The sequence below is a fragment of the Monodon monoceros genome, unplaced genomic scaffold (genome assembly GCF_005190385.1).
Source record: "Monodon monoceros isolate NGI ecotype Baffin Bay Population unplaced genomic scaffold, NGI_Narwhal_1 Super_Scaffold_19, whole genome shotgun sequence".
NCBI classification, from domain to species: Eukaryota; Metazoa; Chordata; class Mammalia; order Artiodactyla; family Monodontidae; genus Monodon; species Monodon monoceros.
Window position 1 is genome coordinate 34,513,336 of NW_021703775.1, and position 71,840 is coordinate 34,585,175.

The 71,840-nt window shown below is 43.4% G+C and overlaps 2 protein-coding genes and 1 long non-coding RNA gene across 6 annotated transcripts; 1 reads left to right on the forward strand and 2 right to left on the reverse strand.

Moving 5' to 3' along the window:
- The first annotated feature begins 1,160 nt into the window (after window positions 1–1,160).
- LOC114900515 lies at window positions 1,161–38,120 on the forward strand. Of its 4 annotated transcripts, none has more exons than XR_003794854.1 (6): window positions 1,161–8,325; window positions 8,857–9,322; window positions 30,271–30,339; window positions 31,136–31,343; window positions 35,649–36,120; window positions 37,946–38,120. It is a non-coding gene; the product is annotated as an uncharacterized LOC114900515 (long non-coding RNA). The 4 variants fall into 4 exon arrangements; XR_003794852.1 differs by having other exon boundaries at window positions 31,139–31,343; XR_003794855.1 differs by lacking the exons at window positions 30,271–30,339; window positions 31,136–31,343.
- LOC114900513 (probable RNA-binding protein 46) lies at window positions 12,554–14,019 on the reverse strand. Its single transcript, XM_029231675.1, is given in 2 exon segments — window positions 12,554–13,467; window positions 13,470–14,019. Coding segments are annotated over 2 exon segments (1,455 nt in total). The 5' UTR covers window positions 14,011–14,019.
- Window positions 38,121–38,133: 13 nt separating the features above from the next.
- Window positions 38,134–45,845, reverse strand: LGALSL (galectin like). The gene is made up of 5 exons (XM_029231676.1): window positions 45,413–45,845; window positions 44,556–44,627; window positions 44,327–44,415; window positions 43,488–43,665; window positions 38,134–41,639 (listed from the first exon to the last, which is right to left on the reverse strand). Exons 1-5 carry the CDS (start codon window positions 45,446–45,448, stop codon window positions 41,496–41,498), a joined length of 519 nt encoding a protein of 172 aa, XP_029087509.1. The 5' UTR covers window positions 45,449–45,845; the 3' UTR covers window positions 38,134–41,495.
- Window positions 45,846–71,840: the final 25,995 nt, after the last annotated feature.

Here is a 71,840-nt window from a genome sequence, read left to right on the forward strand (position 1 = left end):
GTGAAAAAAAAAGAAAAAAAACCTGAGCTGAGAAACTGACTCTAGAAAGTGGCAATCACACCACAGGCCTGATGACTTGCAGAGTAACTGTCAGGACATCCCTGAAGTAGTTCCTCTCCCTATGGCATGGTGTCTCTCTAGCCCTTTCTTTTCTCCTGCCCATCCTCCTCCCAAACCCACCTCCTCCTAACCTCTCAGAGGGAAAACTGACTCTGGTTCTCCACCACCTCCACCTCTAGATCCACTCAGTGTGTGTAACCCAACCCAGCAAGGTGAGTCTTGGGCTCTCGCCAAGCAGACCATCTGCTGTTCCTCAAGCTTACCCTTGGGGTCTCAAGACATCTATCTATACATTTTTTGTTTTGTTTTATTTATTTTACAAAGATGGAATCATCTGACTCCAGACATACTTTTGGGCAAATTTGCTTTTTTTTTTATGATTTAAATAATATTTACTATTAAGAGTAAATTTTATATTTAAACAAACCACACTGGTTTTATTTAATCAAAGTACCTGTAGCAAATTCCAATAATAAATATTCAAAATTAAGATGTTAAATAAAGCCTTGACTTTCTTTTTTTTAATAATTTTTTTCACACATACGCACTATATTTTATTTTTACAAGAGATAAACAGACTGACACCAAGCATTGTAAATGGATGACCACAACAAAAGCAACAATGATTGCAATTACCAGACACGAAACACACTCATACTATGTCATAATATTGACATTCAGTCCAGTAATCCTCCACTGTAACAGCTCCTTTACTTTGCAGTGAAAATTGATTTGTATATTTTTTGCCTCTGAGTCCTTGTGGGATTTTTTATTATTATTATTCAAACAGAAAGTCACAAAAATTATAATCATCAGTTCACTCAGTCCCATGTAATTAATTTTTTTTCATCTTGATCTTTTGTTAGCACTTTTATGAATTCATCAGTTTTCCATTAGAGTTCTGAAAACGCTTATTCATTCAGTTCAGCAGTATACCAGAAACCTGTACTTGTCAGAGTCTTTTCCATGAATTCCTTGAAGATGAAACCCTTTTATAGGAACATTTTTGCAAAAGCATCAGAGTACATCCAGAACTGTCTGTAAATGACAAAAGACTTGAAAATGACCACGGTTAAAGATTCGATGAAAGTTCATAATAATGCAATTGACAAGGAAATTTAGTTATTTCTGAGATATAAATTTTAAAGTAATAACTAGAATTATGACTTATAACATTATACTAGAGCATATAAGATTTTTAGAAATTTCATGTAAGCAAATTTGCTTTCTAAGAAAAAACTCAGCAATGTATTATGGACATTTCCCCCATCAATTTACACAGTGCTTTCCCCTTTCTATGCCGGTATGGTACTCCATAATATGCTGCTATAATTTTTTTAACCAATTCCCATGATGATTAGCATGAAGGTGTCTCTGCTGTGTTTTGCTGTGACAGATAATGCCATAATTTCTTGGTGGATTTGTCTGGGGAGTGGGGCAGAAAGTGGAAGGAAAGGGAGTAGTAATCTGGAGGATGTCGAAGAGCTGCAAGCCTAGTTTTGGATGTGATGGTTAGCACCTCCAGAGTGCAACTGGATGCCTTGGAAATGGGGTGAGAGTGAAGGAGGGAGGAAGTGGAGAGGGCAGCAGAGGAGGTGGGACAATGCCTGGACCCATGGGCAAGCTCACCCACCCACCCTCTCACTCATTTTTAGGCAACCAGTAATTTCTATCAGTTACCAACATGGTATTAGAGAGGCCCATGTTAACTTATCTTTTCCCAACCTAATGCCTTACCAACTAGCTCTTCTATGCCTTAGTTTGGAAAGGTAGGCTAAGACCAATCCATGGAGGGCCTTTACTTCTGCACCAAGGGGTCTACAGCAATCGGGGGGCTGTAAGTGGACTTACAGTTCTTCAGTTCTCAGGTCAGAAGTTGACTTTGCAAATACCGAAGTGTTCTTAAGAGATAAACAGCACAATTAAAGAACAGCCAGCCTTGGGAAAGAACACAATATATGACCTGTCTGGTTGTGCTTCAACTCAGTTGTTTATCTCCCAGGGGTAGCCCCATTCTATTCATTTAATTCCACATTCTTTGTACTCTTTAACTGTCCATCACTATGTCCCCATAGCAGCTTCCCTCCTTATAGCCCTGCTGGTTCCTTCTTTTCTTGTCTTCCTTTCTTCCTTCCTTCCTTTCTTTTTCTTTCTTTCTTTCTTTTTACCATCGGTGGATTCATAATAATTATAACACATATGATCTGTATATACTAAACTACACGTCTAACCGCAATCTAACACCAGTTCCCAAATAACAAAATGCTGCAAATTCTAAATTTTGTAGAGTATTACTGGAGCCTTTAATTTAATTAATTCAATCTTCTGTGCAGGAATGACCACATAGGAGGGCTTTCATTCCCCTTCCTTCTATTGTTGTTCACCTTTTGGTTAAAGCATGGCTCTGCTTCCCAAACCTCCTCCAACCTGCACTCTGTTCTTGGGTTCCCCCTTGGGCAACCTGCCATGAGGCTTCTGGTTGACCTGGGGTTTCGCAGGCTATGTTACTCAGTCTTTGTTCTTAGGACCAAGTAAAGGCAACTCTCTTTGCTGTTTCACACAGGCTGCTATTTGCTGAAAAGCCTGAGCCCACGGAGAAGCCCTTTAAGGCTTGGAAGAAGGTGCTGTCATCATTCAGTACCTTGTTTCTGGCATCAGTCTCTTACGTCTCTCCCCCTGCCAACCTTTTCCAATGCCTCTCTGCAGACCTGTCTCCCTCCCTGCCAGAGCTTTCAGCTTTCATTTCCCCAGGAAATGATTTTCTCAGTCTCTCCACAAAAGCCCAGGAGGAAAGGAACTGGCCTTTCGTTCATAATGGGCCACAGTGTGATGAAGGAGTAAAAGTTGTCTGGTGTTGATATAAATGCATCTTCCCACAAAAAACAGCCGCTGCTGTCACGGGAGCTGGGAGAAAGCTTACTTTGTTTGGAACATCAATGATAGGGTTAGCAGAATGTCAGCACGTCAAGGAGTGACTTAGAGTATCTAACCAGATGAGGAAATGAAGATCCATTTATTTTAGTCATGGTGTGTATGAATGGGTATGTGTGCGTGTATGTGTGTGTGTGTGTGTGTGTGTGTGTGTGTGTGTGTGTGTGAGAGAGAGAGAGAGAGACAGAGAGACAGAGACAGAGACAGAGATTTCTTTCCTTTGTAAAGGAGCTAGTTTCTGAAATGGGGATGGCTGGTCTCCAAGGGGATAATTAGGATTTTAACAGCTTACTGTGAGTGGAGCATTTCATTTCTCTAAGTACTGAGAAGTGCAGGCTAATAGTTATCCCAGCCATTAGTTATTCTGCCAAAGATTTCTATCAGACTTAGACATTCAGATAGATGTTCGAACCAGCACTACGGTCAGCAGAGACCTGTAAAGACTTTTCTGGAGGAAATCAATCTGTACCCGATGCATTATCCAGGCATGTTTGTTTTTCCGATTCATAAGTCATTTTGTTGTCAGAGTAGCCTTTTTATTCCTCTTAACTTTATATTGAATTCTTCAAGGCAGGTGTTCCAAATCCTTTTCATTTTTCTCAAAGAACTTCTGACCTCCCCCACCCCCATAGATGACCTCCACACCTAGTTTACTGAGGGGGTCAAGGCTTCAGCTCTCCTCTCCACTCTCTCAATTTGATCTGCATTGTCATCCATCCTTTGCTTTTTTCCTTCATTCTTTCTACATATTCTCAGAGAAGCCACATCTTATTTTTGTTCCCAAAGCTAACCTTTTCTGGAGTTCTTGATTTTACCAGTAACTCCCCATCTCCACCTCCATCAACCATTATCTCCCTATTTCTGGCATCTTCAAGATCCTGTTCTCTTCTAGCTCATTGAAAACATACCCCGATGTCTTGACTGCAAAAACCTATAGCGTGACTATGCTTCCCTATCAGAATCCAGGCTCTAGTCAATTTATCTGGAACCACAATTTCTATTAAAACTGGCCTATCGTAAGTCATCAATAGACAGCACATCCAATGACCTCAGTCCTTGACACTCCTGACTATGAGCCATGCTTAGAAAAGGGGAACAGTGAAGATTTGAGAGTGAGAGGCACATAAATGAGATTCCGGAAGGGAAGGGCTGTTTTGCAAGCAGTCATTGAAGAGGTAAAGCTGAGTTGAACACACCAGGCCCTTGGGCTTTGTTCTTTTTGTGGGGTCAGAGGGGGCAGAGTTGGCTCCCAGGCCCTACTGTCAGAGCCAGACAGAAGGTCCTGTCCATCCTGGTGGGCTTGGGTTCAGCACTGCTTGAGCAGAGGAATGGCCATGTGGCTTTTGCTTTGGGGATTTGAACAGACATCCCAGAGCCCACAGGAAGGTTTCCCCTTACTTTATGGACTTAGGCATATTGCTAATGCTCACCCCAAGTGAGCTTTATCTAATCTAAAGAACCCAAGTTACTCCAAATCCAACACTATATCCAGGAGCGGAAGACAACTTAGATGTTCTCTCTTTCTTCGGATTCTTACCACGGTTTCCATAACACCATGCTCTTCATGCCTCTCGCCTTTCTCTCCCACTGGCTCATCAGTTGCATGTGCTGTAAAAGTCAAAACACTTTAGGCTCCCACAAGTTGAAACGGCAGAGCCACAAGATGGAAATAAGTTGGCCCCTGGAGTCACTTCACGAAGGATAGATGCCTGGAAGAATCACTCTACTCCTGTTGGATTTTGTGTGAACAAGAAATAAATCTTCTGTTATATTAAGCCACTGAGCTGTTGGGGTTTACCTATGACTGTAGCCTGGTCTATGTAGCTACAAGAGCTTAAATGCCTGCAGGTGCCTGACCAGGAGGCAACTGAAATGAATGAAGTAGCTGAGAGCCTAACAGAGAGCAGGGACTCGGGTGGGGAGGGGACTACCCTGACTCTGGGACTAAGCTTGCCCCATTACAGGGGAAGAGCTGCTGCTCAGATCTAGCTCATTCTCTTATGGGATACTTTGGAGCCAGCATTGCCAGATCCTAACTGAATATTTTCTCAAGAAAAGCTGGGAATCTGGATGTTGATGTGAAATCTCCCAACTTTTTTTTTTTTTTTTGTGGTACGCGGGCCTCTCACTGTTGTGGCCTCTCCCGTTGCGGAGCACAGGCTCCGGACACGCAGGCTCGGTGGCCATGGCTCACGGGCCCAGCCGCTCCACGGCATGTGGGATCTTCCCGGACCGGGACACGAACCCGCGTCCCCTGTATCGGCAGGCGGACTCTCAACCACTGCGCCACCAGGGAAGCCCCAAAATCTCCCAACTTTTTAAATGCTGGCAGTTCATACGGATTAAAAAACCAAAACACAGACATCTTTGCTGTTTCCTAAATGTCTTAGGTATGTTTCTGCTTCAAGGTTTTTGCACTTGCTGGCCCTACTGCCTGGAATGTTCTTCCTCTAGGCACCTGCAAGGCTTGTTCCTTCTTCTCCCATGCCTTTGCCCAAATGTCACCCTCTCGGCTTTTCCCAACCACCCTCTTTAAGACCACAGCACACTCTCCCTCCCACCTTATACTGTCTCCTCCTTCCCTGTTTTTTTCTTCTCCATACTATTTACTACCTTCTAAATAGATAATTTAGAAAACTTATTGATTGATCTGCACATTTCTACCATTATGATCAAAGTATATGAAGGCAAGGATTTTTTTGTCTTGTTTTGTTCACTTTTGTATGTCAAGTGCCTAGAATAGTACCTGGGACATAGAAAATGCTCAACATTTATTTGTTAAGTAAATGAATTTTTAAAAACAGCCAGTATGTGGGTCAGATGATGCATAGCTGGAGATCTGATTTAGTTCATGGGTCATGAGTTTACAACTTCTGTTTTAGACCCTTACTGAGAAGTCCTTGGAGAAAAGTGCCATTTAGAGCTGCAAGCAGTTTCCCACCTCCCACAAAGTAGATGTTTGATTTATTTTGTTCTGGGAAATAAAACACAAGGAGTTTCAGGAAAAGTCTTATAAATTCCAGGGAGTCCCATGCCTGACTGTATTTTCACAGAATACTATTTCTCATCTTGTCTCTGCTCAAAATCCTAGAATTGTTCACAGCCAAATTTCTGTCTCAGTCCTGGTGTGGGGACGATTCGTGGTTCCCATAGTTACACCAGCCAATACATTCCCTTTTGCTTATTGAATTGGTTTGAGTTGGGTTTCTGTCACTGTGAATGAGAGTCCTGACAAATTTAATGTGACTTTGGGCGAGCTGTTTCATGTTTCTGAGTCTTAGCTTCCTCACTTATAAAAAGGATGGGGTCAGATTAGATAAGCAGTAGAGCCCTTTCCAGGATTTTAACATTTCAGAATTCTAACACATTTAAGGTCACTGATCTGTGGAGCCCAAACATTTTTGACTGTGGGCAAACTTGGTTCCCTGGAGCCACATGCCACTCTTGGCCCCCATTACCAGCAGCCCCTCTGACTGTCTATTGCTCCCACCTCCTTTGGGGGGTTGGTTTTTCTGGTCACATGTTCAGGACTTGCTCCTGTTGGTAGAGTCACATGCATTGTCCTTCTAGTATCTCCAGATATGTCCTCCAACATGATCCTTGTGGACACATTTTTCTTCTTCCTGACCCCAGCTCTTATTTGTCTTTTCCCCTTTCTTGTCCCATGCCTCACTAAAGTCATATTTACTTAATCTGCAGCATTCAGACATTTTTAGACCTTTCATGCCCTATTGTGTGTCTAGACTGTTCTCCCTTTTACTGCCTCCTTCCATGCTCCTCTGGGATGGGTAGGAAGCTTACTTTATCAACTCAGGTTAGAAAGCTACATTATTTTCTTTAAATCATCATAGAGTCTGCCTCTGAGTCCCCATTTGGCAGGGCTGGAGAGAAATTCAGTCTTCATCATTATTAGGGATACCTCCCTTCATTCTAGAGTCAGGCAAAAGTCTTGGGGCTCTTATACAGAGCAAAACATTTGGAGGGGTCCCCCCAGTTCAGGGCAAGTTGGCTACTGTGGATATGCTCTTTTCCTAGCCCACATGGCAACCCGGTATCTGGTAGCTGCTGGACCACACTTGGGCATGAAAATGATAATAACAATAACAGCAACAACAATGTTTATGGAATGTTACTAAAGTGCCAGGGACTCAGTAGTGCTTTACAAAAATAATTTCATATGAGCCAACTGCTCTTTGGCCTAGAACATACTTTTCCCAGATAACTCACAGTTCTCCCTCATCTCCTTTAAGTCTTTGCCAAATATTATGTTCTCAGTGAGGCCTATCCTGACCACCTGCCTCTGTGCCTCATCCCCTACACTCGCCATCCCTTTTCCCTGCTCTACTTTTGTTCCCATAGCACATTCTAGGCTATATGATTTACATACTACTAGTGTTTTCTGTCTGCCTCCCCCAGTAGAATGTAAGCTCTAAAAGGGTAGGATCTTTATTTGTTTACTTCTATCTCTCAAGCCCCTAGAACAGTACCTAGCATATAGTTCAATAAATGCTTTGGAATATGTGATTTTAATTTTCATGGATGAGGAAACTGAGGCACATAAAGGGAAGCAGCTATCCCATGGCGCATAGCCAGCCAGTGGTAGAGCTTGAGTTTAAGCCCAGGCCACCTGATTTCTTTTAACCACTTTGTGTGAAATGGGTACCCCCAGACCCCCATCTAGCCTCCTGAGGTGCATCACTCCTCCCAGAGGCCCTGCTGTATCCCTGGGGCATTAAGAGAGTACAGTGTGGGTCCCAATCCTCAATGAACCCATGAATCTCCCTCCTCCTTCTGCTCACCCCCCATTCCCTTCCCTAAACACTGCCCACTTCCAGAGTAATAGAATATCCTCAAGGAGATTAAAACTTTCATTTAGGCCAGGAAAAGAGTTTATCTTCTGGGAACACCACCTTTCCACTTAGCAAGTGCTCTTGAGGCTAAGAAATATAAGGATTGGCCACTTCCTTGGAATGAGGAGGTGGGGTATCCAGAAGACAAAACAGAATTAGCTTTGAGTGTGAGTGTGTTTGTAATGAACGTGCCTTTTATACCCTGAGCTCCCTTTCCCACACCACTGCAAGATCATCTCTTTTCTTCCTTTAATTCCAGTTCCCAAGTCCAGCCATGCTACAAATACCTGCTGAAGCCCCTCTGAATGGAACAGGCTTGCGCAAAGCCCACCTCCCAAGAGGGCTGGAGGGAGTGGAGCTCTCATGGCAAATGTGAAAAAGGATTGTCTTCCTATTACTGGAGGATTTCCCCCAGTGTTTCCTCAATAATTTTAGCTGCAGCATTCAATTAAAGCCTCCTGCAAAAATGACTCCTCCACATTTGGTGAGAAGGACAGCTTTTCCTTTTTATAAAGTCCCCTCCACTACCCACCCTGCGCACTGGGTAAGGGGTGGAAGAGTGTGTGTGGTGATGTTCTGAAACAGAGGAGCGTTGGACCTGTCGCAAAGGCCATAACAAGTGGAGAGGTATCAGGACACTCTGTGGCTGAGTGCAGCATTTAGAAAGGGGGCTGATTGTTTTTTCCAATCTTCGAGAGAAAGCTGTGTCTTCAAGGTATAATCTCCCCTTGGGGACCCAAGCCCTCTGATGATGTTAACAAACATACTCATATTAATAAAGATGCTATTCTTTTCTCCTTTTTCCCTCCCCTCATCTCCCTTCTAGAAAGCCAAGGCTTGTGAACATTGTGAGGAGAGACAGGCAGAGCACCCCCTTCATTCCAGCCCCCCAAAAAGACCCAGGCGCTCATCTGCAGAGACATCTGTGCCCGAGGACCAGGCTGAGGGGGACACGTTTTCATCTTTGAATGTTTCCTGTCTTTCTAGTGACTTCCTATCTCTCTCTGATTGACAGGTAGCTTTAGATGCTGGAGACTGACCAAAACCAAATCCTGTGGTGATCCTTTCACAGCTGGGCCCTTCCTGTTCCATCTCCGAGTGGCAAGCAGGACCAGTGTGATCAAAAAGGAGAAGGCTGGGCTTCCCTGGTGGCACAGTGGTTGAGAGTCCGCCTGCCGATGCACGGGACGCGGTTCGTGCCCTGGTCCGGGAAGATCCCACATGCCGCGGAGCGGCTGAGCACGTGAGCCATGGCTGCTGGGCCTGCGCGTCCGGAACCTGTGCTCCGCAACGGGAGAGGCCACAACAGTGAGAGGCCCGCGTACCGCAAAAGAAGACTGAATGGAACATGGCTCAAAGGAAGAAAAGGGAAGGGGAGGGGGCTCTGTTCCAAGGGCCCAGAGCTCCGAGTCCTCCAGGCACAGGCATGGGAGAGCCAGACCCGCAGGAGAGGCTGGGCAGAGCCCCCAAACCCGGAGCAGGTAGGTCTGAGGAACCCCGGGAGGGTCACATTTACTGGCCTTCTTTTCCTCTCCTGTAATTTGGGAGGTTTGGGGAAGAATTCCCAGACAGGATTGCCTTGGGCAAACCACACCCTTGCACTTCATTGTTCTCATTTTAAGGGGAAGGGGTCTGCAGTAGGTACCTCTGAAATGCTGTGGTTCTGAGGCTGATATGAGGCAGGAGGTGCCGAGTCTCATGAAGCCAAGCCAGAGGTGGCCACACCGCTATCTCCGGACCAGTGGTTCTCAAACTTGAGGTGCATCAGAATCCCCTGGAGGACTTGCTAAAGCAGACTGCTGGTCCCACTCCTGGAGTTGCCTTTTAGTAGGACTGGGGTGGGGCCTGAGAATTTACATTTCTAACGAGTTCCCAAGTGTGGCCTCTGCCGCTAGTCTGGGGATCACGTGTTGAGCATCACTGGGAGCATCGCCCAGTTGGGGGAGCCCTCCGAGATGAAGGTCACCTAGGTGGAGCACAGCCAGCCAGGGTTGCAGCCTTCAGGATGCGTACCTCTCCCTCCTACCTGTAGGGGGCAGCTTGGTTCTGCCTCAGCCCAGCGGAAGCACTGAGATAACTGCTAAATTAACTCCTGAAAAAATACACCCGTTTCCTGAAAATCCTAGATAGATTCTAAGCCTCCCTCACGGGCCTGGGCCTGGGCCCTTGGCAGGGGAGCCCCTTTAATCTGAGTGTGCCCAGCCCGGGCTGGCTAGGGCTTTGCTATCGAAAGAGGGCAGCTCTGCTAACGCTGGACTCCCGGGGCGGGGAGTATGATTCATTCGCCTGAAGGCTCCCACTGCTGGCAAAGTGCTGGCTCAGCGTCAGGGGCCAGGAAATGTTCCACGGGCGAACAAATTAAGACCCTGAGTATTTGTGCAAGAGCTGGTAAAAGCGAGGGGCAGAAAGTGATGGAATGAGTTTTAAACAGGGTCAGTCTACTGGGGCACTGACCATTGTTTCGGAAAGGAAGAGTATCTTCTGAAGTTGGCTGATTCTCCCCTGTGAAACTGTGCAGGGCTTCCCAAAGGCTAAACCAGCCAGCAGGGGGAGACTCTACATTTGCTCCGTGGGCTTTTAGCCCTAAGCAAGCTATCCCCCAGTCCCTCTGCTCTTATTTTTTTAAAAACCCACTGTACTGAGAGATGCCTCAAACTTTTATTTAAAACAAAGGTTTTTTGTTTTTTTTTAGAAGCATCCTATATTTAACGTCAAAGAATTTGAATTCAAGTACAAAAATTAAACAACACGTGATTTCAACATTAAAAACCATAACACTTATTACTCAAAGAACTAGACAATGAATATCAAAAACACAAATGGAGCATACTTATAAAAACCTTAAATACATTAACAGCAAAATTATAATTATTTCTACAACAAACAATTATTAACTAAAATATTTATAGTTATTTTCAAGGACCACAATGGTAGATTGCTTTTTCTTTAGTACTGCATAAAATTTGCATCTTAATCTTTTTGCACTTCATTGCTTCCTACATAATAATTAGATGCTTCCGTTTATATAATTGTTCTAATTGCTAATACAGATAGTGATCCTTGGTAATCAAATCTAGTGTAACCAGTGTCTGCAAGTGCTTTAATACTTGTGAAACTCTATTTAGCAAAGTTATAATGAAAATTTAATGTAAACTTCTGGGTTCTACTGACCACTCAGGAATCAGAAGTTATTTAAAATCCCAAAAGTTTAAAAAGAACAGCAGTTTGTTATACCTTTATCAAGAGAAATCACTGAGTAACTTTTAAAACTTAGCATTTTTACAAGTTTTACAACAGTAGGTTATTCTGAATTGTGATTGATATTTACTATGTTGAAATAGATATATAATTATCATTTTAAAACCAAATGTACAAACCTGATTCTAAAGTAAAACAGTATTTTAATTTGCATGCTTTACAAGGAAAGTTTCATACTCCTGTTTACAATATTTTCTTCAGAAGAATGAGGCCTGATTGGAGATATATAGCCGCTGTCCAACATGGCTGCCATTAACAAGTGATACTGTTGGTGACAAAGGATAGCTTGGATAAGAATAAAGCCTTGAAGTGTAAGGAAGCACACTGGGAGTCCCAGAAGAGAGGGTAGCACTAACAGGGGAAAGACTATTTACTGAACTGTGACAGAAATTGTAGTCTGTAAATAAATGCAAAACAATTATGCTTCACATCTTTATGGTTACAAATTTAATTCAAAGAGACAAAGCATTAAAACTATAATCACATAATGTTCTAACATTCAAAATCCTGATAATCTTATATTGCTGGTAAAGACTGTTTCAGCATTCACTGCATTGCAAATCCTGATAGTTTCATCAGTCAGTATTACGTAAATTTTCACTGACAGAATGCTTCAGAGATCTTACTAGAATGCATTCTTGGATATCTGTTAATTGTTTTGTATCTTTATGACCACCAAAAAAGGGAATCTCTGATTTCTCTTGCTCTATCCACAATGAAGCTCCTTTTAAATTTGGTACTGACACTAAGGGGTCATCCATGAAGAAAAGATATAAAACAGTGAATTCATATTTGCTTCTTTTTTGAAACTGTATTAGGTATCAAGCCAGCAGAAACATTTACCCCTGGACTGCAAAAACTCTCGAATATTTCATTATTTAAATACTAATGTAAACATTTATACAACCCAATAAACCAATTTAACATTAGAATCCTACTGGTACCATAAAACAGTAAAATGAATCATCTTTATAAAATAAACTTCAAGAAACCATTATCAACTTACAGTACAGAAAAATCCAAAAATTAAACCAAATTATTTCTTTAAAAACCAACATTTGAAATATTACTGTTCCACAATAAACATTCATTTTACGTATCAATAATTTCTTGCTTCATTAGTTATAATGTTTATAGATGTGTGTGAGTACTAAAGACCAAATTTGTAAATCCTGTACTTTCCAAAAACTCAGCTATGTTCTTTGGTGTAGTGTAAGCCAAGGGTGTGAAAATGACTATGAAGTGATTACTTATAAAATGTACGGTGTTTCTAGGAACAGAAGAAATTAGGTCATCTAATGCACAGGTAAAGTTTTTTCTGTATTTTCCTGGTGCTATAAATGAGGGCTAAAAATGAATGTTAACTTAGTGTTGTCATGGGACTTAATATTAAGCCAACAGGAATGAGATCAACTGCAGGAGAATAAGCTCAAGCAACATCAGAAAGGACCTGTTTATTTTCTCCAAATTCTTCTACATAGGTCCAGGCTGAAGAGATTTTGTTCCCTGTCCAAATGAAGTAACATAAACTGGGCTGCCAGTTCCTTTGCATCTTCCAACGTAGTACAGAGTTTGTCTGGCATGAAGTAACTCTGGGATCCATTTGCAATAGCAGGAATAACGATTTTATATGCCAAGAGTACTTTCCCATCTTGACTTGTTGTTGAATATAAATAATACTCTGGTGGTGCCCAATTATTTTTGTTGCAGTAATAATCCAAATGCATTACTTCAGAATTGAAATGATTGGATTTTAAAGAATACATACTAATTGGAGTAAGATTTGTTCCAGGAAAAAATGGATAAGCGCATCTTTCAATTTCAGGGAGGCTTGGGCCATGCTGGCCATTGAGACAAGCTGGAAGAGTTGGTGCCATGCCTAGAGTTTTTGGGTGGCTCTCTTCTTTGTTAGCAAACACAATCAGGTTTTCTGAATTGGGGCTAATCTGACCATTAAGATGCTGTCTCCAAGTGTTTTCTTTATTTACAGGTTTTCCCAGTGTTACCTCAATACTTGCTCCATCAATGCATTTTCCATTCATAACAGACATAGCAGCCACTGCATCTTCTCGGTTGAAAAAGTGAACAAAAGCATAATCTCTAAGTTTCTTTACTCATTCAACTGCACCAGGTTTGAATTTATTGAATTCTGCTTTAATTGTTTCCTCTGTAGTTGAGATCATTACATTTCATACATAGAGAACTTTAACTCTCTGCGTGGTTTCCTCATCAACCTCTTTCTCTGGGTCAGTCCAATCTACCTGAATGGTATGGCCCTACAGTTTGAAGGTTCCTGGAATTAGTTTTCTCCTAGCCATAGCAGTAGCTCTGTGAGATTCATACTCAACAAACGCAAAACTGCGATTTTGGTCTTATCAGTTGCGCTTGGGTAAACAATGACATCTACAACTCCTTCTGTAACTTTCTTCATTTCATCCAAGATTTCTTCCTTCTTCTTTTCCTTCAGAATAACTCCAATAAATAATCTGCAATTATCCAAGCTTACACACACACCGATAAACTTCCCTGGTCGAATCTCATAATTATTAAGAATTCTGATGGCTAACTGGGCTTCTTCTTTTGTAGTACACATCACAAAAGCATAACCTCGATTTTCACCACTAAATTCCATCGTAAGTCGAAATTCATATATCTTCCCAGCTCTTTCAAATACAGGAACTAATTCATCTTCATACATATCACGAGGTATTTTTCCTACAAAAACTTCACAGCCTCTAGGTGGAGGTGGACCTTCCCAACCTGGAGGCGGACCAGCAAACTTCCTTTGCCCATTTTCTTGAACCATGTTGTATCCAGTCTTCTCCATCAAAGCAAGTAATGCTGCTTCATTCTGAGTACCAGTTCGGACTTTACTGCATCCATTTGTTCCATCTGTATTTTCTTCATTCATGGTTGCAGTTCCCCTCGGGTCTTCAAATGTTTGTCCTAAATGCCTGGGACCAACGACCACAAACCGCCGCCACCGTTTCGGGGCCAGTCGGTGGGAGCGGGGGTCACCGCAGGGGGGAGGGGAGCCCACGTGGAGGAGCTCGCGAGGTCCTCGCGCCTAGCCTGGTCTCCCTTTAATTTATTTTATTTTTGGCTGCATTGGGTCTTCGTTGCTGCGCACTGGCTTTCTCTAGTTGCGGCGAGCGGGGGCTATTCTTCCTTGCGTGCGCATGCTTCTCATTGCGGTGGCTTCTCTTGTTGTGGAGCACAGGCTCTAGGCGCACGGGCTTCAGTAGTTGTGGCATGTGTGGGCTCAGTAGTTGTGGCTCGCGGGCTCTAGAGCACAGGCTCAGTAGTTGCAGCGCATGGGCTTAGTCGCTCTGCGGCATGTGGGATCTTCCTAGATCAGGGCTCGAACCCGTGTCCCCTGCAATGGCAGGCAGGTTCTTAACCACTGCGCCACCAGGGAAGCCCTCAAACTTTTATTTAAAACAAAGTGAGAATAAATAAGCAATACAAAACAAAACAAAACAAAAAAACTTCCAAGCTGAACGAAAGCTTTCGATGTGTGCAGCAAACAGAGACAGACAGCCTACCAAGTCCAGAGGTAGACTGCTCCAACAGATAACAACTCTCCCACTCAGGAAGCTGCCCGGCTAATAGACTTGCCCAGTATGGAAAAGGAAGGCTTTCTGGGGACAAGGAAGGAGGAGCAGAGGCTCTGAGATGGGCAGAAGGTGTTTGGGGGGAAAAGAGAGAAGACTAGGCTGCTTGGAAAGGATTCCTCTTCCCCCTCCATCCTTCAGGCTAGGAGGTCAGATTTGAGCAGAGACTCAAGGCAGGGCCTGAGGATGATCACAACAGTCAGATTACCTACCCTGGTGTACTCAGTTTTCCACTACCAGTGGATGTCTGTCCAACCTCTAGATATTTAGATGTGGAAGTGGTACACGCAGGGACCACTATCAGTAAAAGAGGTCTTCTGGGTGGCCTCTAAGGGGTGGGCTTAGGCTTGTACTGCCCCATTCCTACACTCTCAAAGTTCCTGTAGTGACCATAGTGATCATACCATGGGGCACGATCAGCATCTAAGACCAGCTGTAGATGTGGACCAGAGCAACCTCACATGATGCAGCTGGAGGTCAACCCACAACAGATCATTGGAGCAAAAAATGACCCTCGTTAGCAACATTATCTGTCCCTTGCACTGGTAACAGGACATATCATTATATGGCATCTTTCACTAAAGTGGTTCCTCGTGCTTTTTATCTCCCCTTCTCCAAAATTCTCCTCCTCTGTATTGTCAATCTTCTTTGGTAGTGTCATCATTCACAAAATCACCTAAAGAAGAAAATTTCTAGTTATTTTTTGCTCTTTCTCCACCAACCACATTCTGGCCCAGCCAAGAAATCCTGATTATCCTCTCAAATAATCTCTATCCTCTCTCCTCCACAGCCACTAGTTAGTACACATCTGGATGGCTGCTGGCCTCTGTCTTCTCTAATTCCATCCTCATCACTGATTCTAGATGCTCTAAAAGTCATATTTGATCATGGAGCTCCCATGCTTAAAAACCATTGGTAGCTCCCTAGGGCCTGTAGAATATGAGGCTGCATTGCTTTTGGGAACCAGGCAGGGTATAGATAAATGAATGAGTGGATGAATAGAAACAGAGATGGGGAAGAGGAATTGGGGGTAAGAGAGTTTTACTGAATTCCTGTCATGGGGGAGACCACCCACCGTAATCCTGTAAGCTCTACCATGCCCTGTAGTTGAATTCCAATCCACACAAGGGGATAAAATTGTATTTAAAATCTTTTATTCCTCTATTCATGCCACCCCAGCCAGGCATGCTTCCAATTTCCTTCCTCACTCTCCTTATAGATTCCAAAAGCACTTCACACTGCTTCCCTGAGACCCACATGAGTGAGTAATGAAGTGCCATGTGGTCAGCTCCATGTAGCCTAGCAGACTGTCCCCCAGGGTGTCTTTCTGTAGTTAGTTGGGTGGGTGCAAAATTCTAACCAATTTTCCCTTCTAGCCCTGCCTAGCCTCTAGCTAGAGAGAAGAATGTGGTCTTAGAAGGGGAGAAATATTTCCTCTTTTAACACAGTCCCTTGTCTTATACTCACCTTAGAAAATGACCACTTTTTCTGAACACTCGCACACAAGCACACACACACACTGCTTAGCTTCCTATAAAAACTGCTGTTATTGTGTTTTTGTCCTTAAGATCTGCATTTTGGGGGTGGTTGGCCCTTGCTGCTGCACTTGACAGGAGCTGACAAGTAACCACTTGTGGGTGTCACAGATGCTGTGACTGGACTGTCTCAGGGATGAGGTGATGAGAAGCTGGTTTGGTGTTTGTGCACCCAGGCAACCGTCATGTTTACTTGCTGTCTCTTTGGTAGGCTTCCAAACCAGCTGCACCACACCCGTTAACACTGGGCTCCACACTGGCTACTGATGGGTTCTCCTGCCAGTTGTGAGGAATGACTACTTTTCACTTGAGAAATTGTGGTTTCATTGGAGGAGTAGTTTTACAGACACACATCAGAATTTCGCCTGACAAAAATCCTAAATGCCCAACAAGGCAGTGTTCTGGTTGGGTGTGTCCTGCTTCCAATCAGACTGTCTGCTCCTTTGCTTGAGAGGCTGATATATATTGTGCTTATCAACCCATTTGGATCTGTTGAGATCCTACTGTGTGTTTGGCATGGATCTAGACCTCAGGAACCCAAAGATAAATAAGGTATGCTCGGCCAGGAGTGATAACTAGGTGAATAGGTGAATATATTGCAGGGCCATAGGGCTAGAAAAGCAGGCAGAAGTAAATTGCTGTGGGAGCACAGAGGAGGTGGAGGGCAACTGGGGACAGTTTGTGGAATGGAGGATATTTAAGCTGGGTGTAAAAGGCAAAGAAGAACGTTTGAAGAAGAATAGCACATGCCAGGCACTGTGCTTGGTGTTTTACCTCCATTGACTCATAGGAGTGCTCACAACAGCCCTGTGAGAAGGAACTATTATTACCCCCACTTTACAGATGAAGAAGCAGAGGCTTCTGGAGGGTAAGTCACTTGCCTAAGGTCACATACCTAGTAAGTCAAGAAGCTGGGATGTAAGATATTGCCATGTGTGTAGTACACACTCAGTAATCATTAGATATTATTGTTTTATTATTAGAATTATTAAGCCCAGGGCTACTGCCTCTAAAGCCCATGTCCCTGAGACAGTATTATCATGGCTCCAGCAGCATGTGGAAGAAGCAAATGTCTGAGTCTTACCCTAGATCACTAAGGCATTCTTAAGGTTCTGAGTTAAAACTTGGAGCCTTGCTAAATTATGAAGAAGGAAGACTTGGTCTTTGGATTCCATAGGTCATAGAAGTGCCCCTGACCCCCTTATGCACTCCTCTTCCTTCAGGCTGCTCCTTCTACTCTTTCCCCATTTCTGAAGAATCTATTTCTTGATAAATGATCAGACGGTTCAAGTCCAAATCTTAGAATTTGAAACGTGGAGAAAGCCATGGAGATCATTTGGTTTAGATCCTTGATTTTACAGATGCAAAAACTGAGGCTGAATTAACCAAGTTTCTTTTTGCTTCAGGAGACATAACCCAATTTAAACTATCTCAAGTGAAAAAGGGAGTTACATTAGCTTTCAGGGGTGGAACTAGCTTCAAGGGTGAAAAACAAATGTCATTAGTTTATTTGTGCTCTCTTTTAAATCTCAGATCTTTTGTCTCTGCTTCAAAATGTGATGTCTTTAATTGTTCCTGGTACAACTGGAGTTCTTTTTTTATGGTTGGTAGAGGATATGGCCAGGCTACATCATTCCATGTTAGTGATTTCAGATGAAAGAGAGAACTTCTGTCTCCTTGTTTCAGTATATATAAATCCCAGGGAAAGACTCTGATTGGCCCAGCTTGGGTCACATGGCTACTTCTTGGACCAATCACTGTGGCCAACTGGATGTGTGGTGATGATTGATGACCTGGGTCTCATGTTATCCCAGTGTGGGGTGGGGTGGGGATGGCAGGTATTATGGAGAGTGATCTTACCAGAATCATGTGTGCCTTTATAGAGGGAGGAGGGTTGCTCTCACCAGAAGGGCAGTGAGGTAATCAGCCTTCTAGGTTCCCAGAGATCACCACTTCCTGATGTCTAGGCCTTCATGTAATCCCCTCCCCTTGAGTGTGAGCTTGACCTAGCGATTCACTTCTAATGAATAGAATATGGCAAATGTGATGGGATATTCCTTCTGACATTATTTTACTGAAGTCTGTGATTCCCCCTTTTTCCCTTGCTCACTCGGATGAAGCCAGCTCCCATGTTATAAGCTGCCCTATGGAAAGGCTCATGTGGCAAGAAACTGAGGACCACCTCTGGCCAATAGCCAGTAAGGAACTAAGACCCTCAATCCAATAGCCCACAAGGACCTGAGTCCTGCCAATAACCACTGACAGAGCTTGGGAGTGGATGTTTCCCACCTGAACCTTGAGTGAGGGCAGCCCTGGGCAACTCCTTGATTGCAGCCTGTGAGAGACCCTGAGCTGGACGATCCAGCTAAGCTACACTCACATTCCTGACCCATAGGAACTGTGAGGTCATCAATGTACATTGCTTTAAGCTGCTAAGTTTCGGAGTAATTTGTTATGCAGCAACAGAAAACTTAAACAGGGAGGAAGGACATTCAGCAGACAGAAAAAATACACAGATATCCGCTGCAGAACCTACTAGTACACAAAACACCATCATTGTTCTGGTTTCTGAATGTCCTGAGCTTTCCTTATCAGACTTTTCCTGCCAGCTCTGTCTTCCTGCCTGCCTGTGTTACCCTTTCATTCTTCATAACTTTTATTTCTTTCCATTCTCCTTGCCTTTGTGAGAGCCAGCAGGAAAGGGAAAGGAACAGGGGAGAGACATATGTTGAGAAACTAACAATAATGAGGGCCTACTATGTGTCAAGCACTTTGCAGCCCACTTTCCATGACTCGTCTCATTTAATCATCTCCCCAAACCCCATGAGGCTGGTTTTACTAGTTCTATTTCATAGATAAGAAAATTGAAGCATGGAGAGTTGACATAACTTTCTCAAGATCACTTATCAGGAAAGTGGCAGTGATGGGACACAAGCAAAGCATGTTGGTTCCACTGCAGCACGCTGCCTCCTGGCATGCAGGTAATTGTTCTTATACAATAATAGGTCCACTTGTTCCTGCTGATGGGGCACGGAGCTAACTCCAACATTAGGCCTTCATTCAGAGAGGGCTGACCAGTTTGATTGTACAGCTTTGACAGAATTACTCTGTTCTTTTCTTTCTGTGCCAACAGGTAAATTTCTAACCAGAACTGCTGCCAGCTAAACAAATCCCTTGGGGAAGGAATCCCTTCTTCACTCTCCAAGTCAGATGGCTTCTGTGTTAAGCCAAAGGTTGAATGTGCCAGGGAGGATGCAGTGCCACCTGCTCCCACGGGTGCCTGCAACAGCCCACCCCAGTGGAGAAGGACAACCAGGAATTTTGGGGCCCAGAGAGATTGTCCCAGGCCTACTCACCAAGAAGCGGGAGCCCTCAGCCTTGGCTTCTGACACAGCAAATGGGACACATGATGTAGTGGAGGGGTTCTATTTGCAGATATAACTCTGATTCCTTCACCAAGATGGCACCATAAAGCCTTATCAGCTGAACAAGAGAAACCAAGAACAGAGACTAGACTGTAGGCCTAGTTTCAGAGACAGAGAAAAACAATTTCCCTGAAATGCCATTCTGAGCCATGTGAGTCATAGCTGAACTGCCAAGGGAAGCATTTTTAGAACATCACAGAGGGGACAGTCATAGGCCTAAGCCTTTAAAGGACTACATTTTTTTAAACATCAACTGCTTTTTCCCTGGAGGGAGTCCTTCTAATAGGGAGTATAGAAATGGATAATTAATCATTGTGATATTGAGAAAGTGGCCTGAAAAAGGAAAAAAATTACATGGAACCAGCTTCTCATCCAAGACATGCCTCTTCCCTCCCTGCTTTGCTCTGATCTAGGGATGCAGTGATGCTTAGCTCAAGTTTCCAGACCCCAGCCCTCATAGTCCTTACCAACTTACACTTGCATTTCACCATCAGTCTGATTTATAGAGCTGAGAGTCACGTTTTATCAGGGAACCACTAACGTGGAAATGTATCACAAATTCTTTTTCCTCCATTTGTATTTTCAATATTCTGTGTTAATTACCATAATCTTTTCCTCATGACAAACACGTGATGTATTTGTGCGTGTACCAGTATTGAGCACATACCTTCTGTGTACCAGTAGCCTAATTAGAAAAACAAGGGGGGAAGGAATTGGATGTATTAGGTTTGAAGGCAGAACTGCCTCCACATTTCTGGACAAGTCACTTATTTTCAGTTTCCACCCTTTCTTTAAGTATTTCTCCCAGGCTCATCTTCCATCTCCACTGCCCCTGAATTCCAAGCTTTTTCTGTCCCTGCTCGTTGGGCTGTTCTGCTGCCTCCTTCAGATTCTCCAAGGTCCCCTCTCTGCTGGGACTATGACCTGCTGAGGCCACATCTTCTCAATACTGTAGCTGACCCCAGAATGGATGAGATACTTTTTGCTCAGCTCCTGCAGCTGGGGGTGTTCTTGTCAGGCTCACTTTCCAAGAGTTGCTAATAATGAGAACCGTCGTTGCGTGCTTAGTATACGCTAGGCTGTGTTAAGCTCTTTATGTACTTTGTTTTCATTAATCCTCACAAGAAGCTTGTCCCTCTGGTCATCCTCCTTTACAAATGCAAACACTGTGGAACAGAGATGTTAAATAACATGCCCAGAGGCGCAAATCTAGTAGTGGTGCTGGAAGTTGAATGCAGTCAACTGGCTCCCAAGCCCCTATTCTGCACCATTGGTTGGTTCCAGATCTTAGTCCATTTCCTGAAGGGTCCTTTGGGTCCTAGTTGTTTGGGTCAGGTACAGCTGTATCGTGGGATAAGACAGGTATTCAATAAATTCTATTGAAGAAGCTAGTGTTGAACATCCACTGGGGGTGCAAAGCACTGTTAACTAGCAAACCTGGGGTGTGGGTTTTGGTGTGGAGATGAAGCATGCTAATCTTTCATTGAATGATTGGGAAGGGAATCCTTTTGCTTGCAAGTAGATCTGACCTGCGACAAAATTATGAGGTCTCTGTGTGTCCCATTGTCTGGCACTTCTTGAACTCTGTTCTGTTCTGTCTTCAACTTAGCTGGCTTTTCCTTCTCCTCCACCCTGTATTTTCTCTCTGTGCTCTCCACCCAGCACTTCACTCAGAAATAGGTCACATGCACCCCAGTGCATCTTTGTTGTAAGCCTTATCTTCAGATTATCCAGGAGTGCATTCTTTAACATTTATTTAGCCACCTGGCTCTAGAGAGGCCGTGATGAGTCATGGTGTCCCCAACTTCACTGAGCTTATACTTTGGTAGGTGAAGGCTGACATGAGTTCGTATAATAAGATACAATGAAATGAGAACTCTAAAGGGGAATACATAATATAAGGTAGGACCCCAAGCTGATTAATAAAAGGCACTGTTATTTTCTGGTGTGATGGAAATATTATAAATCTTGATTGGAATATTGGTTGCATAGGGAATATATATCTTCAAAGCTCATCAAATTGTGCACTGAAGACCTGTACGTTTCTTTGTGTGTAAATATTACCTGAGTAAAACCTGTGTTTTGTTTTTTCTTCTTGCTTTTGTTTTTTGTCTAAGAAATGAAAAAAGAATCATCAGTAAGCAGACACAGAGTCATTCCCCAGTGCCATTTGGTCAGTCATCTAAGAGCCATTCATTCAGCAAATAGTTATTGAGCACCTAATATGTACTAGGACTGTTCTAGAATCCATCAGTGAAGAGACAAACGTCCCTGTCTTCATGAAGCTTACATTTTACCAGGACCCTCTGGGGGCAGAGGAGAGAGAGATTTCCCCTGGTCTCAGCTGGAATGCCGGGATGCTCTGATCTCAGATGGCCCTGTGATCTATGAAAAAGGGGGATTAGTGAAAAAGACTCACAAAGCAGGAAACAAGAAGTCGTCACAAGCTTCATAGCCTAGAACTTCTCTTTCAGGTGGAGCCCAGAGAAGAGTCTGCAAATCTTCCAGCCCCCAACTCCAGAGTCTCCTGGTGACTTTCGGGGGGCAGTGTCCACATCACCTCCCACCAGCCACTCCATGGGCTGAGAAGACAGTGCCTCCACCAGAGGGCCTGGGCTCCCTTCCGGCGCATCTGCGAACAGGGCGTGGGTTCTGGCCAAAGCCCCAAACCAGAAGGTGGAAACTTTTGCTGAGCACTGGGAGAGGCGGGGAGGTGTTGGTGTTTTAGAAACCAAACCTATGTCCTTAGAAACACCGCAGAAGGGCTCGGCAGAGCAGCCAGTAGTTGGATGGTGCTGCAGTGAATCACATAAACTCCAGGGAAGAAGAGGCCATCAGAGAGGGGAGGCAGGCTCTTTTTTTTTTTTTTTTTTTTGTGGTATGCGGGCCTCTCACTGCCGCGGCCTCCCCCGCCGCGGAGCACAGGCTCCGGACGCACAGGTCCAGCAGCCATGGCCCACGGGCCCAGCCGCCCCGCGGCACGTGAGACCCTCCCAGACCGGGCACGAATCCGCGTCCCCCGCATCGGCAGGCGGACTCCCAACCACTGCGCCACCAGGGAAGCCGAGGCAGGCTCTTTTGAAGTCTCAAAATCTTTATTAAATAAAGGATCCAAGAGGCCTTGATCATAGAGCAAAGTTTAATAACGTTATATATAATAAAGGAAAATGAAGCAACAATAGCTATTGTTAGTTAAAAATGACCTAAGTGACGTATAATCTTTGAATTTACAAAGATAGCACAACTTATGCAATAAATCGTATTTGCAGTTAGTCTTTTTTTCAGTAGCAACAATAAGATGATTTTACAGGGGTAGAGTTGGGGTTGCAGTTTGTGAGACTTGTCATAACATTTCTCAGCTCTCTTTCCAATTTTTGCTTTTCCTATACCATTTTTTTTTTTTTGTCATTTAGTTGACCACAGTCACATTGTCTGCTTTCTCTTCCATTTTTGAAAACATAAAACTTCCAAGTGATATGGGAACTTCATTTGGAAGTTGAATAAGTGAAAAGAATTAAATTCAGAAAGTTTCCTTAAACCTAAAAACATGGAAAACTTCAGCAATGTTACGAAAATGACCAAAATGCCCCAATGACCCGAGGAATAAGCGAGCATCCAAGTTCTTCCCCAGCACATCGGAACTCTTCTCCAGAGGTGGTCTTATCCACTGGTTTGCCCAGCGCAGCATGCTGTACCACAAGGGGAAAGAAACAGAAGAAAAGTCACAGTTCAGAGAGATCAACACACTTTTGGAATTTGGAAAGCTGATGTATTTTTGCAGGAATTGTCAAATTTTTCTGTAAAGGTCTGGATAGTAAATGGTTCAGGCATTGTGGGTTACTGTGGGCTCCGTCAAAATTGTTCAACACTGCCATTATCACAGGAACGCCGCCAAAGACAATATGGGCATGGTTGTGTTCCAATAAAACTTTATTTACAAAAACAGGCATGGGTTGGATTTAACCCACAGGCCGTTTGCCAGTCTCTGGATTATTGGTTCCATGACAGCAGGCCAGAGACAACTCCAAACAGGAGTTGGGGAAGAAGGGCTGAACAATGGAGGCAGGGACTGCTATGTTCACTAGCATTTCCTCTTCCTTATGGACATGTGGGTGGCCTATATTTTCCCAGCCTCTCTCATAGTTAGGTGGGGCTACGTGACTGAGTTCTGAATACTAGTGGCATATGAACGGAAATAAAGTCTGCCATTTTCAGGCCTGGATTCTTAACAACATCCCAGGAGATCTCTGTGTTCTCACTTGCTCTTCCCTTATCTGCTGGCTGGGTACAGAGGATCCGGTGGAGAACTCTGAGACTCTGGAAGTAAGGTATGCCAAGTGGCAAGAGCACTTGGTAGAAGAAACCTAGGTTCCCAGATAACGGCGTGGAGCACAGCTTCCTTGCCAACACCCTTGAACTTTGACAGGAAGTGGGCATTAACTTTTTATTTTGCAAATCACTGAGAATTGGGGGCCTGTTGATAGAGCAGCCAGGGTTATCGACTGTAATACAGAATCCAAGGATCATGTTACTTTGTGGTACAGCAACTCCCCTCTGAAAACCCAGACATTGAATACAACATGCACTTTTGAACCTGTGGTGAGGGTGGGATTGAAATCAGCAGAATTTTTTGAATTTGGGGATTAAAAAAAAAAAGTCAGAACCTGAGATCCTGCCCTAACTGCAAATTCAGGAGTCTTTTAAAAGGAGTTTTCAAATGTTTTCTGTAAAATGAATCTATCTGATTTTCATAGAAGCTTTGTGAGCAAGGGTATTCATTAGAGCTCTTCAGTTATGAGAAGCCGAGACCATTTAAGCTAGCATGAGTAAAATTGGGGAATTTATGGTAAAAAGATAAAAGCATTTCCTTAGACTTGAAGATGGGCATAAAGCTCAGCCTCAGGCCAGGCCAGGCCAGGGTTCAGGAACTGGAAATCCGTCAGGATTGTCTCTCAGCTCTGCCTCTCCCAGCAAGCTGCTCTGTTCTTCTGTAGCCCAGCTTCTTCTCTGGCCAGCTTCCTTTCTGGCCAAGCCCAGAAACTAAGGTTTTTCATTTCTTCCTTTCAAAAAATCAACCCATTCATCTGTCGATGGACATTTAGGTTGCTTCCATGTCCTGGCTATTGTAAATAGAGCTGCCATGAACAGTGTGGTACATGACTCTTTTTGAATTATGGTTTTCTCAGGGTATATGCCCAGGGGTGGGATTGCTGGGTCATATGGTAGTTCTATTTTTAGTTTTTTAAGGAACCTCCATACTGTTCTCCATAGTAGCTGTATCAATTTACATTCCCACCAACAGTGCAAGAGGGTTCCCTTTTCTCCACACCCTCTCCAGCATTTACTGTTTGTAGATTTTTTGATGATGGCCATTCTGACTGGTGTGAGGTGATACCTCATTGTAGTTTTAATTTGCATTTCTCTAATGATTAGTGATGTTGAGCATCCTTTCATGTGTTTGTTGGCAGTCTGTATATCTTCTTTGGAGAAATGTCTATTTAGGTCTTCTGCCCATTTTTGGATTGGGTTGTTTGTTTTTTGATATTGAGCTGCATGACTTGCTTGTATATTTTGGAAATTAATCCTTTGTCAGTTGATTCATTTGCAAATATTTTCTCCCATTCTGAGGGTTGTCTTTTCATCTTGCTTATGGTTTCCTCTGCTGTGCAAAAGCTTTTAAATTTCATTAGGTCCCATTTGTTTATTTTTGTTTTTATTTGCATTACTCCAGGAGGTGGGTCAAAAAGGATCTTGCTGTGATTTATGTCACAGAGTGTTCTGCCTATGTTTTCCTCTAAGAGTTTTATAGTGTCTGGCCTTACATTGACAGATGAATGGATAAAGATGTGGCACATATATACAATGGAATATTACTCAGCCATAAAAAGAAACGAAATTGAGTTATTTGTAGTGAGGTGGGTGGACCTAGAGACTGTCATACAGAGTGAAGTAAGTCAGAAAGAGGAAAACAAATACCGTATGCTAACACATATATATGGAATCTAAAAAAAGAAAAAAAAGGTTCTGATGAACCTAGTGGCAGGACAGGAATAAAGATGCAGACGTAGAGAATGGACTTGAGGGCGTGTAAAATAGATAGCTAGTGGGAAGCAGCAGCATAGCACAGGGAGATCAGCTCAGTGCTTTGTGACCACCTAGAGGGGTGGGATAGGGAGGGTGGGAGGGAGGCCCAAGAGGGAGGGTATATGGGGACATATGTATACATACAGCTGATTCACTTTGTTATACAGCAGAAACTAACACAACATTGTAAAGCAATTATACTCCAGTAAAAAAATAAAATAAAAAGGTTGGGATGTATTAATACAAAGAGTAAAGTTAAAAAAAAAAAAAAAATGAACCCAGACTGAGCCTGAACCTCCTGGTGCTTATTCTAAAATCCCAGGAGAGGAAGTCTGATTGTGCCTGGGTGAGGGTGGTGTCCACTCCCAGTCCAACCAGCTGTGGCCACGGGATATAAACATGGCCCATCCTGGGGCAACTCCCCATGCAGGTAGACAGGGCAGATATGTTTTCCTCTTTTCATACGATTAGACATACAGGCAGGGCAGACGTTCCCACAAGGGAAGTGTGGCACAGAGACGTTAATGACTTTCTGAAAGCCACCCAGACGCCTCAGCAGGGCTGGTACCACAGCCACCCTTTCTCTTCATCCCATTGTTCCATCTCTCACCACAGGTATCCTGCTTTCCACACAAATTAGTAATGCCTTTTGATATTTAACAAAAGTATAGCCTTCTCTAAAAGCAGGTCTTGCTTTCCCTACTGCCCTGCCAAAACTTTTGCTTGGTTTGTCATGACAAGCAGGAATAGGGTGTGGGAGAAACAGGCAGGAGGGCCACGGGTTTCAGCACTGCAAGGTGCTTTGTAGACTAAAACGTTTGGAGAGCCTCTGGTATAACTCACCTTCTGGACTCTAGACTGAAAATTACCTAAGTAGTATGATTAGTACTATTTGTACTATAGTACTAAATGATACAATTAAAAATTTAAAAAAATTGTACAAGTATTAATAAACCAAAAGTTCTGGTGGACAGGAATCTTATCTCTCAGTACCAACCTAGCACAGCCCTTGATACCTAGTAGTTACTCAATACATATTTGTTGAAAGATTGAATGTATTTATGTTTCCTGAAGATAAATTAATAAAAAAAAGAAAGAAAAGAAAAATTAGAACGTACTGAGCAGCAAAAGGAAGACAATAAAATTTACACATAATCCCACAACTACCTCTTGAAATGTGTCCTTCATACATTTTTACAAAAATAAGATTTTATGGTACATACTATTTCGTTTGTTTCCTTCCTTCCTCTCCCTCTCCCCCCACCTTTCTTTTCTCCTTTCTTTCATTTTACAATATTTTGGGGCATCACTTGTAGTGGCAGCCTAGGTAAGATTCCCCTTATGATCACACTTATTTATTGAAGCTGCTCTCCTTTAAGTTGTTTCCAGCTTTTTCCCTATTCTAAATAGGCTGTAATGTATTCCCTGGCATCTCAGTCTTTAGGCATATCTTAGACTGTTTCCTTGGGGTAAGTTCCTGGAAGTGGAATTCCCAGCTCAAATGGCAGATGCACTTTTGATGCTTTTGATACTTTTTGCCAAATGTCTTGCCAACCAGGCTCTCCAATGCACGCTTCTCCTAGCGCTGTTTGAGAGCGTCTCTTTTTAAAGGTCTGATTTTTAAAAAGTGTTCTCTTCTGCTTTATCAAATGCTTTTAGGAAGCCTGTCTGTTCTTCCTGTCCAGGTGAGACTCCTGACTGGAAAGACTGGCCCGGGCATCTTGGTGCTTCAGGAGGCTGTGTGCTGGCAAGTCCGTGGGAAGCTTGTCAGGAGGGCTTTGATCTGGAACAGCCTCTTGGCCCATCAGCTGCCCTTTGCATTTCAGAAAAGGAACAGAAGAAAGGAAGTCTCAGTGTCCACACCCTCTGAAGCTTACAAAGTGTTGTTTGACAAGCAGAGAGATTTCTTTTTACAGTGTTTTCAGCAGAAATTGAACCCTTTTGAGACCAGAGGCCACAGGATACTATGGCTACAGGTATTTCTCGTTGATCAAGTGAGTGTAGCGTGAGTCCGAGGACCACACAAGGCTGCCACCTGGCTCCTTCCCACCTGGGAATGGAGGGGAGCCTGAGTCCTGCTTGGGCCAAAGCTCTAGATGACCAGGCTCATCACCAATGACCTGAGAATCACCAATGAACTGAGAGCCAGAATGTGTTATGCCTGATGACAAAGCCTACATCTTTAAAAACAATTTTTTAACATCTTTATTGGAGTATAATTGCTTTACAATGGTGTGTTAGTTTCTGCTTTATAACAAAGTGAATCAGCTATACATAAACATATATCCCCATATCTCCTCCCTCTTGTGTCTCCCTCCCACCCTCCCTATCCCACCCCTCTAGGTGGACGCAAAGCACGGAGCTGATCTCCCTGTGCTGTGTGTCTGCTTCCCACTAGCTATCTGTTTTACGTTTGGTAGTATATATAAGTCCATGCCACTCTCTCACTTCGTCCCAGCTTATCCTTCCCCCTCCCTGTGTCCTCAAGTCCATTCTCTATGTCTGCGTCTTTACTCCTGTCCTGCCCCTAGGTTCTTCAGAACCTTTTTTTTTTTTAGATTCCATATATATATATGTGTTAGCATACGGTATTTGTTTTTCTCTTTCTGACTTACTTCACTCTGTATGACAGTCTCTAGGTCCACCCACCTCACTACAAATAACTGAATTTCGTTTCTTTTTATGGTCAAAGCCTACATCTTAATGCACACTCACACTGAGGATAATTTAATCATCACAGTGACCAAAATCAAGGCCACAGAAACAGTTCATAACATGTATGAGGTGTCCTAGGTCACATAGCTAGAAACTGGCAGTTTCAAAAGGGGGAATCAGTCTCCTGAACCTTTGTTGTCTGGCTTTCCCACTGCCCTGTGCTGAATATGCTCATCCTCCCTATCCCTGATTACATCATCTTCAACAGAACCAACTCCAGAATGAGAACGCTAGGTCCATTTATTGAGTGCTTACTGCCAGGGTGACTGGTGACTTTCTAAACGATGGAGGCTCCATCAGCCTGGATCTTTGAATGAAGATGATGCAGAGCCCAACACTCTCCACCGACCTGAGAGAGACATGTAGTGATGAGCATGAGGTAAACCTTTGTGTTTTCAGTCACTAAAACTCAAGGGCTGTTTATGGCTGCAGCACACGGTCTAGGGGAGTGGGTGGGCTGCGATGGAGAGAAAGTTCCCTAGCAGCAGATCCAAGCCAGGTTCCACTTGGCCTTGGTGTCTACTACTACCCACAACTCCCACATTAAATTACTGGTCTGTTATTGGAAGGAGGACGCTCATCCTCTTGGGCGTGTGGTGGTGAAGAGGAGGCCAGAAACTGGAGGGTCTGGCTGTGAGGACAAGAGTCTACCTCGCAGAACCATGCATGCCCCAATAGCAGGTATGTGGCACTGCAGAAATCAGTGCCCTCTCTCTGTTCCCCTCAGCCTTCGTGATGGTCGCAGATGCCGCAGGCTCGACTCTGCAGTTCAGCCTCAGTTCAGCTTCCTGCCCGCCAGGGAGCCAAATACATGCACTGTCCCTCCTCCACATGGACTGTTCAGGTACCTGCTTCAGCGTATGAGTGCGATCCCAATACATTTAGGGGAACTTGGGGTCCAGCATCCTCATCCTCCTTATTGTCCCCACTCCATTCCTCTCATGGTCCATATTCCCATTTGCTGACCTAATATGGAGGCCCTTAGGGACTCTTGCCCTTCCCCATTTCATAGGGATGAGCAGTCCTCTGCAAGGTGGAGAATCTCAGGACCCATGGGTGAGTCATCTCTGCAAGCCAATGGCTGTTGGGAGTGTGGGTGTTGGGCATGCCTGGCAAAGTTGGCCTTTGGCACCTGTCTTTGGATAACCATGTCATTCTTAGATACCACAGATGATCAATTTATCTCTATTCACTTAAAACATACTTTCTGCTGGAAACAGCTCTATGGATCTGAACTGCCTGCAATTCTTCCATCAGACTACTGTATTTGCATACAGCCTCCCAAGGTCACCAGACAGTACTTCATCTCAGCCCTTCTCTTTTTTGGGCATCTAACTAAATTGAATAGGCCCTTCTCTATTTCTGCATCTTTTTTCCTTATGCTTGAAGCAAAATTCAATTTCTTGGAAGGTTGCCTTCATTATCCTCTCTAAACTGGGATAATCCCTGGAAAACACGTGAAGTATCTGGAGTGCCCAGCTCCCTGCCTTTCAGTGCCTCTCCAGCATCCTCGGAAACTCCCATCTCACCTCTACTTCTCACGCTGCCTTCTCCTGCTCCTGGTTTTTCTCCTGCAGAGTCCTGGCCTAGGAAGCAGGATTATGGCAAACTGTGATTTTAAGCAGTCGACTTCATCTCCCTGGGCCTTAGTTTTCTAAAATGGCAATATCAGATCACTTTAAGAATGATCTATGCTTGCTGTCAGTTCCCTCTCTCACCTTAGAACCAGCCTTCCAAGTCCCAGTCCTGCAGGGCGAATATGCTGTCCTTCCAGACATTTTCTTTGAATTCTTCCCAGGTGCCTTCTAGAGGGAGGGCCACGTCTCCAGAGTGACTCTCCTGGTGGGAACAGCACACCCTGCATCAGGTGGGTGAGTGATGTTGTGGAGCCTGATTTTGTGGTGTCCACCACTCATTGCAAACAAGCAGCTGCCCAGAACTTGCTAGTCTCAGTGGTGCTCTCCTGGTATAGACACCCCACTTGTACAAATTCATGCATAAGTAGAAGTTTTCCCTCTTTTAGGCCATGGGTGGAGCGGGCTGGACCTTGATCCTATTGCAGTGTGAACACAGATCAACTTTCTCTTTAACTTTCATGGTGGTGTCTCATATACAGAGTTGTTCATAAAAGCCTGTTCAGAGCACTCCATCCTACCCTTCTGACCTAAAAAGTGTCCAGTGCTTTGTTCATTGCTTAACCAGGGAGTTACTTTTTCTGGGAAAGAGAAAATCTGGCCCCTTTCTCCTCTAGAGCCCTGGGTGGTTTGTCATAGGTTCTAGAATGGCTTCAAAATAGAAGTGTGTGCTCTTTGGGTTAAAGATGGAAGCCATTCAGGTGAATGGAAGGCAGTCTGAACCCCAGCGAATGCAAACCGTCTCATAGTCTCACATTTGCAAATGGCTGAACGTCTACCCAGAAAGTAGGATGTGACAGCCTGGTTGAATAATCAAAGGAGGAGCCTGCCCAGTGAGGAAAACCGTAAAAAATGTAAATGAACAACCCCCCTCCCCACAAAACACCATAACAAACAAAAACCAAAACAAAACCTAGAAAACCCAAACAACAACAATAACAAGACGGGATGATTAGTAAGGCTCTCAGGATTCCCCAGAATCACAGCCGAGCAAGCTCATTCAGGCCTAAGTGGTTGTTTTGCCTCTAGCAGTAGCTGCTGGTGACCCTCCCTTCCTGAACTGATTCCTGCCCAGTGTCCTCGGAGAGCCCTGCTCAGGATCGCAGCAAGCAGTGAAGACAAACCCCCTGAGTGCTCTGGACTTGTTTTTCTCATCGGCAACAAGAGAACCTTGCCAGCTCCACTATTCAGGTAGCCTCAGAACTGCTAAGCTGAGGTCCAGAGTATAAAACATCAGGTGAGGGAGACGTCACTCTGATGTAGTTCTAACAGCAACCATATATTAAGCTCTTATTACACACTGGGCACTCTGCCTTATGAGCCTTCTTTTGCTTAATCCTTACGAGTGTCTTGCAAAGAAGATTTGTGCAACCCCATGTTACAGAAGAGAAAAATGAGGGTCAGACTTGTCAAAACTTATACAAAGAGATCATAGAGCTGGTAAGTGGTGGGATCTTAGAGCTGGTAAGGCCCTTCTGTCTGTCCTAATGCTCTTTTCCTTTGCACAGTACCTCTGAGTAAAGAGAAATTGATTCCCCTCAAAAATGTTTCCAGATACAAAGAAGGCACTCATTATGGAGCCCCAACCAAGCCTTCAGATGACTGCAGCGCTGGCAGGTAGTTTAACTGTCACATCGTAAGAGACCCTGAGTTAGAAACACCCAGTAAATCTGCTCCTAGATTCCTGACCAGCAGAAACTGTATGAGATAATCATTGTTCATTGTTGTTTTAAGCCTATAAATTTTGGGATAGTTTGTTGCCCAGCAGTAGATAACGAATACTGCATCTGTCTACCATTCATTCATCTGACAGACATCCATTCATTATTTATTGTGACAAGCCCCAACCTACGTGCTTGGGATGCAGTAGTGAACACGATCAGTATGGTACCTGCCCTGACGGAAATGATCATTTGGCAGGAGAGATGAACATTAAGCAAGGAGACAAACAGGTAAAAGAACATTGAGAGCCAGGAGGCATCTTCTTTAAAATTAATTTGTTGGGGAAGTTGCAGAGGAAACATTAAACCTGAGTCTTGAAGATAGAAAGAGCCAGAAGGTTCTGGCATTTTCCTCCCCACCCGTCTTGATGTCCTCACTTTTTGGCTGCCTTGAGTTCTTCTGGAAAATGACACAGGGTGTTAAAGAAACTAGAAATTGAAATGATAGAGAATTCTTATTTCTCTTAGGGGCAGAATCTCCCCTGTGGAGGAAATGACCTTTGCTGGATGAATGCTTTAAAAATCCCCCTGGGAGAGCTGGTACAGGTCAAATAGCTCTGCATAGGAAGGGAATTAGGGAGATTTAAGAAGCAGCCAAGGAGAGGGTTGGAGAAGGCTACAAGCTAAAGAAGAATTTGGGGAGAAAAAATATCTAACAGGGATTTTTATTCCTTTGTTTCTCAAGTAATGTGTGGTAAAATGCTCTTCCTCCCAGTAAAATCTCTTGCTTTCTGATGCTTTCTGGAGTAGGTTGGCTTTTTGAAGATAAGACAAAGGAGAATATGCCTTCCTTCAAGACTGACTTCAGGTGAACCCAAGGCTGTTCACAGGAGACCAGCCACTTACATGTTAAACAAACACATAAACACAGTGGTGTTAATCATAAAAAGAAAAAATGCTTCTGATCATCACTGCAGTTCCGAAATGGACAGCGGTGCCCCTGATGCTCGTCAGTGGCATCAGTGTCACTGCTGACAACTGTACAGAGGTTGCTGAAGGCTGAGGCCCAGGCAGGTGCTGCAGCAGCTGTCAGCGCTGCTGGCATCTGGCACCATGCCTGGCACTTAGGAGAAGCTCAGGAAATGTTGGCCGAATGGGTGACTGAATGCTCCCTGCGCTGCCGCTGCCTTGTCCTTCAATGCTCCAGGGAGTGGGGTTCACGGGGTGCAGGGTGTGTATTGCAGCCCCTTGTTCTGAGATTCAGGAATGCCTCCATTGAGCTGGGCCTGGGACAATGTCAGTGACAACACAGAAATGACCACAGAGCTGCCACTTTCTTCTGAAGCTTGCCTGTCTTCTTGAAACAAACCACCTTGTGGACATTTTTTCCCCCTGGAGTGAGTTCTTTCCCAAGGGCACCTTGGTCTCTTCTATGAATAGGCCTCCACTACTCTAATAGCCTTGAGGAGGTGCCTAGACTTTCCTGAATTTGAGGGCGAACATGGCTTAGGTTCAAACAGGAACTTCTGCTACCTACAATATTCCCTGGAGATCTAGACCAAACATAAGCCCAACAGGGCCTGATGACCTGAACTGTCCAATATGGTAACCATGAGCTACATGTGGCTCTTTAAAGTTGTTAATGAAAATTAAATAAAATTTAAAATTCAGTTCCTCAGTGGCACTAGCCACATGTGAAGTGCTTCATAGCCCATATTGGACAGTGCAGATTATAGATAGAACCTCTCCAACACCACAGTTTTATTCAACAGACCTGTGTCTAGAGCCAGAGCTCATAAAATGGATTCTGCTATCAAAGAACTGACCATTATGTATAAACAAGAAAACTATTCACTAGGGATAAACAGAAGTCTGTCTCACTCATGGGTTAGGCACAAAAGTCAGCATATAAGGCAAAAATGGCTTCATGTCAAATTTTCCCTTGAAAAATCCCTTAGGAAAATGTCACTTTGGAGACAAGCTCTCAGTAAATTCAGGACTGCAGTACTTCATCCAGCGTTGGAGCAGAAGAAGAAGGATCTGATTTGTAGTTAGGAGCAATGCACAAGAAAGACCAATGGTATCTGTGAACACTGGTGTGACACCGCAGGGAGCTAGCCTTCAACTGTGAGAGACCCAGAAGCACCTGAAGGCACATCTGAATCACATCTGCATTCTCAGGCTCTCTGCTACTTCCATGGGATGACAGGTGGAATTGCCCACAGCATTTAAGGGTCCTCTCTCTCTCTCTCTATATATATATATATATATATATATTTTTTATTAATATATTATTAATATAAATATATAATATATATATATATATATATATGGTGTTTTTTGTTTTATGCTTTGGTGCCAAATGTGTAGAGGTGAAGTTGAGTACGTAAACGTATTTACAATACGATTTCCCCACACACATTCCATGAGGCCGTCCGTTCTTTGCTGGGGGCTTGGTTAAAGGAAGGGACTCCTCTCCACCAGAGACCCATGTGTTTTGTAGTTAAAGAACACCAGGCTTCTCCTTGAACTCTTTCTTTGGGAGGCCAGAATTTCAACTACATCACTGAGCTTTGGAAAACACAACACTGGCCCTCAGATCAAACCTGAAGTTGTTCTATATACTGGGGTGTTTGGGGGCAGCACAGAGGGCAAGGGGCATTCAGGCCCTTGGAAGCCCAGCTAAAATCCTTTAGACCCAGATGCCCTCCTGGGTCACCCCAGCGAGCGGCAAGCTGTGTCCCCGGGAACTCCTGTAAGGTGCAATGTTCTGCCCGCTTGGTCTGGTCCTATATATTGACAGTCATCTTTGTGTATATTTTATACATACAACTGTCTTTCCAGTTTGATCATAAATTCTTCAAGGGCAGATGGCATATGTCTTTTATCTCTTTTTATAACCCACGGTGTCTAACACGGTGCCTTCATATAAAAGTGCTCCATTCCTATGTAGCTTCATTAGCAACAGTTATGAGTGATTCTCTCAGGATATGAACTAACTCTATAGACATGCTTTAAGAGTACCAAGTACAAGAAAAGGCCAGTATTTGCCTTTTCAACTTAGGAAGCTGAATTTTTAAAATCATTTACTTAATTTTGAAGTTGAGGATTGCAAGGGGGTTCCCAAGTCAGGAATTTATATCATTTGCAAAAGCAAAGAGTATGTTAGTTGCCTTAAAAAACCCCAAACGGTGAGCTAACCTCAATATTTGACATTAATCAAAGCCTTACCAAAAAAGCAGATCTGTTTCTAACCTTCTAAAAGAAAGAGACTGTGGTCTTGTATGTGGTTTTTTGTTTTGTTTTGTTTTTTTCATTTGAGGATTTAAAAAATGCGGGATAAATGAATGATTAATTAGAATCTTAGAGTAACAGACCACACAACTCCAGGAAGATTCTCATTTAAAAAAATTATTTCTTTTCAGTAATTTCTCATCATGTTGTGCATATCTTCCTTGTTCACCTTTTAACATTAAAAATCATTTTATGCTGAACTAAATATCATTTTTATTGCATTAGGAGAAACCCATGCTTTCCAATGTTGGTACAGCTGTAATAATTCAGAGTAAAAAATCTCTGAGTACGTTTTACAAACATCATTCTAAATATTGCCTAATACACTGCTAATTTTGGCTAGATTTTAAATAAAATAGGCTTCAATGAAATGATATGAAAAGCATGTTCCAATGGATTAGACACAATCTCAAGGATTAACTCTTTTAATGCTGTTTCATTACAAAATCATGGAAGAGTATTGTAGAAATTGGTATCATGATTATTTTAACTTTGGCCTTATCAGCTGTAAGAAATGTTTTACTCCGTTGTCACCTATGGCTCTCCAAACACAGCGTCACAAGTTTCATTATTTCCATTTCCCACAGGAGGCAAATTAAGACTGGAGATTTAAAGTGCCCACCTGGGACTTCCCTGGTGGCGCAGTGGTTAAGAATCCGCCTGCCAATGCAGGGGACACGGGTTTGAGCCCTGGTCCGGAAGGTCTCACGTGCCGCGGAGCAAGTAAGCCCGTGCGCCACAACTGCTGAGTCTGCACGCCACAACTATTGAGCCCGCACGCCTAGAGCCCGTGCTCTGCAACAAGAGAAGCCACCGCAATGAGAAGCCTACGAACCGAAACCAAGAGTAGCCTCTGCTCACCACAACTAGAGAGAGCCCGTGCGCAGCAACGACGACCCAACGCAGCCAAAAATAAATAAATAAAATTTATAAATAAAAAAAAATAAAGTGCCTGCCTGAACACACACAACAAATCCCTGAGGCCCAGGTGCCTCCTCCTTCTCACCTTATCACAGCCTCACTGCTTCTCTTCTTCCCCTTTCAAGACCAACTGTTCAGGTAAGCTTTGATTGTTTGCATCTGTCTTTTTAGAATTAATGACGGAATAGTGACAGAAAGGGAGGTGCTAGAGTTACTGACAAATGTTTATTATTGTTCTTACTCATGAAAGCTTGGAAGGTCCCCCAAACCCCATATCATCCCCAAGGCCTGTGGCTGGCTTGCCACTTCCCGGAGCCCATTATTTAGAACTGTCTGTGTTGTCCTATCAAACAACGATGCCTCCTTACCTTCTGTGTTTGCTCACCTAGTCACCATCTTTCCCTGGGAGATGGAAGTGTATATCCAAGCAAGAGAAATTGTCAACGGCTATTTCTTCCCCTTCTCTCTCTCTTGGTTGAATATTGCTTTGGCACCTTGTATATACCCATTTAAATTCATTATGAAATATATGCCTTGCAAGACAGTTCTTTGCCTTTTGCAGGAGACTTTCTTTTTTAGGAAAAAATCATCGTGAAATTAACATGGTGATTAGGAAGCAAGTTAGGCATGCAGTACCTTGTACAAACTCAGCTGCATTTAGTGAAAGGAAGACTTGAAATTCATTTCCGAAATGCTGTGAAAAGCTCATTTGGGCCATTACCACTTGCCCTCTGCCCTCTTCACAAGTTATAAGCCACCTTGTGTATGTGCCTTGCAGAATGTTTGGGAACCACCGTGGTGATTCTGCAAACGAATACCTAATTGAAATGCTTACGAACCTTAATCTTTCTCAGAGAATCCACTACTTACAATAGGTGTCAGGGTTCTACTGAGGTCCTAAACCAACCCCAATAAGGAGGATTCTTTACAAAACTCGACTGAAAGGCACTTCCTTTTACTACAGTGTTTGTACTGAGGTAGGGGCAGGAGTGAGGAGAGGTTACATCAGGGGTGAAGACACTTAGTTGTAAAGTTACGATGAAAGTTGCATGATTGTCTTTTGGCAGAGCAGGATGCCCCAGTGTTGAAATGAAATTCCCACAGAAAGATATCCACAGATCAGAATCCCACAGCCTGGCACAATTCAAGTTTGATTCAGTGAATGTTTCTGGAATTCCCAAAGTCAGAGCTGCTTAATTTGGGATCTGGGACCACCAACACCATACAGGGTGTTTCTTAAAAATACAAGCTCCTGAGACCTTCTCCAGACCTACTGAAACATAATTTCCCTGGGTGAGATTGGACTTCTACTCCTGGGTGATTCTTAAGCACACTAAAGTTTAAAAGCACCAGAGTCTGTTTTACTCACTGATGTATCCAAGTACCTAGAATGGCAATTGACAGAGCTCAATAAATACCTGCTGAATGAATGAAGGTCCTAAGTGTTTGTGGCACTCGGAGGCTCCAGTTATACATATCTTCCAGACTAATTCAAAATGCTGTCATAGGACAAGTATAATGTTATATCCCACAGGGGCGGGGGAAGCTCTCCTATCTCTGCCCAACAGTCTAAGCAAATTGTCCCCACTTTGACAGGACTTTCCCTGCCTATACTTCACTGCAAAAGCCGTGACAAAGACTGGCCTCACAGCTTTGCTTCCTTAAAAAATAAAAATGAAAAAAAAATAAAGGATTAATAAAACCAACTAAGGTATAAGTAGGTACCCTAAATCCAGCATATTGAGTAAATTGTCTCTGCTAAACCACCCATAACTGAAGCTAGGCAAAATTCTATAAGCCAGTTTTATTTGTAGTCAAAATAGCTAAGGGATCAAGTTTCCTTCCTAATCATTCAAACCACAGGAAAGAGAAGGCAAGAGAAATGCAATCTTGCTTTTGTATATACACTGTTCTAATAAGACTATATTAATGATTTATTAAGAACCGACTGTATCCTTAACAGGTGAATGAATAAAGAAACTGGTACATCCACACAATGGAATACTACTCAGCAATAAAAAGGAAAAATTTCATACACACAATGTGAATCTCAAATGCATTACGCAAGAAGCCAATCTCCAAGGATTATATATGGTATAATTCTCTTCAAATGACATTCAGGAAAAGGCAAAACTACAGGCAGGTGGAATGGGTCAGTGGTTGCCTGATTAGTGCTAGGAGTGGGGGGCAAGTTTAACTACAAAGGGGTAGCCCAAGGGAATTTTTGGGGGGTGATGGAAGGATTCTACATCCTGATCGAGGCGATTGTTACGTGAATCTATGCATGTGTTAAAACTCGTAAAACTGCACACCAAGAAAAATGTGAATTTACTGTATGCAAATTATATTTTAAAAGAACCCATTGCACACACAACATGAACTCATTAGGTCTCTGAGGGCCCTCAGACACTTTCCTTCCCTTGATCAGTTTATTAATGTTGGCAACACACAAACAAGTGGTCTTGGAGTGTGTGCGTGAAAGTGAGGGAGGATTGCTCTACCATACGGTCCATGCTAAGTACATTACACCCCGTGCCAAATTTAGCACCTTATAAACTGGAAACCCTTTTGTAGAAAATTCCTTTATTATAGTGCAAATAACTTTCAGCAGTGACATAATAATGTAAGAACACATTTAGCAACATTTTACACCACGCAGTAAATAAGAAAGTGTTTCTTCGAAAATATGTCATCATAGGAACATTATTTCTACATTAATAATGTAGCTGGAAAATGCCAAGGCTGTTTCTCTCAAGGCAACAGGGCTCCCTCCCTCTTTTTGGATATTTGCTTTTTAATACAAATGAAAGGACTTGCCATTTTAACAAATCACCAATAATTCTAAGAGTCATCTCTTAGGAGGTTTTGAACTGAGGTTGGCAAGATATGAAATGGGGTTTCAAATTAAAAAAAAAAAATTAAGACAATTCTGGGATAGCCCAGAAAGTAGAAGTCACTTCTATTAACTTTTAAGTAGATATATACATTCACTCCAATTTTGATGCAGAAATGAACAGATTGTCTAAAGCCTGCCTATTATTCCCCCAGAGCCTGATTGTTATCTATGTTCCTTGGTTTTGGTCATATTGCAAAATTAGGGCTCTGGTCAGAAATAACACCTTACATACCGAAATGCTTTCCTGTGAAGCTTAAAATTGCACTTTCCATCCTGAACTCCCACCTTAGACCTCGCATGCTGATGAGAGGATGTGAACATTGTTTCCAGTTTACAGCTAATGATTAGTACAGCTGGATTAGCCCCTTGCTAATTTAACTATACCTGAATCAAATCATCGCATCATTTAGATTAATTCCAGTAGGCTTAACCAAGAGGTTCCCCGTACAGAAATGAAGGGTTAACAGTGAATCTTTACACTAGGCTGCCTAAGGGCTTGGCTGCTAACCAGTTAGCTGATAGGTAGAGAGAACAGTGTCAGTTCCAAACAGTTACACTCCCAACTCCTCTAGTTTCTGCTGAATTATGCAGTGGGTGGGAATGGATGGCCACTCAAAGGAAACCTCCTGTGGGGGTCTTCCACCATAAGGAGAATCAAAACCCCTACCAATATATTTCAGGGTGCCCTCTAAGTCTCTCTACAAACACACATCAAAACCTAGTGGCTCTACAAGTTAATCACAGGCTCAAAAATGGCCGGAGCCACAGAACAGCCCTCCTGGCTGAATATGGCTGCTTAACTCAGCTGGTACATATAGCTTTTCAATACTCAGCCAGCCTTGTTGGATAAAGCATCTTCTTATATAACACAGTGGAACTGTGCTGAACAGTTTAAAAGTTGAGAAGAATCCAAATATATCACCTATAAAAAATTCATGATTTCAGTTTGCTTTTTCTTAGACTTTGGTACTGAAACACTGTCTACATTCTCGACACATGAATATGACATGGTCACTTCAGTGCCTCTGCATGTTGTGTAAAGAAACTCAAAAGCAAAGCAGGAGAAGGACGTGTCATAACAAGACGCAGTATGCTCTACAGACAAAAACCTAAATTATATATAAATACACACCCCACCCCAGCACCCCCTCTTCTCCCCACCAGCTGACCAAAGCAATGCCAAGGGTCCTTCTCTCCAGGGCCAGTAGAGTTTGTGAAATCCAGCACCCAGGACTCCAACTATCCCTTGCTGTGCGGTGACATCTGTATCACTGCAGGCTTCTCCTAGAGACTCCCTGCTGTCTAACCAGTTCCACAAGTACAGGGAAACACCTAAAGCTTAATTGGGAGCATTCACACTATTGGCTGGACTCAAAGACCTAGAGTCCTGGGAATTAATTTTTCAGATAAACTAACTGGATCATTTCCTAATTTGGATTCTGTCTTATCCTAATATCTCAGCAGAGCCAACACAGTAGGAAGCACCCTCTACTCCGAAGCTCCAAAGGCATTGCTTAGGGACATCAGTGAGGGTCACATAATAAAAGTGATACAATGAGCTAACAGCTTAAGTTGATATAAATTATTTCCGGGTAAGTTATTTGGGGCCATTTGCTTCTGCTTTCCATTGCATTCCAGAATCATTTTCATACTGTACTTTCAAAAGTTTATATAATAGTCATTTAAAAATTGTCTATGCAATCACTTCTTACGTGTTTTCAATTAGCTTAATAACAACTTAATGAGCTATTATGTAGGTCTAGGGAAAAGTAGTTAGTCTTAAGGAAGCCAATACTGTGCTAATTCACAGTAAGGAGAAAAAGCAATGTAAATAATCATCAATAACTTGAAAAGCAGTCTTATGAAACGTTGCAAAGCTTTCCCAAAAGCACTTACAGCAATTTACATCAAGATATCCTAAGTTTAGGGGTATGGAGGATAAGACTCAACTCTTTAAGGTAGAAATTCACCTTTATCATGATGGAATAGGTAATTTTCCCCCCAGACCTAAGATAATTGTACATTCAAAAGTTCATAACTTGCTGTTCTTGAGACATTAATCATTCTCTCATACACTGAGTAGAAATAAATAACTACAAGAAAGCTTTAAAAATCTGAATTAACATTATGCTGTGCAACAAAACAAAACAAAACAAACCTTGAACAACCTACATTCTATGTTAAATACCCTGACTAAAATGTCGGTTGTGCTACACACTTCAGTGCAGAAATGAGTTGACTTCTGTGTACCGTCTTTGTTGTTGTTGTTTTAAGTCTTTAGCACTTTTGTTCTAAACATCAGCTTTGAAACGATGAATAACTTACTACCAAATCACAAATCCAGTTCAGTTTAGTCTGAATAAAATCCAGCGTAAGCGTATTACTTTGTTCTGGAAATAATGGCTCGGTGTCTTTGTTCCGACAGCTTCCTAAGGGCAAACCACCATTGAAGTCATTTTGGGTTTAAACCGCACAGAAAGAAGAGACGGTGAAGTTTCCCTTTTCGTTTTTGTTTTCTTTTTAAGTCTTCAGATCTTGCTAGGACACTTCTTCCAGACCAGCAGTCATATAGTTGTGGCACCTGATGCTATCTGAAACAGACGTGGTTTAAACAACGTCAGCCAAGCTTAGTGATCTGGAGGTCCCCGTTTATCTTTATGGTGTCGATTGCAGATAACGTTTGAATGCGGTGGTAAAAATCAAAAAGTTGGTGTCCATCCACAAACACTCTGAAACGTGGGTGCTCACAAAGGATTTCCACCTGGAAGAAACAAAAAAATAACCTCAGTTCATAACTTCAATGAACGCTGCTGGGGAAAACGAACAAACAGTACTTCATTTTGGAGAAAGGCAACATCCTCAGCGGTTCTCAAACACGGGAGTGCACTGGGATCACACAGAAGGTGTGTTAGAACACAGACTGCTGGACGCCACCCACCAAAATTTCCACTTAGTAGGGCTAGGGTAAGGTCTAAGAATGTGCTTTTCCATCAAGTTCCAAGATGATGCTGGTGTTGCTAGAATAAGGAACACACTTTGTGAAGCACTGCTCTACACTATTCAATGTCCTTTAAAGATTTAAAATTGCTTTAGTTTCTCCCTTCTCCTTGCATGCCAGAAAGTGATGGAAAGTGGCAGAGATTTATTTATACGGCACTTAATGCCTCCATCCTCATCCCCTGGACAATTCTATCCCACCTTCAGAGAGGCCCCTCGCAAAGCAGAACTGGTACCCATTAGTAGCATGTAATAATAGTCTAGACACCCCTAAACACTAAGCAGAGAGAAGGTTACACAGTAATTACCATTCGACCAAGGATATGTAATTAACAAGGCTTTGTTAAGCCAAACAGAAATACTGATTCCATATGGTAAAAGCTTTTTCTTCCTCTTTTTTTGAAACTTAAGTAATTCACCATAGAGTTTAATCATTGGTTCTGTGCTATGTATTTATTAAAAGCATTTGTATTCATCATGCAAGGAGAGACTCCGTATGTGATATCAGTCACATTTAATTCGTATTATTACTAAAATTATATCACCAAGAAGGGGTGATTTCATTTCAGTTTTGTTCTTGGGGAGCACTATTCCTCCTGGCAGAAGCTTTGGTTACTCACACTCACGAGCTTTGCATTAAGATTCACCAGTAAGAAACTGACACAGTTCAGGGGAGCCTCAGGGTCATTACCATTCTAGAGAAGGGTAGGGGTATCTTCCCCAGGCTACAATTAGAAGGGCAATTAGTCTCTATTCTATAATTGATGTGACAGTCACGGATTCTTGCTTTCCCCCCAGACTGTAAGATGGGAAGAAAAATTATGACTTATTCATAGGCCCCTGTAAATTTTTAGACGAGGAGCAACAGGTTAAGGGTAGTTCTGCTTTGTTAGGTGTTTATGCAACAGGGAGCTTTTAACTGGGTTGTCATTATTGTGATGTGTGTTAACAAGGTGTAATGTAGACACTTCATCACCAGGTCTGACACGTCAGTAAATTCTTTCCTAACACATTACTGACTTGCATCTCTTACTTGGTATTGTCCTTCATAGAGGAAGGTGCTGCTAATGCTGCTTGATTGAAATGGAAATTTGGGCTGTGTTTCCTGCCTGACAGATAGTGGGGAGCAAATCTATACTCATCCAGGCCCAAGGGAAGGAATCTGTCAGCCACAGAGACTGTGACAGTGAAACAGACTGAGGCTACTTAACCCAGAGAGGGAAACAAGGACATGACTAAGTCCTCACTAGCAAAGGGAACAAGAGAAAATAAAATGATAATCAACTAGATTCTTAAAAAAAGACATAACTGATATGGTTTGGTGCTACTTAAAGGTTGAGAAAAAAATGAGGAAAATTCTAGATACTTATTATTATTTATTAATCAAATATATTTTGGGACAGGTGTCTATTATATGCATAGTACTATGTTAAATACTACATAGAAAAGTATTTATTTTTAACAATCTAGACATGTAAATATGGGTTTATTTACACGTATTGGCTAAATAGAATTGCAAAAATTCTGGCTGCTTAAAGTGTTCTTGGCATATACTAGATGAGAACATCACCATCCTGCCAGTGGTTGGAGCGGAAGCACTCGAGGCACTCACCCTGAACGGTTGGTCTGGGATGAATGGGAAGTAAGGGATCGCTGACTGTTCTTCACCCCTTTCCCCAGATATACAAGAATTTCTGAGTAGCTGCCGATCTGTGAACACAGCTTTGAGTTCAATTGCCACGTCGGCGGGAGGATCCTCCGAATCACCACAGGTCAAGCTGATGGCAAAGCTGAAAAGAAAATCATCTCATTTATTCACGGTTGAGCAAAACAACATTAACAATGACCCAGGCTCCCATTTCCTTCTTCTTCTTTGGATTTGTCAGCTTTTAATGGGCCACTACTCTTCATATGGGGGCAGGCGTTGGGGGGTTTAGACTATGGAGAAATAGGATTACAATCAAACTGGTTTGTTACCCAGAGGAGGCCCTGGTGAAAACTTCAGTGGAGATGAAAATAACTAACTGTAGACATTTCATATACCCCAAACTACCCACACATCTGTGTCTTAATCCATTTCAGAAGACTCAAAAACAGCCCCATTAATTGACCAGGGGAAACAATATCTCGTAAAGTTTGGTTCTCACTTATATTGATAGTTCTTACTCCAAACACCATGTTTGGAAAAAAAAAAATCCTTTAGCCTCCCTAAGGGTCAAAGAGAAAATGATGTGGGTCTATATTTATAATCTCTGATATAAATAGCTGTCTAGAGAAACGATGGCTAGGATTCATACACATTCTTTTCATGGGAACATAGTACTTTCTTGGCACTTCAAACTAGCAACACTGGCCACAGGGGTGGGAAGAGGAGGGGCAGTAAACCACAACAGGAGTGGGCAGGACCTTGTAACTGCCTGATAGGTCTAGGTGACAAGGACTCTGCCTTACCTCTCAGGGTTGAGGTCTACGATGCCCATCACTAATACCTTCTTGCCTGGTCTCATGCCACCTTTAATGTGCCCACAAAATGGCACGATCTGCAAAGGATGAGAGGAGAAACAGAAAGTTTACAGCCTGTTAGGGAAGAGCCAAGGCCTCAGATCCTTAGGACCTGACCTAAGGAAAGAAGAAAGAAGAGGGTACAGGCAGACACAGAGCACAGAACAAAATCATTTACCAGTCGTGGGAAGTACACGTCGGCTTGAACTGGAGAGCCCAAGGAGTTGTTTAAATGCCCATCATCTAGTTTCTAAAAATAGAAGCACACAGATTGGCTTTCCAAAAGCTTTTGGAGGGGGGTGTTAGAGGGAGCGGGGAAGAACCTACACAAATCTGGAGGAATCCAGCAGTCCTCCATAGAACACAGGAAGCCTCTGCAAAAGCTCCCACCTCACAGCCCACTGAATAACCGCATAAACTCCCGGAACAAAACCCGTCCTTTCCACCAGGTAGCTAAGCCTCTGATGATCCTCAGACCCTTCAGATCTAGATCAAAATGAAGGTCGAGGCCCACTGGGGAGCCAGAGCCCCGCGCCGAAGGAGGGAAGGCCCCTCTCCAACCGCAAACGCCCATGGAACCGCCGTCGCCCAGGCCTGTCCTCGGGGACATGGCTGGAGTGCAGCGGCCGCGCTCAACTTCTCTCGCGAGCCCCTGGCGCGGACCCATTTCCAAGGGGGAAATCCCCGGAACGGCGCGGGGCGGGCGCGGGGCGCGCGCGCCGGACACACACACAGGCGCACACTCACATGTGCAACATGCACACACCTGGCCGGAGGCTGCACAGCGCGGAGGGGACTGTCGGTCACCCCCACCCCGCGGGCCGCCCCCAACACCTCCCCTCGGCCAACGGCCCTCCAGCTGGGGCACCCCTCCGGCCCCTCACGTCCGCCGCGCACAGCCGGCTCCCGCTACCAGGTACTGGGGCGCCTTCTCACGCGTGGGGCGCGGGGTTGGGCCTCTGCCGAGCCGGAGCCGGCGAAGGGGCCGTGCGGGCTGCGGGAAGGGGGCGCCTCGCGTGCGCCCGCCGCACTCACCACCACTGCATCGCTGTCGGCCACCGACCCCGCCATCTTCTCGCGCAGCGCGGCGGGGTGCGCGGCTGGCGGCCGGGCGGTGGGGGACGTGGGACACGGCGCGCGGGCTGGGCTTCAGAGGCGGTCCTGCGCCGGGCGGGGGCGCGGGTCCGAGACTGGCTCGTGCGCGCACACACACACGGGCGCGCGGGCGTGCACTCCCGGGGGCCCGGCGCCGACCCGGCTGGCGGGGCCGGGGGGAGGGGGAGGAGAAGGCGGAGGCCGGGAAGGCGGCGCGGGCCCAGAGGTCGGAGGTGGCCGCCGCAGCCCGGACCGCGCTGCCGAGTCGAGGCTGCTTTCTTCCTCGGGGTGCTGCTGCCCGAGGAAAAAGGAGTCGAGGGTGCGCCGTGCTGGCTCTGGGCTGCATTTAAAGGCCGCCGGAGCCCGGCTGGGGAACCGGGAACAGGGCGGGGAGCCGGCTGGGCTGCAGCGGCTTGCTCAGCTTGCCCTGCCCTTCGGCCATTGGACAGTGGCAGGAGGCTGGGGCGGGAGGGACTGGCCTACCAGGGTCGGGGCGTGCGGGAGGGCGGGCGCCGGGTCGGCACTATTCGGCGGCTGGGTGGGTGGTGCTGGGGCCTGCCAGGTGACAGGTGCTGGTGACATCACCGCTCCTCCCCTCTAGCCACCTCCCCGCCTTCCTTCTCAGGTTGTGTCTTGGGGCAGGTGGAACAGTGGAGGGCGAGGTCCAGGGAGGATTGGAGGTGGAGGTGGTATTCCAGAGCTCGAGATTTCTTTCAGAGAATGCCAACAAAGAGCGAGGAAAGATTCATTCGGCTTTCTAGGGTAGAAAGATAATGAAAGGCCTCTAGGCTTGCATAAATAAATATTTGACCTAAAAGCAGGAGGCAGAGAGGACTCACAGTAGGGACTTTTATATTTATACAGGAGATGTACAGAGCACACCTCCCTCCCCTGTGGAAAGATGGGCAAGTCTGGGGGTCCCTGGAGGCTCTCTCAGGCAGGGGTCTGGTTAAGTCTTACCAAATTGAACTGGGCACAGTGACTGCTCTCAGAAAGTCTTCATTGGGCCGTTTTTGACAAGTCACCTGTCCAGTCTAGGCTAGTGAATTTCACACTGAAAATCTCCTGATATCCTTTGTGGAGTAATTCCTAGGGGGTCCACCTCTCTTTATTCCAAGGCACAAATTCCTTTATGGCGTTTCCACAGTAGGACGATTATGTAACTTCTCAGGTAAAGCTGTATCAACATAGCCTCTATTAGGTGACATCTTGGCTTAAACATTCCATTGTGTGAATCACCCTGGTGTTTTATACTAATAAGCAGGGAGCATGTGTGACCTGCTGCAATCCCAGAGGGGCCCTCAGAGGCTCCCTTCCTGCCACTGTTGCTGGCTGTGTGGCCTGGAACATCACTGAGGCTTTTGTGTCTTAGCTTTCCCTTTATGGACCAGAGCTAATCATGGTAATCTCAGTTGAGTAGGGAGAATTACCTGCACACGCTTGTAAACCAAAGTCATATCCTTTGTGTGCTCTGAACTTGAGGCTGAAGTGCAGCACAACTGTGGCTCACACTTTTGCTCTTGTTCACCAGTCTTAGCTCAAAATCATACCTTATTGATTATTTTAAAATGTTAGGCAGTCATAGGAAACAACTGACATTTTGAAAGCACACTTTGATATATCTCAATTTCTGAGAGTTTGGTATAGGGGACACTCATTGAAGTCTTTTTTTGTCATTAGCTAAGCTAAGAGTGACAGAATACATCATGGTGGTTAAAGAACGTGTGCCCTAGGTTCAAATCCTGGCTCTACAACTGACTAGCTAGGTGATCTTGGACGTGTTACTAAACTTCTCTGTGCCTCAGTTTCTTCATCTGTGAACCAGAGATGACAGCAATGATGACAATAGTGCCTGTCTTGTGTTATTGGGAAGATTAGGTAAATTGGTTCCTGTACCTTCCTTAGAATAGTAGCTGGCACTTAGTAAGCGCTACTCTTCATATCTACAAACATCTTGAGGGCTTGCCATGTACCAGGCACTGGGGAATCTAGGGGGGACATTTTTGTGTGCTTCTACTTTATTATTATTTTAAAATTGTTTTTTAAATTGAAATATAGTTGATGTACAATGTTGTATTAGAGTCAGGTGTACAGCAAAGTGAGTCAGCTGTTCTTTTTCAGATTCTTTTCCATTTTAGGTTATTACAAGTTATTGAATATAGTTCCCTGTGCTATACAGTAGGACCTTGTTGTTTATCTATTTTAGATATAGTAGTGTGTATCTGTTACTCCCAAACTCCTAATTTATTTCTCCCTACCCCTTTCCCCTTTGGTATCCATAAATTTGTTTTCTATGTCTGTGGGTCTGTTTCTGTTTTATAAATAAATTCATTTGTATCTTTTTCTTAGATTCCACATATAAGTGATACCATATGATATTTGTCTTCCTCTGTCTGACTTACTTCACTTAGTATGATAATCTCTGGGTCCATCCATGTTACTGCAAATGGCATTATTTCATTCTTTTTTATGGCTGAGTAATATTCCATTGTATATACATAACACATCTTCTTGATTCATTTATCTGTTGATGGACATTTAGGTTGCTTCCATGTCTTGGCTATTGTAAATAGTGCTGCTATGGACATTGGGGTGCATATATCTTTTCAAATTAGAGTTTTTATCTTTTCCAGATATATGCCCAGGAGTGGGATTGCTGGATCATATCGTAACTCTATTTTTAGTTCTTTAAGGAACCTCAGTGGGGATTTTTTTGTTGATCTTACATTCTAATGGCAAAAGGCAGTTAATAAACAAATAAATATATAATATGTCAGGTGGTAAAAGTATTAGAAAAAAATAGTAAAGCAAGTAAGGTGAAAGAGAGAGGTAGGAGGTGGGGCGATGCTGTTTACAGTGTTATCAGGGAAGCCACCTATGGTAGAGTGAGTTTGAGGACCCCTAAAGGGAGGGAGGGAGTGGGGGAGGCATTTGGAAGTCTGGAAGAAGAGGTTGCTGGCAGAGGGAACTGCAAGGGCAAAGTCCCCAGGGTGGAGTAAGGGAAGAAAGTGTTGGGTGCAGCTGGGGTGCAGAGGCGGAAGAGGTAAGTAATTAGAAATGGAATAGGCCATGTAGACACTGCGAAGATTGGCTTTTCCTTGGGAGAGGTGGGAAGATATTGGAAGTTTCTGAGCAAAGGAGTGACATAGCTTGCCTTCTGTTGTGGATGTATCCCTCTGGCTGCTGTGTGAAGTGGTCTCTGTGAGGAGGGCAGTGTGTAGGAGGCAGGTAGAAGCAGGACTTACGAAGCTCCTGCAGCAATCCAAGCAAGATATAATGGTGGCTTAGACAACGGTGGGAATGATGAAGATAAGAGAAGCTGTGCGCCCTTGAAAAGTCCTAGCCGTTGTCATTACATAGCTCTGAGAGTTCAAATTGACTTCTAAGCCTCAGTTTCCTCACCGCAAAATTAAGAGGTTGGGCTCATTCATCATTCCTTCTTAGCTCTTAGAAAGTTCTTCTGGGGCTTCCCTGGTGGCGCAGTGGTTGAGAGTCTGCCTGCCGATGCAGGGGACACGGGTTCGTGCCCCGGTCCGGGAAGATCCCACATGCCGCGGAGCGACTGGGCCCGTGAGCCATGGCCACTGAGCCTGCGCGTTCGGAACCTGTGCTCCGCAACGGGAGAGGCCACAACAGTGAGAAGCCCGCGTACCGCAAAAAAGCTGTGTAAAGGCCATCTAAATTTAAATGGTAGGTGCTGCTGAATGAAAATAATCTTGGGTTGAATCTTTCAATAAGTGGTTTTGTAGGGTGAAGAATAACCCTTTGATTTACATTGTCAATGGAGTTGAAGATACTCGGATTGCTTGAGATGTTCTTTACATTCCTAAAATTCTTACATTTTAGGAGCGTAAAGAACAGGAAGGTACTGAACCTGCCCAGAACATTTTAAACTGGAAAATTGCCTTTTATTCCAAAAATGCTTTGTTCCTTCTCAGTCATTCTATAGAACAGTTCATTTTCAATATGGAGAGCAGGGAGAAAGCCTAAGTGAATTTTTTGTTATAATTAAAGCTGAGCAGAGTCAAACTACCCCTGACAGGGAAATTCATTAGCAAATAAATGAATTATAGAGCTTGAATTTTTAAAAAGTTGTAGAGAGAAAGACAGGCAAACTTTGCTCTGGGCTTTGATTATGGGCATTTTTGTCTAAAAAGCTTTAACCAAGATTGTGACCCTTTTATGAAATGCAACAGTGAACTGTATTACTGCTAGAAACTACTAAAAAGGCTAAAGAAAGTCAGCATCGAAAAAGAAATATACACAGGTCTTTGAAGATAGACTTTGCTAAATGATCTTCCCAGATGAAAATAGTAGATCACGTCCTTCTCTCCTTCTCATTTAATATGTTTTATTCAAATGTAGGCATGCAGAATTTCTAATACTGTGGGGAGAATATGGCATTGACGTCAATTCAGCAGCCATGTTATGAGCATTGCTAGGTGCTGTGATACCCTGGACCAAGAAGAGATATATGAAAATGCATGGGTCTTGTCCTGAAGAAGCTCACAACTCACTCTGGGGTCCAATGTAGAATGCAGTGGGTAAGATAATAAAGGCCTCAGATCTACAACCTGAGCACTGAGTGGGGAGAGTCACTCCCATTGGGAGGATTAAGGCAGCTGTCTGGAGGAGCTGGCACATCTCTGACCACAAGCACGGCAGCCCCTTCCACCATCCCACCAAAGCAAGTCTGCAAAGACTGCACAGCAGCTCTATTCGTGGCCCGATTTCTAAACGCACTCCGCCTGGTCTGGTCACCAGCTGAACCCCTGTTTCCAGAGGCTGGTTTTGTCTCCTGCCCTGGTCCGGGTAGATATGTGCCTTCTTCCTTTACACTGTGACTGTGGGCCCCGATCCCCGAGGCCTGCCTTTGACTTTCAGACCACTCGTTTTCTGCGTATATATACACATTGGCAGCAGCAGGGTTTCTCGTCCTCAGCGCTATTGATATTTTAGGCTGAGAAATTCTTTGTGGTAGGGAGCTGTCCTGTGCATTGTAGGATGTTGAGCACTAGATGCCGGTAGCTGCCCCCCGGAAGTGGTGACAGTCAAAAATTCCTCAGACATTGACAAGTGTCAAATGTCCCTGAGTGGGGTGGGGAAAACTTGCCCCCAGTGGAGAGCCAGTTATCTAAAAGGTGCTTTAAGATTCCTGTTACTCATATATATGATGTGAAATCCATCTGATCTAATCTGGAGTAGAAACTTGCACATCAGAAACATTTGCCTTTTTATTTGGCAAGTCATTGCTTCCTGATATTACGGGAGCACTTTACAAATGGTTCCACAGAGAACCCCCTAAAATGAAGGAGGACCTGTGAGGACCCCTGCGGATGTAGCTGGCAGCTCAAAATGTCTGTAATATTGAGAAATTTGTGCGACTTTTGCACTCTGTTCAACAGTATAGCCATGTTTATTTTTGATATAAACATAATGTGCTCCCCACACCCATAAATACAGCAAAATTAAAGCATCTAAATGTTTACCCTGTTCATCTTGTGGCTTGATTCCCTCCCTGCCCCAGACCCCAAAAGGTGGCTGCAGCCCACTTTGAGGAAAAAGATAATGTACCATTTTACAGGCTGGTCAGGCTTTCAACTCTTCATAATTGTTTTCGTCAGGCCAGTCTCTGCTCAGGATAAATATTCACGTAGGCAGAAAATATACAAACTCAGCATTCTTTGGTTACCTCGTTAGGTAGGAGGGCAAATAGTTATCAAGCTATTTTTCTGTATTTCAGTACATGATTAAAGTTCTTAATTATTCTAGGAACTATGGTCACGGTTATCAAATATTATTTTAGACACACACAAAAATTTGTGTTGTACCAGTGTAATTAGGGGACAACCATAAAACTTGGCAGTCAATGCCAGTAGCTAACATTTCATTATTTTCAGTTTATTTATGAGGAAGCTAGAACCAGACTCCTGCTTGCGTTTTAATTACTTAGCGCAGGAAGGATTGATTGCAGAAAACCTCCAGACTGAAAAGGGTAATAATGAGCCCATTTCCCAGGAGGAGTTCAGGGCTTCAAAGGTATGCACTGCTTCCTACCCTGGGGATGTCACTGTGGGCCCTTTATCATGTCTGAGATGTCGTAGGAGTGCACCCCGAGCTGGCTCACTCCTGTGGAAGGTAGCAAGAGCCCTCGCCCAGAAAGAAGCACAAAAGAATGCTGCTTCCAGTCTTTGGAACTGGCAGCATGAGTGAAAGATATTTTAAGATACAGGGCTTTGTGCTGGGACTGAGAGCCAAGGATGTGCTTCTGTGCCTCCTCTCCAGCCTTACCTTTCAGCAATTCCAAGAGGCAGATCTGTGCTCAGCCAGCCTTGTACCAGTAAGGAATGGGACAGGCCTACGTGGCAGAGCCCCGGGCCTCATTTCACTCTTCTCATTATGCTTGATGTTTCTGTTTTCATCTGCTGGTTTATAGTCCTCCTTTTTATTGCCTCTGTGATTTTACTTTCTTGGTGTCAAGTGGCATAATGGATTTCTTAGTTTGGTAGTTTCGTGGAAACTCGTGTGGCTTGGCTGCGTGGAAGGAGATGAAGATTCAGAATTAACAGTCTGCTGGAAATCCTGACTAGTGGGCAGGAAAACTCAGGAGTCAGCCTGCCAGGTGGTCATTTGATTTTTAGAGGAAATGTGTTTGAGTGACACAGATTTCTAGATTTCTTAAAAGGTGAACCACACAGAGCAGGGATTAACACAGACAGCTTCTGAACAAACCACCATCCAGGAGGGACCTGGGAATTTAAACTGGGCATCCAAATTTGACTAACCAAAGAGATTCAGAGAAAACAGACTTCATTTATTTATTCAACAATTCTTTATTGAGCTGGGCTCCGTTTTAGTTGTGATTATGATCTTTCTTACTTTCTTAAAAGAGGCCCAAACAACCATATACATATTTGTACTTAAAATACTTGCCCTCCTTTTCCATATGAGTTTCTTCAGGGCATCTCTACTTCCTCATATTGTAGATTCCTCCCTGTACACTGCCTGTTCCATCTGACAATATTCAGAATGGGTCTAAGAGCTCTACTGCCAACATGGTAGCATAGCCCCCAAAATAAAAATAAAGTGTTTTGAATTCAGAGGCTGGTTTCATTCCACCTCCAAATGATTAATTTTTTCCATAGAGAAAGATTAACTAAAGAGTTGAAGAAAATGTTTTAAATTGCAGAAGTTCAAATTGGTAATCTACACTGATTAAACTCATCACATTTCATTCATTCATAACCTTGGCCTTGGTTGGCTCAGTGTTACTCTTAAACTTAAGAATTAATCGGAACTCTATAAATTCAGGGGGGTTTGGGGTTAGGCATGATTTTTCAAGATTGCCTGGTGTGTATTTGTGTATGTGTATGTGTGTGTGTGTGTGTGTGTGTGTAAGGCCAGTTGGAGTGGGGAAGGAGGGAAAATTCCACCTTTTCTTAAAAGCCAATCCTCATTTTAATACCAGGAATAGATAAAAGTAACTTCGGCGGCTTCCCTGGTGGCGCAGTGGTTGGGAGTCCGCCTGCCAATGCAGGAGACACGGGTTCGTGCCCCGGTCCGGGAAGATCCCACATGCCGTGGAGCGGCTGGGCCCGTGAGCCATGGCCGCTGAGCCTGCGCATCTGGAGCCTGTGCTCCGCAACGGGAGAGGCCACAACAGCGAGAGGCCTGCGTACCGCAAAAAAAAGAAAAAAAAAAAGTAACTTCGGGAGAGGAAGCAAAGTCGTTGTCTGTGCTTGTTTTTGATTCCATTGATTTTAATGCCAGCAAAAACTCCATCAAGAGAAGAGAAGAACCTCATACTTTTTTTTAGATGAGTGAGGCAGAGATACAAGTATTAAATTTTTATTCTTTGACACTTTCTCTGCTAACAGGGGTTCTCCTTGACACTGGTCTGGAATCTTCCCTCACACAACTCGATTCCCGGCCAGTTATGCCCACTTTACACATCAGCCTTATGGGCACTTTCCCCAGTAATGCCAGCTTCTCCCCTGGATAGGCTCCCCCACTTCATTGCCAACCCAGACTCCTCCCCCCTCCTTCCATTGGCTCTGGGCTCTCCTCCTGGGCAGGCTCCTCCTCCACAGCATGTCTTCAGTGAGTAGACTCTCAGGAGCCTGAAAGAGAAAATTTAAAACAGATAAACAGATTGCTTTCACAAATGGTCCTTCTCTGGAAGGCAGGAGTTGCTGTTTTTCAGGAGGCCAGTATGCATCCTTTTCTCTCTTAGTCACTGTTGACAGACTGGTGCCATAGCCAGGATAGGCCAGAAAATGTGTCATTCATTTCAAGCCAAAGTGATACAGCTAACAGTTATTCTAGAGAAGCTACAACTAACGGTTGGCTTTAGATGATTTATACAGATTATCCAATGTCAGGTGATATTCTATAATTAGAAATAAGAAGGGATGAGCTTAGTGAGAAGAGAGGATGGGTGGAATTTCTAAGTATGGGAAGGATGAGTGTTTCTTTAGGTCTAGTGGATGGTTTTAATCTACAATGTCGTTTATTCTCAGTGCCCTGATAGCAGCTTATAAAACAGCCACAGTTCACCCAAAAGCCCTTAGAAATTACTACACAGTGCTAAAATAAGGCATTGCCCGGGAATCTGAGAGTACCCACATCTTTTGTAAACTGTAATTCAACTCCCTTCTTCAATATTGAGTTCATGTTAAGTCAGCATGGTCTTTTAAAAACATAAATCATGTACCATCAACCCTTCTTAAAATCACCTGGTGAGGGCTTCCCTGGTGGCGCAGTGGTTGAGAGTCCGCCTGCCGATGCAGGGGACTCGGGTTCGTGCTCCGGTCCGGGAAGATCCCACATGCAGCGGAGCGGCTGGGCCCGTGAGCCATGGCCGCTGAGCCTGCGCGTCCGGAGCCTGTGCTCGGCAACGGGAGAGGCCGCAACAGTGAGAGGCCCGCGTACCGCCCAAAAGAAAAGGAAAAAAAAAAATCACCTGGTGGGTTCTCATGGTATTTAGGATGAAACCCTAATTCCTTTCCATGGCTTTTAAGGCCCTGTGGGGTCTGGCCCTCTTTCTCCACCTTCTCTTGGAGGCCGTACTCCTCTCCCTTGCTCACTCTCTTAAGCCAAAACTGGCCTCCGTGGGGTTTTCCCAACAGCAGAACACACTCATTCCTCAGGGTCTTTTCACTTGCTGGTCCTCCTGCCTGGAGCGTGCTTCCCTAGGCACTTTTTTGGTTTCTTATTCTTAAATTCTTCACTCAAATGTCACCTTCTGCGAGAGACCTTCCCTAATATACGCCCCTGCCAGGGTTCTTTTAGCGCATCCTCATCTTCTCCACATCTTACCTCAATCTTTAATTGTCTTATTACCTGGTGTGATCTTTCCATATCAGAGGGTAAGAGCCTTGAGAGCAGACTCTTGTCTTTCTAATTCATGAAGTGAAGTGAAATTGGGAGCAAAGATTTGTTGACTGAATGAATGAGTGAATGAATTAATTAATGAATAATGCACAGCCACACATCTGCGGATGAAATAAAACCTCAGAGCTGTTGAAGACTCCAGAGTCCCAAGGCCAGAGTCCACTCGTTTCCCTGTTACACAGCCTGAGAACAATCCTCTTTGGGTTGACATATAAAGACTCTGCCCTGAGATGTCCTTTCCACCACTGAGAAGTCTTGATTCTAGATGCCATATGGGTTACATATAAATTCGTCCTAGACATTAGGCAAGGTTGTTGAACCTAAAGTTTAAATGTTACTTATAAGCAATGAAAAGTTGAATTGGTAAGATCAAGTACAGGAAAGATAATAGTGAAAAAAGAAAAGCACAAAGCACAAAGCAATGTCAATAGCTTTATTAGCAGTATTATTGTTTCCTCATCCTGATTAGATAGACGCTTAGGCTCTTTAAAGTAACCTGATATTGAACGTTAACTATAGTTTCTTCTCTAAGAGGGGTGAGCAATGAAGGTGCTGCCTTTCCCGATTACTTATTTAATTTTATTTAACAAGCACTTGTAGAATGTTCATCAAGCTCCAGGTACCTTTCTAAATACTTGACAAATGCTGTCTCGGGTTGAGTTCATTGGAAGCTATAGTGGAGACAGAGTTTGGGGTGTAAGATGCTTATTAGGGATTAACACCTTTGAAGAGGAGGCAGAGAAAGCAAGAAGTCAAACTGCACTACAGGCTCAGGGAGTCTGGGAACCAGGCAGGGACTTGAGGCATGTGCTGCCTGTCAGAGTGTCCTGCATGGGACTGGAATGGCCTGCCTTTCTACCCCCACCTTGTTCAGGCACCAAATGTGGGCTCCCCCAGGAAGGGCATGGCCTTGGGCAAGGCTGCTGTGTAGCTGAGGCACACTGGAGTTGCTGAGAGCTGGAGTTTGTCTGCTTCCCATCCTCCCTGCTTCTGGGCAGCAAGTTCTCCCTTGAAGTGCACCTCTGGGTCTGCTCAAATATTAACTCATTTAACCCTCGTGATAACCCTAAGAGGTAGGCCCTTTTATTAGCCCCATTTTACAGATGACAAAGCTGAGGCATGGAGAAATTAGTTCACTTGCCAAACTAGGTCAGGTAGCAGAGCTTAAATTTGACCCTGGAAGTGTGGCTCCAGAATCAGAGTTCTTAATTGCTCAGCTATTCTGTCTTAGCTATTGCTTCATAGAAACTGTTGATGATAGCCTAATAATAATAACAGTGACAATATTGGTTGTTATTTAGTTATTTCTAAGGTAGTGTGTGCATGCGTGTGTGTGTGCGTGTGTTTGCCTCGTATTGGTGCATTTCTTAAAAACAGCATCAAAAGAATGATAATTTTGGGTTGCCTACCGTATTTGAATATGAAATCCTGCCTGTAAAAATCTAAGTATCCAGACTAGATGCTGAGGGGTAATGACTGGGTTTGAATTCCAGTACAAGGTAGCCTGTGCTGAAATTCTCATGTTGGCCTGGAAAAGGCCAACCCCTTTGGAGTTTAGGTCAAGAGAATTGAGTAGATGGAAGAAAGGCTATAAAATACAGGGCAAGGCCAACCAGTTCTGTGCTCTGCCAGTCACAGGAGCGAGGTGTTAGTTAGATAAGGGCCTGAGGGAAAAGCAGGTGACACCTTGGGAAGAAGGTAAAGAAGGAGAGGAGAGTTTAACATATGTGAGCAGGGTGGGCCCGGAGTGCTCTTCAGAGGGTCTGGAAGACAGTCCAACACTGAGAAGAACCAGGAGGGCAGAAGAGGAGGTAAAAGGAGTCCAGGCTGCTCCTAGAAGGGAAAGAGAAAACCCAGTGGCGACAGAACATTTTTTCCATCACTGTTTTTGGACTTATACATATACATGATCTTTTAAAGATATTTAAAAACCATTTCCCACATTACATAATTAGATTTCTTAGTTCTAAAGACCAGGCTTAGATAAGGAAGGAATCCAAGGATGACAAGTTTTATTTTGGATGATGTAGAATACATATTTCCCCCTATTTGCAATTCTCTTTTTGTCTGTAAGAGTCCAGGCCATAGAAGTCATTATCCTTTAGACTTTTCATTCCAGTGGGATTAACTGGTTTCACATTCTTTTTCTGAAGTTTGGTGAAATCTCCTCTTTAAACACAATAGAGAAATTCTGTTTTAACCCCTCACTATCTTTATTTGTATATAAAAACATGTTCCAAAAGGCTGGAACAACATCTTGGTATTAAGGGCCCTTTGCAAAAATAGTCAGCAGGGATAAAATTCAGCAACAGGACATGTAAACTTCCCAGCAGACCAAATGTGTCCCCTGAGCCAGAAGGATTAAAGGATTCTACCTGGGATATAAAGGTCATTCTGGCTGCTGAACTGATTACGTCGCTACTGTTGACCCTTAATGTTAACAGGTTTTTTTCCCACGTCACATACTCTTATCTATGGGTATTTCAACACAGTTTGCCCATTTTCGTAACACATAAAGCCGTCTTAGAAACTTACTCTGCAGCCCACAGAATAACAATGCTCTAAATCATTCACAAAGCAAAGCAAATATGTAGATGTTAAAAAGTAATTTACAACTGCAGGAGAAATCCCTGGCGGTTCAGTGGTTAGGACTAGGTGCTTTCACTGTCACAGGCCGGGGTTCAATCCCTGGTTGGAGAACTAAGATCCCACAAGCCGCGTGGCTCAGCCAAAGGAAAAAAAAAAAAAGTAATTTACAACTTCAGGAGAACTCATGATGCCAAGTACGGTTCTTGCTTAGAGTACATATCCTCAAACTCATCTATTACACTGCGCCAAATTGGGAGGATTTGTATCTGGAGCATAGTATATTTCTAACGCCATCCTCTTGAAAATGAGCATGGTTTCAGAGAAACTTAGCTGTTTCCTGGAGGTAAGTGGTTTGTATTTGGGTCGGGGGACAAATAACTTCTTTCTGAACTCCAGGATTTTACTGAAGAACGTTTTCCCCATACGCAACAGGCTTTACGAAGGCAGAAGCAGGAATAAGTGTGGAAGGTCACCGTTGCGTGGTAGGGATTGGAGTGATGGGAGGGAGAGGAGATATTTTGGAATTCTTCATGCTCCCTATTGACCCTTTGACAATTCTGACTTGCCTTTCTGCGGTCATTTCTCAGCTGGGCATCGTGCATGGGACCCGATGAAAATAAGCCCTATTTTAGGGAGCACTCAGAAGGTGGGTTGTTTTAGGACATCGAGGTGCCTGTATTCAATCTTTGGACACTGCATTTGGAATCCGCTTCTTCTAGGACATCTGTCTCTTCCAGAAGCTGAATTCAGTATCAAAAAGTGATCTGTTTCGTAGACTATACTCACCAGAAAAATCAGGACACATTCTTGTGAAAAATCAAAGCATTTGACTATTTAGAGGTGAAATTGCTTGATTATAGGGTACTTGCATCTAGCAGTTTTATAGGTGCCGCTGGGCCAACTAAATACATTTTCCGCTCTCATGTGTGGTGCATCTCCACTCAGCTGAACCAACCCTAGGATAAATTTATTTTCTCCTTCTAAAAAACAAAGACAGAATGCAACATCCAGGTCACCAAAATTCAATCTCTAAAAGATATTTGGTCACAGATAGATCTAAAATCAATTCGATGGGCATCTGATATCGACCCTTGGCCCTGTGCCTCTCCCCTGTGATGCAAGCCACACACGCACACACACTCTTCAGCCTGGTGTTGTCCTAGAATTAACTGTACACCTCTTTCATGAGATGACATTCAAGCCACACAAAGCAAGGTCAGTGAGTGCTGGAAGGGAAAGTGAGCATGCTTCATAAAACCAAGAGGCACTTATCATTTAGCAAGATTAACAAGTGCTGTTGAAAAGAGCTACCCGGCCTGAGTCACAGAGGGAGAAGGATGCCAGCTCAATTCTCTGGGCTTGGCTGTCACACCACATGAGCGCAAAGCTCCTGAAAGCCTTGCATGAAACTGCAATAAATCAATTTGGAAAATGATTGTATCTTTTTTTAAAAAAATAAATTTTATTTATTTATTTTTGGCTGTGTTGGGTCACACAGTGACAGTTCGTTGCTACACACAGGCTTTCTCTAGTTGTGGCGAGCGGGGACTACTCTTTTTTGCGGTGTGTGGGCTTCTCATTGCGGTGGCTTCTCTTGTTGCGGAGCACGGGCTCTAGGCACGCGGGCTCAGTAGCTGTGGCTTGCGGGCTCTAGAGCGTAGGCTCAGTAATTGCGGCACACGGGCTCAGTAGCTCCACAGCATGTGGTATCTTCCCAGACCAGGGATCGAACCCAGGTCCCCTGTGTTGGCAGGTGGATTCTTAACCACCGCACCACCCAGGGAAGTCCCAATGAGTGTGTCTTTAATGATTATTTCTTTTGGATCTTTACAGAAAGAATGAGTCGTTCCTTTTCACTGGCCCAGTTATTTGCTGTTAACATTTCTTTTGTCTGCCTTGTTAGGAAGTTATGTCTGAAGCTTAACCAAATTCTTAAATCCAAGTCATTTAATACATGGTCAGCTCACACTGGACTCTTTTAAAACATTTTCTACTAAAAAACTATAGTGGATTCAGTAACAGCAAGGTAAGGAAGACAGTTCTTCCCCTCTTCATGCTGTGTGTCAATGCATGAATTAGTGGTATTCACTAAAAAACTTGTCACTCAAATGTCTATCAATCTTTTTGTCCCTGGGCAAAAGGAGTTCTTCCAGATCAGCTTTTATAACAACTTCAATTTTCAGAACACACTATGCTTTATGTTTCGTTTGCTGAAAGTTTATTTTAAATGTTTAGTGACTAGAAGATCTCAGGAATGTTCAGTAATCCTTATGTAAGCAATTTGCTAAATGCTATATATAGAGAAAGAACTCCTGAAGATAAGCTGGGTGTGTGTGCACATTGCAATACAGGCAGGTAAACAGAACCACACATTTATTTAGATGCTTTTTAGATGCCTGATTTTTGGGGTTATATCCATATAGAAATTACAAGGACTTTGCCTGCTGGTGCAGGTAGCTTGGTGCTTCCTTTACATCAGACACTTCCCACTGATTACCTAATATCTATTCCCCCCTTTTTTTCCTTTCCTTACAAAAAGAACCTATTTGGGGTGAGCGGCTACTTGCCAGCTATAATGCTCTATTCCCCAGACTTCCTTGTTGTCAGGGTAGTCATATAATGTCCATGTGATTTCAGTGGAAGCCTCATTGATGGGGCTTTCAGAAAAGCCACTGTTTTCCCCATAAAGAGCTGGCCAGTGCCTTTAGTTCTTTGTTCTCCCTCCTTCTTTCTTACTGGAGCATGGACATAATGAGGGCAGAAGCTACACGCTAATCATGGCAGAGCAGAAAGTTAGGAGGAATCTGGTCCTTGATGGAATCAAGGACCCTTGGATGGCTAACCTGGAGTGCCATCCCCACAATTCTTATGTAAGGGAAATAAGCTGCTTGTTTTAGGCACTGTAATTTGGTTTCTGTTTCACGCAATGGAAGCACTCATACACGTTGCCTAATTTCCTTATCATGGGTGCTTATCTAAGGAGCCTGGTTCTAAACAAGGGTGACTCAGTTGTCCCAAGAAGTCACTGCATTTAGGGTTTGAGGGAGATCAAATTTCAAATATCCTGAGGATTTGATTAACCACAAGAAAGAAAGAAAACTCTGAAATTCCTCTTTTAATCCTTAAGTTGTTTTCAGTGGTCCCTGTGACCCAGAAGTCAAGGAGTTATTTGTCTGATGGTCTCAACTTTGCAGAAATTGAATGGAAGAAGATAACTTTATGGAGTCTGTCTGAGTAACTCCTGGTAATATTTATGTCATTATTTCCCAACAATCCAATAAGTTTCTCTAGTAAACAAATAAGAATATCAAGGACAAAAGTCAGTTCCATACTCTGCAGCACCAAATAATCAAGACTTCCTTAGTGTGTACACATTTGTGAACGTGCACGTGAGCGTGTGTACACATGCATCGTGGATACCATTCTTAGGTATAGAAGGGAAACCTGGCCTTTTTTTTCTAGTTAAAGGTCAGTTTAAATTGCATAAACATACATTTTAGTTTGGTAAGTAGAAATGGGCCTGTGATTGAGAGGACAAGAACCCAGAGTGGTGAACTTCTGTTTGACTGTCATGATAAAGCCCTTTCTACCTCAAGAGAGAAAGAACAAGATGTGTTGATAGAAGAGTGAATGGTTCATTCTGGGTAGGGTATTTGGAAGCTGTGCGTGACAAGGCTGGAAAGGCAGACTTGCGTTTGACCACAGGCTGACTTGGGCCAGGTTCAGGAGTTTGGAATTTATCCCATGCTAGCCTTTCCCAAAGGCTTTCTTAGAACCCTAGAGCAATGAGATGTTTTGCAAAAGAAAGGTTCCATGGTCAGATAAATTTGGGAACTATACATATATCTCTCCTTCTTGAACATTCACAATGTATAATTGTTTATTAAAGGCTGAGAAGTTCTGCTTTAAAGGAACAGGACTCCTCCCACCCTCCTTCCGTCATAACACCTGATAGCAGGAAGGTGCTGCCGGGGCAGTGGGGAGCCATTGGAGTTCTTGAAAAGAATAATGTAAGGAGATGCTTTAGAAACATTTCTGAAAGCCATGCACAACCTGGATCAATATTTGGGGAAGAGGGTGCTTCAAGAAAAAACTAGAGGCAAGGAATCAGTAAGTCAGGGGCTCCTCAACCTGTCTACATATCAGAATCACTTGGAGATTAAAAAGAAATTCCCAACTTTATTGTACTTCGAAGAGTTCTGATTCAGTAGGTGTGCCTTGGGCCTGGGAATATGTATGTATGTGTACTTCTGATGCAAAAACTAGTGAATTTATGAGTCCAAACGAATTGTGAGGATTATGACAGTCCAGTTGAAAGTTTATGAGACCAGCACTTGGAGAGAGGCAGTGGGAATAGGAAAGGTGGGGAAGGATGCAATAAGCAAAGTGAGGCCAGAATCTACGTGCCTTGACAAGTGATGGAATGTGAGGGAGGAACAGGGAGGAATTCAAAGAGGTTTTACACCTGGGTCACTGGGGAGAATGATGGTATCATAATGGAGGTTGAAGGTTAGGGGGTAAGAAAGTACTTTGAAGGTAGAGGATGCTCTGGTCTTGGATGTGTTTAGGTTGAGATGCCAACATATGTGAAGGCCTACCAGGCAGTTGGAAATTCAGGTTTCAAATGCAAGAGAACGAAGGGGTCTGGATCTACAGAGAGATGGAGTTCCAGCTCTAGGGATAGCTCAGTGTTCTAAGAGATGAAGTCTAAAGAGGGGGAAAGCCAAGAATAGAACTGTGGAAATGCCTTCATTCCAGGCTCATGCTCTTGGGATTCAACAGGGACGGTCAGAGGAGAACAGTCAAGAGCTGTACTATGAAAGTAGGGGAAGAAAGCCTGTAGAAGGGTGCATTGGGTCAGGGCCAGATCTTGTAGCAAACGGTGCTACTGCAGGCGTTATGGCTGACTCTCTGCTCCACTTCTTATTTTCATGGTGTTCTTGAGCCAGTTTACTTAACCTCTCAGAGCCTCAGTTTCCTCATGTATGAAATGAGGATTACATTGCATCCATGCTATAGGTAAGTGCCAAATGTAATACCATGTAGTATGGTATATAATGGTGTATAATAGAGTATATTATATTACTGCAATACATACTATATTGTATATATATTATTATCTTAGTGAGGTATCCTTTGACCCCTTAAAAATTAGTTATATAGACAAAATCAGTGAAATGAAGAAATACTCAACCATAATTCTATCATCTTAAAAATCAATTCTTTTTATTTTAATGGTTCCATTTTAGTCCTTGATCACATGTATTTATCATTTTACATAGTTATAGCATCATTACAGTTTTGAAGTATGCTTTTGAACTTAGCATTATACCCTAAGAATTTCCTCTCATTTTTAATTTTCTTATCATTAATTTTCTTAATTATCATTTTCTTTACTCAACAGTTTTTCAATCAGTAGACATCTAAGTCATTTCCAATCTTGTTTTCTGCTTTATTTTAAATAATTATCTAAGTAACTTAAACATTAATATAGCCCTTTAATTTTTATAAATTATCTCCTCTTAGATGAACTATCAGTGGCAGAATTATTGTGTCAAAGGGTATGAACAGTGAATGATTTTCAAAATATGTTGCTGAGTGGCTTTGTGAGAGTTGTATCAATTAATACAGTTTCCAGGGGTTATACCTGTTAACAAAGTATGAGTGTACCAGTCCCTGCATCCTCACCAGAACTAGTAATCTCATTATCTTTTATATTTTTGCCAGCATAATGGGAATTGACCAGCAGAAAACAAAGTTCATTGTTGCTTATTGTTTTGATAACAATTGAGGCTAAATATTGAATATGTTCCACATGCTCATTTTACTAATTGTACCTCCTCTCATAGAGAAATCCTGTTGATACTTGTTTAAAGGTCAACTTGTTGATCACACATTTGTTCACTTTCTAAAATGAAAAGCTTATAGAAGTCGCCCTTGGAATGTTGAAAGAAAACACAGAATTGGGTAGGATATTATTTCAGTCAAGGTTTTACTCTTCAGCATGGTCAGGAGTGCTTAATAAAGGGGATATTTTCAAAGGTGTGATGTGCCAAGGGAAGCTAACAGGGCATGGTGTAGTACCCAGGACTAGCAACAATGGCACCATTTCTAGGGGGGACCCAGATAGAACCCAGAGAGACTGCTGTAGGAAATGGCTGCCTGCCATTTGTAGAGCTATGACCTTTCAAAGGGAGACACAGTCAATCCATGGTGACCCAGCAGAAAGGGAACAGGAAATGAATATCCTGACCTTGATGAGTTCTACTCACCCTCTGATTTCCTGGGGTGCTTCCCACTGACCCAGTCCAACAGCCAGAGGTTAGTTAATGCAATCCGTAAAGGTCAATCTCCTGAAGCCCTCAGCAGGATGAGAAAGAGAGGTGAATGGATATGGAAGGACAAATGGAAAATATTCAGCATAGGTATTATGGCATTAAGATGTTTTAGAGTGGCCGGTAATATGAGCCTTCACAAATAGATGCCAGATGATGGATCTGAGGTCTCACTTAATTCAACTTTTGAATGTTTTTAAAAATCATTTAATTTACATAATTAAGCCTTCAAATGGAAACAAAACAGAATGTTAATGCCATTACTTGATTTGTTTTTAAGGAATCTGGATAGGAGAATTTATGCTTCACTTGAAGGAAGTTTTATCAAACCAGAATTTCAGAAACAAGTAAGAAAGAAGCATTCTAAATCATAGAAGTCAGTAAGAAAGCAAAAGGATAAGCAAAGGGGAAACAGTCCAGGAATGTTAAGAGTGAAAGGGATTATATTGAGTCTACCAAAAATTTTTTGATTCAGTAGGTTGATGGGTCCTGGAACTTTGTAACAAGGGCTCCAGATCATTCTGATGGAGCCAGTAGACTGTCATTTAGAGCAGCTGGACAACAAAAGCTTTAGAAAAAAGCTTCAAAATCTACAACCTCACAGGTGTTAGTGGAATCGATCCAAATGGAAATGGAAAACTTGAAAATGATAAAACAACTCACAGGCAACAGGGATTTCCTTGCATTAAAAGCCAGCGCTTGGACCCACAAGTGTATATGACAGTTAATAACAGTGATGGTTCTAACATTAAGCACTTCCTACAGGCCAAACCCTTCTGACAAGTATTTAACATTAATTTTCTCCCTGAATCCTCTTAACCTCATGAGGTACTATTAGTATATACATTTCATAGATGAGGAAATATAGGCTTATGAAGACTAAGTGTAAACCAGAGGACACACCACTGTCACTCCTCAGGCCCTGAGGTGCCTAGCCTGTTTGCCTTCTTCTCTATACCTTTCAGAGTTTTCTCATGTTTGGTTTACGTATAATATCCAGAAGTACCTAGTGGGAGGAATAGAGAACAGTATGTCTACTCCATTTCCCTGGAGGCAAAAGTACTTTAAAATATGTTTTAAATAAAAAGGGTCATCATATTTCCCTCCAGCAGAATTACTATTCTCATGCTTCCATAACTCCCCAGTCTTTGGCCATATATAAAAGTACTTGTGTAAAGTTATAATCACAGTTTCTAGCATTATGATGGAGCAGTTAAGACCTTGGACTCTGGAGACTAAGATACTTGGGCCTGAGTCCCAGCTCCACAACTTACTAACTATGGGTTCTTGGATAAAGACCACATGGGGAGCCTGGACTTCTACCTCCACCTAGTTATAATTAGGTACCCATCCCCCTCCTTGCTGGGGTGGTATCAGAGGAGGCCTAGAGAAGAGTCAGGACTTTCACCATCACACAGCAGTGATGAGGCCATCCCCACCACAGTGTCAGTGATGACCATGTGAGGACCTGGAACTCCCACCCCTGCCCAGCAGTAACAAAGAACACTGCCCTCCCTTTTCACTGGCTGAGTGAGGGAACCTGGACTTCTACCTCCACCCAGGAGTCATGAGATGGCATTCCTCTCTCACCTGCTAGAGTTGTGTCAGAGAAAGCTGGCTAAAACAGGTTTAAATGAGATCCAGTCTCATAACATAATATGAACACATCTAAGATTCAATCAGAAACCACTCATCGTACCAAGAACCAGGGAGATCTCAAACTGAATGAACATAGATGTCAACACTGGGATGACAGTGATTTTTAGAATTATCTGACAAAGATTTTAAGCAGCCATGATAAAATGTATTTCAACAGCAATTATGAACACCCTTGAAAAAAGTGGAAAAAAAAAAGAAAACCTCAGCAAAGAAATAGAAAGTCTCAGAAAAGAAATAGAAGCATGCAAAGAAGAAACAAATGAACTGAAAAGTACAAAATGAAAACAAAAAACTCACTGAGTGCACTCAACAGCAGAATGGAAGAGACAGAGGAAAGAATCAGTGAATTGAAAGAGAGAACAATAGACATTACCCAGTCTGAATGACAGAGAGAAATAGACTGGAAGGGAAAAAATTAATAATGCAAGAAAAGGAAATAAAAGGCATATGGATCAGTAAAGAAGAAATAAAACTGTCCCTATTTGCAAATAACATGAGTGACTGTGTAGAACATCCCAAGGAATCTATACAAAAAAACCCTCCCAGAAGCAGTAAGTTCAGCAAGGTCACAGAATACAAGATGCACATGATACAAGATGCAAAACAACATGCAAAAATAGATTGTATTTCTATATGAAATATAAAAACCATGGTCACTGAAATTAAAAATACAATATTATTTATAATTGCTCAAAAAAAGAGAAATGCTTAAGTGTAAACCTGATATGATACATTCAGGACTTTATAGTGAAAACTACATAGCACTGTTGAAAGATATCAAAGAATATCTAAATTAATGGAAACATGCCATCTTCCACGGATGAGAAGATTCAACAAAGTAAAGATGTAAATTCTCCCCAAACTGGATACAGGCTTGGCGCGACTCCTATCAAAATCTCAAAAGGAGCTTTTATAGATACAGCAAGAATATTCTAAATTTTAGATCAGAAGGCAAAGGAACTAGAATAGCTAAAATAATCTTGAAAAAGAAGAATTAAGTAGGAGGACTCAGTCTGCCTGATTTCAAGATTTATTGTATAGCTACAGTAATCAAGACTATGTGATAATGGTGAAGGAACAGAACAGAGAACCCAGAAATAAGCCCACACAAATATGTCCAACTTATTTTGGAGAAAGGTACAAAAGCAGTTCAATGATGGAAAGATCGACTTTTCAACAAATGGTGCTGTAGCAATCGGACATCCATAGGCTAAAAAATTGAACCTTGACTTAAGTTGCACATCTTTTACAAAAATTAACTTAAAATGGATCATGGATTTAAAAGTAAAATATAAAACCATAAAACTTTTAGAAAGAAACATAGGGTAAAAGCTTCCGGATCTTGGGCTAAGTAGAGAGTTCTTAGACTTGTCACTAAAAGCACAATTCATAAGAGTAAAAATTGATAAACTGGACTTCATCAAAATTAATTTTTGTTCTGCAAAAGGCCCTGGGAAGAGGATGAAAAGACACATTACAGAGTGGGAGACAAAATTTGCAAACCACATATCTGACAAAGGACTAATATCTAGAATATATAATGGGCTCTTGAAACTCAATAATAAAAAAACAGAGAATCCAATTAGAAAATGGGTAAAAGACATGAAGAGACATTTCACTGAAGAAGACATACAGATGGCAAATAAACATCTGAAAATATGTTCAGTGTCAGTAGCCATTACGGAAAGGCAAATTAAAACCGCAGTGAGACATCACTACACACCTATCAGAATGGCTAAAATAAAAAGTAGTGACAACACTACCAAATGCTGGCAAGGATATGAAAAAACTGGGTCCCTTGCTCATTGCTGGTGGGAAAGTCGATTGGCATAGCCACTCCGGAGAACAGTTTGGTGGTTTCTTAAAAAAATGACATGCAGCTACCATACAATCCAGCAACTATACTCCTGGGCATTTATCCCAGAGAAATCAAGACATGTTCACACAAAAACCTGCATATGAATGTGTAAAACAGCTATATTTTATGTAAATGCATCTTCAAGTCCCCTGGACTAATCTCTTCTTAATACAATTGACACCTCTTATATAGAAATTCTGGAGTCACTACTTCTGCCTTTGTAGGCTGAAAGAGGAAAATATATATATATAAAAAAACCAAGTGGTACTTGATTTGAAGACTTGATACTAAGGCCTCCAGGGAAAGGAGAAATTATACACTCTATAAACCCCAAGGAATTACAGTGCTGCTGTTGTAATCATTGCTCTAAATCTGGACACTACTGGACATAATTCAGAGTCCTGAAAATATAGAAGGTTTTAAAAGTTTAATGAATATTTACTGAGCATGTACTATGTGTGAAGCATGAGATTTCTGCATTAAAATAACCTGTGTACCTAATAATTATCCCCATTTCACAGATGAGCAAATCTGGTGCAGAGAGGTTTAGATTTAGGTACTGCTCTGTGCCAGGCACTTTGATATTCAGCCATTATCTGATTTCATTCTCACAATTAGTCTTGGTCAAAGTTTCCAACCTCCTGTTTCTCAGGTCTTTGGTCATCATTAAGAAAAGTATAATGGGAATGCTCTGAAATTAGCCCCCCAAATTAGGACCATGAATCTTGAAGAGCTCTACATTAAAAAGTACAAAGCAAGGGGGTCTTGAAATATTAATCTTTGTGCTGTTCTTTCTCCCCTTGCATTCTGGGTTCTTCTTTTAGTGGGCTTGTTATAGTAAGAATACAAAAAGAAGAAAATACTGATATTGAGGTTATTATAAACTTCCAAACCAGGTTTTTGCAAATCAAAAGACAGGGCTCCGAGGGCCTAGGTGCACAGAGTTTATGCCATGGCACAGACAAGAAAGGTGAGAAAGGGGAAGCCATCCTTTGCCCAGCCCCCTACTCTCCAGGGAGACTACTCGGGGGTCTCCTGCCCTGGAGGGGGAGAGAGCTGGGGTGCCTTGCTACGAGGGCCATCCTGCACCATTTGACTGGGAATATCACTTGTGTGCCAGGCAGGTCTTCTCCTGTTATTATCGGCTGAACTGTGTCCCCTCCTCTCATTCATATGTTGAAGCCCTCAATTTGAAGATAGGGCCTTTAAAGAGGTGATTAACTTAAAATGAGGCCATTAAGGTAGGCCTTAATCCAATCTGACTGGCGTCCTTATAAGAAGAGAAAACACAGACACAGAAAGAGATACCAGGCATGTGTGTATACAGAGGAAGGACCACGTGAGGACACAGTGAAGAGGCAGACATCCACAAGCCAAGGAGAGAGGCCCCAGGAGAAACCAGGCCCGCTGACCCCTTGATCTTGGACTTCTAGCCTCTAGAACTGTGGGAAAATTAATTTCTGTTGTGTAAGCCACCCAGTCGGGGTATTCTGTTATGGTGGCCCTAGCAGACTAATGCACCTGCTATTTGGCGAGGGCCTCCCATCAACCATGGAAAAGAAGACTTCCCATGGCCAAGACATTTGCTGAGCTCCATCCGCAGCTCGGCAGACTCCTTCAACAACAGCCCGGGGCGCTTGTTAAGTCCCCCCACAACAGAAGGTCCTTGGCCCTGAGAGGGGTGAGGATGGTGTGGAGAGGAAGATCCATCAGAGGAACTGAGGTGGGGCCGGACTGGGCTGGGACGGAGTTGGGGGGAGCTTTCCTGGTTCCAGGTGCAGAAGTTCCTCTTGGTGGGCAGAGCTGCGTCTCTATGGAAAATGATTAACCTGATTGTGAAGCAGCCCGAGCTCCTGGGAGACGAGGTTGAGGGGAAATTGGTTTCTTTCTCTCGCTGGGCCCAGGATTCAAAAGTTGACTTGATGTGGACGTGCCTTGTCTAAGCAGACTCAGGGCGGCCGGGAGGAGCCGGTGATGAAATGGCCAGTGACTGGCAGGGCTTCTGAGCGGCACCATCCATGGAGAGACCCATGGGTTTGCCTTCCTGAGGTGTCCCAGCATGCCTTGGGTAGAGGATCCAATGAGAGGCCGGCCTCCTGGATACGTGGTTCAGGGGCTCAGACACTGTCTCTTGGGCCCCAAAGTGAAGGGTGGCATCTGAGTGATGAGAGGTTTCCTGTGGCCTACATTTTCTCACTTTGCTCTGCGCCTCAGCTGCCACAGCAACTTTATCCTTGGAGTTTTGGGATCTGGATTTGGTGCTCAAATTGAAAAATAAATGACAAGACTGCATGTGTTGGGAGCAAAAGGAAGCCCATGGTTTTCTGCATGGGTAACGAGAGGAAGCAACAAATTCCTTCCTTTCTTTTTCTTTAAACTTAAGTCAAAACAACAGTCGCACAGATGAGTGTATGTGCGTGACTGCGGCTGAAGTCTCAATCAGAGTGGATCTTTCTAAAACTCTAGGAGAGGCACAGTGAGGGCTTCCCTAGCGCTGAGATGGGAGGAAAAAGCTCCAGCCTCCTACTTCTGGCTAAACCCCAGCTTCTTTGCCTGTGAAATAGAGAGGTTGGATTAAATGATTGCAAAATATTATAATTCTAGGATTTGTAATTTTACTTAGGTTCTTACAAGTGTTTAAGTCAAACCCTACATATCACTGTGTTTCTCTTTCCAAAGGTTAAATGGCTGTGTGTGTGTGTGTGTGTGTGTGTGTGTGTGTGTGGTGCGTATGTGCGTGTAGTGTAGTGTATATGTGCATCATGTATATGTGCTGTGTGTATGTGGCCTATGTGTGCCACGGGCGTGTGTTGTGTGTACAGTATGTGTGCGTTTGGTGTGTCATGCGCTATTTACTCTTGCTGTCCAGAGTGACCCCCCATTGCCCCATCTATGCTAGATTTCCAGATCCTTCAGAAACCCTGTCTCCCACACCCAGCCAAATAAGCAAGAACACATGTGAAAAGCCTTTCTTATTCCACTGCCTCTTGAGATGCAGCCAAACAGCTGGAATTACATGCTTTGTAGAGAGCCAGGGACGTGGCATGGCAGTAAAAAATTCAGTTGGTGTTTGAAAACCAAATTCCTTTTCCCAAACCTGAGAAGACGAGAGAGGGTAGAGGCTGGGCTACCTCTTGCTGGCAGCTAAGGGTGTGTGTGTGCGTGTGTGTGTGTGTGTGTGTGTGTGTGTGTGTGTGTGTGTGTGTGGAGGGGGTATCTTACATTAAAACCTCTGTCTTTCTCCCATTTACACGTGTATTTGCATTTCAGGCTCCAATTTAAAAGTCAGCCTCTTCTTTCCTCTGCATCTCTTTCTCTAGTTCTTTTGTTCTTCATGCATCTCTCCAGCCGCCCTGCTTCCTCTTTTGCCTTGGAACAGCATGTCAAGCTCCTTGTGACAGCAGCTCAGTGTTCGTAATCTGCTGTGTGGAGGGGGCCCCAGATTAAAGCAAGGAAGGTTAGAATGGCTTATAATTGCTAGGATGCTGGGCGTCAGACTCTTTAACACCTCCACCTTCCTGGCCACAGAAGGGTTTCCTTTTGATTCTGGGGATGTACAGAGCGGCCAGGGTCCAGCTTGCCATTCCACGTGTGTTCCAGTTCTGTATTGCTGCTTAGCAAGTCACCCCAAATTAAGTGGCTTGAAACAACAATCATTTGTTTTGCTCATGAATCTGGGATTTCAGCATGGCACTTGCTGGGGTGGCTTGAAGGTGAGGGGTGACTCCACAGTTGGGGGTTGGAGTCATCTGAAACTCATTCATTCACATGTCTGCTGTTTATTGATGGCTGTTGGCTGGGACCTTAACTGGGACTGTTGGCCGGAACGCCTTCATGTGGCTTTTCTATGAGACTGGTGTTCTCACAGCTTGGTGGCTGGGTTCCAAGAGAGAATGTCTCAAGAGATAAGGTGGAAGTGCATATTATTTTTATGACCTCGTCTCAGAAGTCATTTAGTGTTACTCTGTCATAATCTACTGGCCAAGGCAGTTACAAAATTCTGTCCAAGAGGGGGTGACATAGACCCCACTACACATTAGGAGGAGGGTTCAATGTCCTATTGTAAAAACAGCCTGTGGTGTGTGTGTGTGTGTGTGTGTGTGTGCGTTCGCGCACTCTTGTAGTGTACTATGTACTCTACTGTAGTAATGTAGTGAATATGTATTAAGTGTAGTGAACATGCACTACGTTGTGAGAGCTGTGTTTGAAAGTTCAATCTACTACCTCTCTTTCCACATTCGCCATCACTTTCTTTGCCACTTATAGTCCTAGTGGTTTAAATTTATAGACAGAGATGGAATTTGTAGTAAGGTTTGTGTAACACATGGATGTTAAAGCTTACACTTTTGCTTGAATCATGTAGTAGGAAGAATGGCCTCGAGATGGACCCCAAGATTCTGCCTCCTGGTGTACACGCCCCTCCCCTTAGGAGTGTGGGGGACCTGTACATATGATGGGATTTTACTGGGGTGATTAGGTTACATGAGATGGCAAAGGTGAAGGGATTTTGCAGATGTAATTAAGGTCCCTAATC

Excerpts from the sequence above, each read along its gene's own strand:
- LGALSL (XM_029231676.1), bottom strand. The coding sequence starts at position 45,448 with ATGGCGGGGTCGGTGGCCGACAGCGATGCAGTGGTG. Across the intron at positions 44,416-44,555 it reads ACGTGTACTTCCCACGACTG|ATCGTGCCATTTTGTGGGCA; the intron begins GTAAATGATTTT and ends CATCCTTTGCAG. Across the intron at positions 41,640-43,487 it reads TCCCAGACCAACCGTTCAGG|GTGGAAATCCTTTGTGAGCA; the intron begins GTGAGTGCCTCG and ends TGTTTCTTCCAG.